This window comes from Ruditapes philippinarum, unplaced genomic scaffold, assembly GCF_026571515.1.
Source record: "Ruditapes philippinarum isolate M1 unplaced genomic scaffold, ASM2657151v2 ctg554_1_1_1_1, whole genome shotgun sequence".
Taxonomy (NCBI): Eukaryota; Metazoa; Mollusca; class Bivalvia; order Venerida; family Veneridae; genus Ruditapes; species Ruditapes philippinarum.
In genome coordinates, this window is record NW_026864532.1 from 29,541 (window position 1) to 91,564 (window position 62,024).

Genomic DNA, 62,024 nt, shown 5'->3' on the forward strand with positions numbered 1-62,024 from the left:
TAACCAATTTTTGACCAGAAAACTTTATAAAAATCAGCTGTAAAACCGTCTGAGCCTGGACTTTTGTCATTTTTCATATTTTTTAAAGTGTTTGACAGTTCAGAGAAAGATAGGAGTCCTTCTAGACTATTTGATTGTTTCTCTTGATAATTTGTATATATCATTTGTATTGTCAAGAAAATCATTAATATTTTTCCCCCAATACATCAGCATTACTATATAAATTGCTGTAAAATTTTTTCAGTCTCATTTAATTATATTGATTTTTGGTCATAGATAAAAGACCCATCTATATTTTGTAGGTATGGAATTATTTTACTAGCATAATTATATTTTTCTAAATTACAAAAAAAAATTTTACTTGGTTTTTCCCCCTCATCTATCCATTGTGCTCTCGATCTTATCATATGACCCCTTATTTTCTCAGTTCTTATACTTTACAGTTTTGAATGTAAATCAGATAAAGTTTTCTTATTTTCTTCATTTATATTTGTCTCTATGTCTTGAATTTTGGAGAGGAGACTGTTTTTCTTCAGAATTTTTTTTTTTGGTTTTGTAACAAGAAAAAGAGATGGTTTTGCCTCTAATTTCCATTAAAAGGGTTTCTAAAAAAAAGTTGATCATCAATACTAAATTGTAAATCTTCATAATTGAGATTTTTTTCAAACAGTCAATATTATAAAACTGGCAACAAATATTGCAATATTACATCATCTATCTTATCATTAATACAATTTAAATATTCTAGGTCACATAATAAAGAATTATTAAATTTCCATAAACTTTCCCATGTACAATATTTTGTAAATCAATTTTAAGAATTATAATAGAATGGTCAGATCTATAGCTTACATCTATATCACAACCTCTAACATGTGGTAATAAATCTTCAGTAATAAGGAAAAAATCCAATCTGGCTTGCTGAATTGGATTTGTGCGTCTCCATGTAAAACTTATGGCAATTACCATTTAATTCTCGAAATGGATCAAAGAGACGTTTTGATCAATGTAATTCAACAATACAGATCTAGAATTTTTGTTATTATTTATCGATTTATAGTTATCATAATCTAATTCTATATCTTGTACTAGATTAAAATCACCACACCAAATAAAAGTATTATTATTTATATCATCTATTAAGCGAGAAATATTTTCATAAAACTTTGGCTGGTCTGTATTTGGGCCGTAGACATTAATTAATGTAAATTGTTTTGAGTTTACTGATAAATCTAAAACAATATAATTGATAAATAAAGGATTGATGAACTTTAAGGTCTAAATTTCGTTTAAATAAAATACCAACTCCTCGAGCATTTGATTTATAAAAGCTAAAAAAACATTCAGCATTCCACTGATTGTATAAATGTTTCTTCATATTTTCTGTAAAATGCAAATCTTGTAAACAAAAATATATCTGCTTTGCGATCTTTTAAAAAGTTAAACACATCTGACCTCTTTTTCGTATCATTAAGGCCTCTACAGTTATAAGAAAATATCTTTATTTCACCCATTGTCTAAAACAACAATCACAGTTTTCCTTAAAAAATCATGTACATTAAAAAAAAGTTCATATATGAGATATTTTTCCATAACTACGTTATAACATTTAGAATATCCAGATATCAAAAAAACAGTTTAAGTGTGGTAATGAAATAAGTATGCGTAAACAGTGTGTTGCCAAAGAATAAACAACACAGTGAAATTTATAATAAATAAACTAAAAAATACCATCAAATATAATTAAACAAAACTTAAAATAAATACAATATGGATTGAAATCATTATTGCTAAGTACAAATTAATTTGGTATATTGATAATTATACTTAAAAATAACTGCATGCTTAATATACCAATATGTAGCAAATGTATTATAACATTGTCACAGAATCAATGTATTAATTTTCTTTTTTTCCAAGAACATGGTGTCCTCAAGCATTTATCTTAATTACATCAAAAAATGCTTAAATTTTTTACAAACAATTGATATTAACATATGTACTTGCAGGGTAAGACATATGGTACCCAAAAATTAAATACAAGTTCATTAAACCCACATATAGATAAAATTAAAACAAAAAGTCAACATATAAAAATGTCATGATTTACACACACATATCATAAGATGTTGATGTATCAGGTACAATAAAATACATTTTAATTCATAGTGGATGATAAATCAGTTTAAACTATATAATATTTGGAATATAATCTTAAAATAACAAAACAGCATCAGAAATCCTACTGGCAACTTCACAGGATGTTGAATACCACATTTTACCCAGTGAGTCTAACCATCCCACTGAAAGTAAAACTCCTCCCCGATTAAGGCGAAGGATAGAAGTTGACCAGCAGAAAAACTAAATACATGTTTATATTAAACCCTGCCAAATACATATAAATTTAAACCGTATTATTTATTCTTTTAAGAAACAATTAAGTATATCTACACAAAGATATGTTATAACAATGAATTGGATAGGAAATAAAAACAACATTTATAAGTTTCTGATTACATGAATTAATCCATAATAAATTAAAAAGGAATTCAAGTAATAATATAATGTCAATATTTATAATGTTTGTTTGTCTATATACATGTTTAAAGTGTAATCTTTTCACCTGGAGTCAGATGGTCCCGACTAGAATATCTAAGAAGGTTTATGTTTATACACTTATTATTATTCAATATATGATAATATACTATAAATACAAATAAAAAAAGGTAAACAAAACCTTCCTATTTAACTAATATTGATTATATAATTCAGCATGGCAAGAAAAGAAGTACATGTATATGTCAGTTGTAGAAATTTATATTAGACAATTACACTAAATCTTTATATAATATAATGACTTATTTTCTTTTAACTCTCTCAAAGCAAAACAAATGGTGTAAAGATAAGAATTAAATTACATAGTACCTCTATCATTTCAATAAGTTGACAAAGAAAGCAAGTACAAAAAGATGTATTATAACCTAGATTGTTACAACAAAGCAATCTTATACACAGGTATTTAAAGATAAAGTTGTAGTACTTCTATGTACATGCAAAAGGAAAAGAAGGCTTTCAGTGACAATATATATATATATTAAAATACAACAAAAACAAACAATACAAGGAGTCAATGTTTTTTACTGATCTATAGGCAGTGCTGAAGTCAATTGTTCTGTCACTAAATGCTGTTTTTAACTACCTTTTCTCCCACGGAATTCACTGATCATGTTATTTATATTGTCATATATGTCAAATTTTATGCGCTCACTGCATTTTGTTTGTCCATAAACTGACCCATTGAAATACCATGCATTTTCAATCTCTGGATGCATTGATAAGCGACTGATCAGTCCTTGGTTAAGCCTGGTAACATCGTCTACCAAGCGGTGTCCAGCAGCCTTCATTGCACCTCTTTTTCGCATAAGTGGGGATTTCAGGGTGTCATTTCTGAGTTTGAAGAGCACTGGTCTGATAAGACCCTTCTTTGTGGGTATTCTGTGCATAGCAATGAAATCCTCTGGTTTAAGGGTGACGCCAGATTTGGTCTGTATGAGATTTGTGACAGTGGTCATTAAGCTCTCTTCTGTTTCCCTGGTCTCTTCCGGAATATTCAGTATTTTAGCATTGTTCTTTCTCGAGTACTGCTCATTATAGTTTGATCTTTTGTTTTGCTTCCATGCTAGCGTTGTAATTTTTGGTAATTTTTTCTTCAAAATCTCGTAATTTTTCTGCAGTTTTATTTTCAAAATCAGAGAGTTTTTCTTTCAGGGAGTTGTTTTCAAATTCAAGACTTTGTATTTTATCATCTAGATATTTTGTTCTTTCATTAACAAGGGTAGAAACATGTGCCTGCAACTTCGTTTCTAAGCTGGTCACAATGTTGGTGACTGTAGTTTTTATCAAATTTTCCACCTCATCTTTCTTGAGAATACTTTTGAGATCCTCCCTCAATTCAGCTATGTTTTTGTTCATTGAATCTAACTGTTCTGTTATATTATTTAGTTCATCCATACTATTATTGCTGTTGTTACTAGTATCTGGCTGAAACCTTTTCACTTGAGGTTTTGTTGATGCCTTCTGGCTACCACTGAATGTCAATTTTGATTGCTCCTTTTTATTTCCACTCATGATCGTTGAATAATGGTATAATAATCCAAGTATACAGTATTGTCCAAGATAATCCTTTTAAATCCAATCTATTGAAATCACTACTGAACCAGTACTGTTATTATATTCAGGAGAGTAAAAAACTTCAGAAAAACTATTTTTAAATCCCACCAGGGTACATCTCAAGACTGTTGAAAAAAACTAAATTCTCTAATTTTAGTCTTGCAGAACAAAGGGAAAAAAACTTTTTCTCTAATATCTCCAAAACCAAAAATAGTTTATATCCAATATTTTAAGTCCAAATTCATTTTATATTCATAATGCTTTTAGATTAAAAATCCATAATTTAATGTCACTATTTATTAATATTTTGATGGTATTTTGCAGGGCAATGATTAGCCAAACATCACTGCTCAATAGCCTAAGGGAAAAAAAAACATATATAATATCATGTATTTCTTATCTAAACTGAATAAAAACAAAAAATGGAAGGACTTATATATATTAAGCAAACAGTCAGTGATTTGTTTCCTGTATTTAACAGACAAAGCACTAGCCCAACATATGTATATTTTCCTCTAAAAAATGCTAATATTTTACTCTTAAAATGCTCTGTGCAATTCTTCACCAGAATCATGACCTTAATATTAGCTAGATGACAGAAAGCTCTTCCTATACTGTAGAAAGCCTCTGCTATGTACCATGCATATTAAATTGAATTAAAATTAAAAATGTTATAAAATGTGTGGATAAATTTTATTGTCAGTTGTTGGAATTTGATTTTCCCCTTTTCTGATTTATTGTGTTATATTTTCCCCGTCTGGAAGTCACAGGTTGTTTTGAAAATTGAAAAAAACAAATCACTGACAGAATGTTATATATAACACAAATTAAGCTAAAATTATTTTTCTGACATAAACATGTGTGACGCCACGACATTATGGAGAGTGTTATGAATAGTTTAAATGTGAACTATAGATAGAATTCTTGAAAACTTATTATTTGTACAATTTTATGAGTTCGATTTTATTTCCAGCATGTACTAGTGGCACCTTTTTATTTATTTATACCTGATCAATAACTTATCGGACTTTCTATCTGAATCACTTAGATACATGCAGTTATTTTTAATCAAGATAGAAAATATATCAGTTTGAATAATTTTTCTTCTTATTGTAACTTGATTGTGTTCAATACATATTTCAAGCTCTTTATTTACTTTTTAAAACGGAATCAAATAACGAGTATGCACATCAATAACAAATAAACGTTGCTAGGGATGTTTTTATAGTAAGATTTATCGTAATTGAATATTTTATCTTACTATAAAATGTTAACTTATGAGTGGCTTTTTGAAAAGTACTTAAGATTTAACTTACGATACTAAAGATAAATTGTAAGATTTTTTTGTACAAATGTTTGCTGGAGTCTTTGAATTTCTTAGCTCCAGCAGGTACGGTGGTTTTTACCCCTGGTGTGGCTTTAAGTTTGAAACACCCGAGGTTAGCCCAACTCATCTTTCGGCGCCCTTTGACATAAATTGTGATGGTATGCCGTAAACCCAATTTAAAAAACACTTTAGAGATTTTAGCTTGAATTCTCACGGATAAATAGTTCGCTCGCATTTTTCCTAAGTATTGCCTGTGGATGTGTATTTGACTGTCAATGTGCCTATCCTGCTTATAATTGCATGTGTCTGATTCTTGTTGTCTTTTTATCTCTCTGCAGCTCCATTGCTTCGGAGAATTATGATGCATCTACGAATAACAAGAACATAAAAACAATACATAATATATGTTATTTTGGTTTTGGAGTGATATATGTGGATATATTACCTGTCAAGATTTATATCACCCGAGTGATATTTTATCTTGGCAGGTAATATATCCACATATATCACTCCAAAACCAAAATAATATTTTTATTACCCTTCCCGTGCCGAGTTAAGACGATTTTAAAATAAATCATTGCTACTTCAAATGAAACGTCGAAATAAGATTCCCTTTAGGATACCCCTTCACAATAACATGACGTCACATAAATACATGACGTATTTTCTTTCGAACATAACGGATGTAAACAAGAGAAAAGGAGTAGTCTGTTGAACGCACTTGTTTGGAATTAATATCAAGCTTTCACAAGGTCATATTTGTTTCCTATACTGACGAGAATATGCATCATTACTGTATTTTGATAAATATTTATCATTTGACAGTTTAAAAGTGCTTGTAAATCGGAATTTATATCGCGTAAAATCAAACCGTACGCGCATCGCACGGCGCATGTTGTTTACAACGCGGGGTACCCATCGGGGAAATTTAATGTGTATATTACCCGTCTGGCTCGATACCTTACACGTTTGATACCGGCCATGAACAGGCTTAATCAAACTGAGCCTTTAACAATTTCAATTTTGTCGTTTTGGGTGTTCCTTTAGGATTTCGGTTTCCTTTTTTCTAAGACATTAAGTTACAATTGAGGCGCCAAGTATTTTAAAAGGATAGCTAGCGTTGAAACAATAAAATCAGTTAAATATACTCTATATGATATCATCATCAAATAATGAAATGAATGTAAAGCAAGTAAAATGTCGATAACAAGATGTATTCTAACTAATTTTCTATTGTTACTAATCATCAAATTGTACGGAGTTAACAACTGAAATGCTTTCATGAGAAAGAAGTCATCAAGTTGATCAATCAGGTTGTGTTTTTTTTTTTTTTTTTTTTTTTTTGATTCTCTTTAATGCAAACGTGTTAATCTTTTGGGGGGGGGGGGGCTGGACTGTGCAGTTACTTTAATTTTCTTTTTGAACCCAAAAAAATGTGAATTTTCATAATTTTCCCAGCAGGCACATCAACGTTGTTTCAACGTTGAATTATGGTCAGATTTCAACGTTGAAATAAGGTTGGATTTATATTCGGATTTGAAAGTTGAAACAACGTTGAAATTTCAACGTTGATACAACGTTGCAGCTTCAACGTCGGTACAACGTTGAAGTTTCAATGTCATTTCAACGTTGAAAACCCACCATACTTTAATTTTTGGATATAAAGCAAAGTTACAAAGTTTAACAAAATATCAAGACAATATTAAATACTTCAGATATTTTATTTAAAAAATACAGCTCAAGTGCAGCTTAAATTCACTTTAATAGTTTTAACAATTAAGCTACAATCTGTTCCAATCTTTTCTTCTAGATCTTTCTGGGTATGTCAGGTGTTTGAGTACTTTTTTGGCTGTCTCTTACTGCTTCTGCAAATAAAAATAAGAAGTTGTTGACTTGGTCAATCTCAAATTATACATATAATTACTCAACTTAGTGATTTGTTTTTATCTTAAAATGCTTTTCTTTAAGATTTACATCATAAAACAGCATAGAAATTGAAATATAGCTAAGTTTCATATTGACAGCAAATACTGTATATAAGACAACAAAATCTTTTAAAAAGAAGCTATTTAAAAGTCTCACCTATGATTGGTAAGAAAAACTGCTCCCCGTCAGTTCCTTGCAGCATATTCCCAAGAAATTAACATTCTAGGCTCTAGCTAAGACCATTTTATGCAGCATCCTGAAATCAACAAACATGTAAATTTTATATTAATAATATTACAGGAATATTCAGAAAATAATATATTTTAAGACAAGATAAATATCCAGTAGTTGAAAATTTATGCTTTGTACTGTAAATAAATTCAAATGTATAAATTTATAAGAATTAATTTCAATTTAACAAACCTGACAGTCCTTTTCATGTTGAGTGTATGGTTTACAGACTACAGCTGCAATACTCCAAATTTCAGCCAGGACCAGGATCTAGAATATAAAATAATATATAATAAAATAGAATTAGATTTATTATTCTATATAAATTTACGACTATTCAACTTTAAAGTTTAACACTCAACTTTGTAAGTTAACTTAATAATAATGTATTTTTTTTAAACTTATTAACACTGTATTATACTATCACTAAAATATAAACATAGACATTGTTATATATTGTCTTGGGACGTAAATTATGTGGGCCGAACTACTTAATAGGTTTCGATTTTATAATTGATTAAATTCTAATTAGGATATAGTACAGACAAATGTTTAATAATATGAAAAATAAATTAAAGAATGACAAGATTTGTAAAATCATAAATTGCCAAGGACATCAATAACTTCATGCTTACAAGGCCTACCAAACCCAAATCATTCAATTAGGTCGCGAAAACGTGTCAAATCAACTCAATCATGTGTTTTCATCTTTCATTTATTTCATACAGTAAATTAAAGTAGAATTTTAAGAATAAATAAATATATTTTAGAAAATAATCAGTAAACTAAAGTAAAACATTACGGTAATACCTTCGAAATCCAAAATAAATTGTCAATCGTGTTGTTTTCAAATTTTTTCAAACAGCGCCACCATTTGCACGAACGATAATCATAGCCAACAAAACAAAATCATAGACCCGCAACAATTACTTCCCTGACCAGCGTTATTTTATAAATGGGGTTTTGACTAATTAATATTATTCATAAAGAACTAAAAAAAAAAACAACAAACAACAAAACATATTAACTAAACATTTAAAGCGTTAATATAAAGTGAAAAATTATTTCCAACTTTATTTGTTTAAACGCTAATTTTGAATATACGGGAAAAAGATTGTAACGCAAATTTTCCTGACAAAAATCACTTACAGACTAATTCAATAAAGGAATAATAAACACAAAATTAGTGGTATAAAGGTTTATGTAATGATTAAACTAAATGTAAAACTTCGACCATAAACAATGTTGAATCAACGTTGTATATACATTGGCAATATAACCGTATGGTCGTCCATAGTTGAATATTGGTAGAACAACGTCACGACCATATTTCAACGTTGTTTCAACGTTGAAACAACGTCGAGTGCCTGCTGGGTTGCTTGATATAGGGGTATTTTAATTGACCTTTAATCATACTAAATGTAACATATGACTGACAATGTATATGTTTTTCACAGTTTAAGGATTGAACTGGAAAATGAAACATATGCATAGAATTAATTTTTGCAAAATATCTAGGGCAAAAATCTATGGTTAGTGAACCTAGCTCTTTATACTCATGTCAAAATTGATAACCATCATGTACATCCTGGAACTTTAACAAAATCCGCAGATAAAATCATTCAGATTTCATGTTGTTTATTAATTACGATAGAAAAAGCAAGTTTTTTATTTTTATTTTTTCTTGTCTTATCAGTTTTGAAAAAGTTATATATTACTGTTGGAATATTTAATATACTATCTTTACATAAGGTGAATTAATGGTGAGAATTAAATCCAGTACTCGTAGAAACGTACCGCTGACCGTGATTTTACATTTATGTAAACGAAAAGTATTTACAGGAAATATCTTTTCTCATCATGTCTGAACTTATTTATTGGTTCACATGTACTTTTACAATTTTAAGTTCAATAATCGTGCTATAAACTAGTCAATTTCAAGTTCAATTATCGTGCTATAAACTTGTGATATGGCCATACATTTCGTGCGTTACTGTATGCTAAAAATAATCGTTCCTGGAGTGAGAGCTTATGTCTTATTTTACAATTAAACTAAAACATAAAGTTAAAATGTGTTTCAGGGTTCAGAAATAGACACAGATCAAATTTTAGGGCATTACTTATATATTGCTACAATTTTATCTGCTTCTAAAGTTCCTATTGGGTTTTCTTTGTTTCGTCTTTTATCTTAATGGCCTTTGAAGTTAATATCCAGTCTGCTTTAACATATTGATAACGATAAATGACCAATCTTTCTACTCAGATGTGCAAAGTACTACAATCAAAAATATTATCTTTTTCATCAACATAACGTTGAGGGCGCCGCTACGTTATCTTTTGTTTTTGACAAGATATAGGACATTCGCATCATTTGTAATAACATTTTCTGTTATTACGATACAAAGTGATAAGTGTGTCTACCTTATGAATAAATTGCTAGAAATATGCAGAGAATTAATTCGAGCAACAAAATTGTTATCACTGACAGTTTGATTGTCATTGTCTGAAAACACCATTAAATTTGATGTGTATCAACGGATTTGCATTTGTTTGTTAATGTGTAATATAAGTTCAATAACTTTATTATTTCTAAAGAAGTAAAATATAAATTTTTTTTTGATTAGATTATCGTTACAAAATATGTCCAAAAGAGAAAAACAATCAGATTGTATATGAAATGAGATTTAATATCATGTTCTAACAAAAACTTTGAAAAACAAAATATGAGAAACAAAACAAATGGTGAAATAATACTTGTAAGCTGCTTCACCACATGGAAATGTAATTAAATAGGTTATTGAACATTTGGATTAAACAGTAGCTTAAAATGATGCCATGTGAACATTAAAAAAGTCAAAGAACTGAGGTTATGACGAAATTCTCTAAGCTCAAACTCAGATTTCGGGTATATGTTTGGGCAGAAACGCTTTAGAATGTCATCGCCCAAAAAGGAAGTTCTAAAAATTTAAAGGAAAGAACTCAAGAAAATGTTTATAACCTGGAGAGAAGGACTTTACAAATTTGATCAAAGCAATTATTCAAAATTCAGATTTAACTTGAACTGTCACAATAAACATGACATAAAATTGTTACATGTACCTATCTGTAATTTTTGTTAACATTGATGTCTTACTATCTAGTTTCACAAAACAATCATAGGGTGATTTGAGCTATGATTTAAGAGCTTTTTGTTTAAAACTTAGAACCTATTCACAGAAACGAGTAGAACTTATAAAGTAAATCCTCAAATTCTTTTTTGCCAACTGCTTGAAATTGTGGTTAAATTTCAAAACTTATTTTGCTATTGTCGTAAAAAAATAACTGAATATGGTAAGGCGAGTTTTCAAAATGGATAAGAAAATGATTTATCTTGTTATTACTTGCAGCATTCCAGAGCAGTTTTAGTGATTTTGTGCTTTTAGTATATTACCAAAGAAAGCAATCAAAGAAACTTAGAAAACGTTACTGCTTATTACAGCAGTGTTTGTTTGTTTTGTTTTGTTTTACCCCGGCACATTGTTTTATGGCGCTAAAACCAAAAAGATAAATTTGGCTTACCTCGGGCGTTACAAACGTGAAGCAACACTCAAAGAAAATATGAAATATATTGAAGCAAATCTTGAGCATACAAGAGTGCAGTGGTAGATCAAAAATTTGAAGAAAATAAATGTATTGAAAGCTTAAGAGATGAAGTTAGAAAAATGAACATAGCAAATGAAAATTTAAAGCAAAAACAAGATGAGCAAGAAGAAACCATCCTAGACATCCAATGTAGAAGTATGGAAAATAATTTGATTTTTTTTTTTTGGCATTGAAGAAACAAATTTAGGTCCAGGTGAATATGAAAATACTCAAGACATATATTGAAATCATTCATAAGCAAATACATGGCAATAGATGAGGAGATACTATTTCAAAAAGTACATCGATTAGGTAGAAGAAAGGCTGACCAAATATAACCCAGACCTATTATTGCCAAGTTTAAAGATTTAAAGCAAAAAGGACCTCATAAAATACTCAGCGCCAAGTTTAAAAAAACACAAAGTTTGCGGTCAGAGATCAGTTTTCCTAAAAAGATAGAAGAAAGAAGGAGAGTCTTATATACAGAAATGAGAGCTGCCAAAGACAAAGGGTCAAATGTCAAACTAGTTAGGGATCGCCTATATATAGACAACAAAAAGATTTTTCCTAACAAATACAGATGGCAATCATAACACTAACCAAGCAGAGGATGAACCCAACAGAGGCCCCGCTAATACATGGAGAGAAACACAATACAACAAGCCAAAAAATGTTCAACAAAATAAAAAAGTGTTTTACAATAGCAACAGACACCTGCAGTTCAGTACTCCAATATCAACAGCAAATAGATTCCAAGCTTTATCAGACAATATGCCAGAAAATAGACATCAAAATAAGCACACAGGAAAAAGGGATGCGAGATCCCCCCCCCCCCCCCCTAGAGCATGACTTACAAACCAAAAAAACAAAGAGAAGAACCTTTATCAGAAGATAGTGGTGAAAGTGACCTAGAAATAAGAGTGATGTCACACAATAGTTACAATGAAGAAAGTGATAAATAGGGGCACACAGAGGACAACCAAATTATACATGGACATGAAGACAATGTGACTAACACACAATTCATACAAAAAAGAAACATTTAAAATATTAGCATAAATGTATGCGGCTTGAAATCAAAGGTCATAAATCCAGATTTTATTTTCATTTTAAACAATTATGATATTATAGGCATACTCGTTGCAACAAGAGATTTAAGCTAGTATTGATATTGAATCCCCATCGGGCCCTATATCGTTTTAAATTGATGGATTAATTTAACTTCATAAATAAAAATATGATTTCAATAATAGAGAAAAAAAATAGCAAGATATAGATCTGGAGGCATAGCTCTTTAAAATTTTGTGAAAGATACCATTGCTGGCATCATGTGGAAAATTTTAGAAAGTAGCAGTAAGCTTATATTATGGTTTGCAGTAAACTTTGATCAAGAAACTTATAATGACAAACTTACGTGTGGTGTAACTTACATACCACCAATAAGATCAAAATATGCCCATCCTGACCCTTACCTTGAAATACAATCAGAAATTTCAGAATTGAATGCTACTAAATTACTGCTTTTTGGAGATTTTAATTCAAGGGTAGGCAGAAAAACAAGATTATGTTGATTGTGATGAGTTTTTATGCACCTTAAATGGTAATGAGGAGCTTTTATATGATACATATAAGATACAAATGAATTTGAAAAGTGTGATTTACCTATGAAAAGAAATACTGCAGATATTAATACAAATGAGCATGGAAATATGCTTATAGATTTTTGCTCTGACAATGATCTTTTTATATTAAATGGAAGAATAGGTACAGACTATTTAAATACTAAAACAACTTGCAAGAATAAAAGCACTATAGACTATTACATATGTTCAGTTAATGTTTTAGAAATGGTAACAGAATTAAAGGTTGAACAATTTTCCCCTTTAATTTCAGATGTCCACTGCCCTGTTGTTTTAGAGTTTTAAAACCAAATGATTACTATTTAAAAAAATTTGTTCCTACAAAAATGGCTGAAAATATAAAACTTTGGGAAAATGGCGAAAAAAAAGAAATATTTGTATCAAACATAGATTTAACCAATATTGACAAATTACTAAATGATATTAAAACTATTGAACAAATAAATACACCAACACAGCAGGATTTGGACAAAATTGTAGACCAGATATGAAACATTTTCTCAAGTAGTTGTCTGGCTACATTTTGGTAAAAAAAGAATAAGCCATGATACCAATAAGGTTAAAAATTCTAAACCCTGGTTTAATAAACAATGTCAAACATTGCGAAACAAATACCACTTTGCACGCAAAATGTACAATAAAAATAACAGTGCAACAAAATTAAACTATTTAAAAAAGTATCAGTAAAGAGTACAAAGCCACATTATCTAATTCACACAGGAAATTTAAACAAAACATAGTGGAAAATCTAAGTAAATTAAAATCAAACAAACCAAAAGACTATTGGAAAATTATTAACTCTGTTAACAAAAACAGTCTTAAATCACAGGTAAAGCTAGATGACCTGTATAATTTTTTCAAGGATGTAAATAATGGAGAAAATGATGAAGTCACTTGTAACGAAAATGAAGAAAATCTTATTGAATTAAATGAAAAGTTAAATAGACCTATATCAGATCAAGAAATAATAAAAGTAGTCAACACATTAAGAAATAATAAAAGCCCTGGTTCAGATTATATATTAATTGAACATATAAAATCTACATTGCCACAAATGCTCCTAATATATACTCAACTATTCAATTTTATTTTCATAACGGTATAATACCAAAAAGTTGGACTGAAGGAACTTTTATTCCAATCTATAAAAATAAAGGTGATGCAAAATTCCCAGAAATTTACAGGCCAATAACTCTTTTAAGTTGTCTAGGAAAACTGTTTACATGGGTAATAAATGAAAGACTTCAATATTTTTTCAAAAGCATCAAATCTTATAACAAACTGTCAAGCAGGGTTTAGGGAAAATCACTCAACCATTGACAACCTTTTTGTAATCCAAAGTCTGATAGATTTACTTAGTGCCAAAAAATCAAAAATTATACTGTGCATTTATTGATTTCAAACAGGCATTTGACACAGTCTGGAGAAATGGGTTATGGATGAAAATGTTTACTAGTAAAATCAATGGAAATGCCTTATTTTAATAAAGAATATATATAATGATATAAAGTCTTGTATAAGAACAGATGAAGGAACATCTGCATATTTTCCATGTTTAAATGGTGTACGACAAGGAGAAAATTTATCACCTTTTTTTGTTCTCAATATTTTAAATGATCTAGGAAACTATTTTTGAAACAAGTGGCCTACCTGGAATTGAATGTAAAGTAAATCATATGGATATATCAATTCTTTCTAATCTTTTTATCATTCTGTATGGTGATGACACTGTCCTAATGAGTAATAAAAGTGATGATCTCCAAAAAAGCTTAAATATTTTTGAAAATTACTGTGACAAATGGAAATTAACAGTAAATATCCCAAAAACTAAGGTTTTGATATTTGGTAAAAGAAGCAATAATTATAAATACAAATTTAAATTCAAAGGAATTGATCTAGAAATTATAAATGAATACAAATATTTGAGAGTATATTTATCTAGAACAAAAAGTTTTTTAAAGGCTAGAAAATACATTGCAGAGCAACTAATAAGGCTATGTTCTCTCTTCTGAAAAAAATAAGAAACCTGGATTTACCATATGACCTACAAATTGACCTTTTCAATAAAATGATAAAACCAATTCTATTATATGGATGTGAAATTTGGGGAGTAGAAAATAATGAGATTGTGGAGAAGGTACAACTAAAATATTATAAACTTATTTTCAATTTAAAAAACATCAACACCCTCACATATGCTATATGGTGAATTAGGAATAAAACCCTTAGATATAGAAATTAAAACAAGAATAGTATCATACTGGAGCAAGTTACAAGATATAAATAGTAATAAGTTGTCCAATCAAATGTATTTCATCAGTTTAAGTCTTCAAGAACAAGGGTCGCTTAATTCTAAATGGATAAATTTTGTAAAAGATATTATTTGCAAAAATGGTTACAGTAATATTTGGACTGATCAAAGAAATATAAATGGTAAATGGTTTGCTTTGTCATTCAAACAGAGAGTAAATGATCAGTATATACAGTCTTGGAATGAAATAACCAAGAGATCAACTAGCAGCATAATCTACAAAATATTTAAACCTAACTTTATCATGAGTGAATATCTCAACATCTTACCAAATAGATTATGTAGAATATTAATGGCATTTAGAACAAGAAACCATAAACTACCAACAGAAATAGGGAGATGGAATAGTACCCCAATTAATGACAGAAAATGCACTTTATGTAATGAAAACCAAACTGGAGATAAGTTCCACTATGTGCTTGAATGTAATTACCTTAATGAAACAAGACAAAAACACATTAAAAAATATTATCACCAACACCCAAATACCCTCAAGTTAAATCAACTCTTTAACAGTAACAACAAACATGAATTAATAAAATTATGCAAATTCTTGGAAATGATTATAAGGCTCTTTAAGTGATAATAGCAGAAATTCACAACCATATACAAAAGGAAGAATGTTACCAGAAGTATTCACATATTTATAAGTATATTTACATAGTAAAAAAATGTACAGTTAAAACTCATTTATGCTTATTTGCATAACTATGTATACAATATGCTGTGTTTTAGTTACTTATTTTTTGTTTACATGTCTTTCATTTTGTTCTCACATACATGAGTAATATAAATCAGTACTAAAGCATAAAATACATATTATTTTGTAGAAAATGATTGTGACCAAATTGCAAAGCTGATTAAATTTTCAATTTAAATCATCATCATTATTATCATGTACATTTTGCAGTTAATTTTTGTAAATACACATGTATATTGTTGCTCAATCCATAATATTTTATGTATAAACATGCAATGCCTCATGTTGTGTTTTAATTACTTATTTTTGTTGACATGTTTCAAATCTGCTTTTACATATATGAGTACTATAAATCAGTACTAAAGCATAAAAGACATATTATTCTGTACCAAATTGCAAAGCTGAACAATTTTTCAATTTAAATTATCATCATTATTATCATGTACATTTTTATGCTCCCCGAAAAATTTCGGGAGAGCATATAGTCGCCGCCTTGTCCGTCCGTCCGTCCGTCCGTCTTTCCGCACAAACATTTTAGGTATATGAGCTAACTAACGGTACACTGGGACAAAAGAGAGCAAAGGACTTCATTCCGTAAATAATAGTTAGCTCATAAGGAAACAATAGTTAGCCCACAAGGAAACAAAAGAAAAGAACAATAGAAATAGCTCATAAACTTGAAAAATTGGTACTTCCGTCCGTCCGTCCGTCCCCTTTTCTTGTCCGGGACATAACTTTGAAACAACAAGAGGTATCAACATGAAACTTTGTAGGTAGATAGATCTCATTGAGTAGGTGTGCAGTGCACAAGAACTATAACTCTGCCTTGCCTATTTTTTAAATTATTCCCCTTTGTTTATTTTTACACTTAGATCTTTGTCCGGGACATAACTCTAAAAGTATAAGAGGTATCAACATGAAACTTTGTAGGTAGATAGATCTCATTGAGTAAGTGTGCAGTGCACAAGAACCGTAACTCTGCCCTGCCTTATTTTTGAATTATCCCCCTTTGTTTATTTTACACTTTGAACTTTGTCCGGGACATAATTCTATAACTATAAGAGGTATCAACATGAAACTTTGTAGGTGGATAGATCTCATTAAGTAGGTGTGCAGTGAACAAGAACCGTAACTCTGCCTTGCCTAATTTTTGAATTATCCCCCTTTGTTTTTTTTACACTTTGAACTTTGTCCGGGACATAACTCTAAATGTATAAGAGGTATCAACATGAAACTTTGTAGATAGATAGATCTCATTCAGTAGGTGTGCAGCAGTGCACAAGAACCGTAACTCTACCTTGCCTATTTTTTTAATTATTCCTCTTTGTTTATTTTTACACTTTGAACTTTGTCCGGGACATAACTCTAAAAGTATAAGAGGTATCAACATGAAACTTTGTAGGTAGATAGATCTCATTCTGTAGGTGTGCAGTGCACAAGAACCGTAACTCTGCTTTGCCTTATTTTTGAATTATCCCCCTTTGTTTATTTTACGCGTTGAACTTTGTCCAGGACATAACTCTAAAACTATAATAGGTATCAACATGAAACTTTGTTGGTAGATAGATCTCATTGATTAGGTGTGCAGTGCACAATAACCGTAACTCTGCCTTGCCTAATTTTTGAATTATCCCCCTTTGTTTATTTTCACACTTTGAACTTTGTCCAGGACATAACTCTAAAACTATAATAGGTATCAACATGAAACGTTGTAGGTAGATAGATCTCATTAAGTAGGTTTGCAGTGCTTAAGAACTGTAACACTGTCTTGCCTACTTTTGGAGTTATTGCCCTTTGTTCCTTTTGACACTTAGAACTTTGTCCGTGACATTCCTCTAAAATTATAAGAGATATCAACATGAAACTTTGTGGATAGATAGGTCTCCTTTGGTGGAAGTGCAGCGCTTAAGAATCATTACTCTGCCTTGCCTTATTTTGAAGTTATTGCCCTTTGTTTATTTTTACTTTTTGACTTTTGTCCGGGACATAACTTTAAAACTATTAGATATATCAACATGAAACTTTGTAGGTAGCTAGATATAATTGGATAGAACTGCAATGCTTAAAGAACCTAAACAAAGCCTGGTCTAATTTTGGAGTTATTACCCTTTGTTCATTTTTACACTTTGAATTTTACCCGGGACATAACTCTGATATCATCAGGAAACTTTATAGATAGATAGATCTCATTGAATAGAAGTGCAATGCAAAAAACATAACTCCGCCTTGCCTAATTTTGGAGTTTTTGCCCTTTGTTCATTTTTTTTATACTTTCCTGTGTCCAGAACCTTCTCGGGGAGCATCACCCGGTTCAACCGGTTCTTGTTTCAGTTATTTTTGTAAATACACATGTATATTGTTGTTCGTTCCATAATATTCTATATATAAAACATGCAATGCCTCGTGTCATAATAGCGGCGTAACTATTATAGAAAAGTCACACCCCCTTTTTCCTTTTCTCTGACAAAATGATAAATATGCATGTACAGTAAACTCACCTATCTCCAAAGTCTGTGAAACTCTCAAGCTTATTATGTATAAATCATGCTGGACAATGTATAGATCCATATTGAATAATAACTTTTTCTTTTTGTTGGCACTTGTAACACAAAACACATGCATCTTTTACCCATTAAAATGTAAACACGAGCGTCTGCCCTAATAACACACTTACACCTGGCTAGACAATTAGGGAGTGACCCGTATCAATCTTACATATGACGTAATTTTAACGGTAGATACTGACCAATCAGTAACTAGTAACACAGGTAAACTATGGAAGACCGATAAAGTCTTCTTTCCCTGTGGTCCGATTCCGCTCTGGACAAATTAAAAGAGTAGGGGGCGTCCGTGGCCGAGTGGTTAAGGTCGTTGACTTCAAATCACTTGCCCCTCACCGCTGTGGGTTCGAATCCCGACAGGGACTTTGGATTCTTTCATGTGAGGAAGCTATCCAGCTAGCTTACGGAACGTCGGTGGTTCTACTCAGGTACCCATTTGTGTCTGAAATAATGCACGGAAGGACACCTGAGGTCTTCCTCCACCAGTAAAGCTGGAACGTCGCGATATGACCTATGCAGTGCTAAACCAAAAACCAACAAATTAAGTTTTTCCCATTTTTTTTTCCCAAAATTTCTAGTAGTATAATTTAACTTATAATTACCACGGCTTTCATATAATTAGATCTAGACATTAATTTTTTATTCCTTCTGTTTCAAATGGAAGCATTTTTTATGTAATAAACTAATATATTATATAATTTACTGTAAAAACTCATACAATTTTCAAAAAAATATTGCAAAAAATTTTGTTATCATTTAAACTTTGGTGTTTTATTAAACCCACAATGAATCTGGAAATTTTTATTTGGCTTTCTGCCTTTAGTGATCATTGTTTTTCCCTTTTTCGGGGGCCGAATTTCGTTTAGTAATACTCTGCAACTAATTGATTCAAAGCATTTTTGGGAAGCTATCATAATCAGAGGAGAGATGGATATGTCAATTTTTTCCTTTAAATAAAGGTTACCAAAATGTAAAGCAATAAGTAAAAACGTTTTTAAATTTAAATACTCTAATTCAAGAAACTTATAAACTCAATAAAGAGGGATGCTAGAGTTATACCTTGTTTCCCGGTGACTTTAATCAAAGGACCCAATTATCTTAAGCTTAGAGTAAAATTGTTTATTTATAATAACTAAAGATAATTCAAGAAAATTTTAACTTTCAGAGGAAATCCTTTTAGTTTTCAAAATTTAATAGAGTTATTCCCCAGAAGTATCAGACTTGAGTTTAAAAAAACTTTGCGCACCCTGATACTGGTGTTCAAAGAAACTTTTTATACCGAAAGGAGTGGGATATTTACCGTTCCGCCTGTCCCTTTCTGGACCCTTGATTGTGCGTTCCAGATATTCCGTTTTCCTGGCTACTTCTTCAAATATGGGTGGAATCAATGAAATTACTCATTCTCTCGAGAAGAGTTTGAAGATACACATTCATGTCCGGACTGTAACTTTGTCATGCATGGAAAGATTTTATAATAACTTGGCACAAATGTCTACCACATCAGGACGATGTATTGCAGCTAAGATTCATGTCCGTCTGTCCGTCCGTGTGTCCCCACTTACACAACAATCATGTCCAGTATGTAACTTTGTCATGCATTGAGGGATTTTGAAATAACTTGGCACAATGTCTATCTCAACACAACATTCTGTCGTGTCCAGGAAACCACGTCCCTTCTTCAAAGTCAAGGTCACACATATATTTTGAAGGTTCACGCTATCATAATTAGAGGATTATAGGAACAATAATACAAAGAAGCATATTTAGCAATTAGTTACTTTCATCCTCTTTTCTTTTCATACTACCAGTCCTGCATACTTAAGAAATCTTTTCGGGGGCATTCGTCACTTATGTGACAGCTCTTGTTGAAGTCCGAAGGGGGATATAGTTTTGGCGTTGTCCGTCCGTCCTTCCGTCCGTCCGCACTCACAGGAGAGTAATTATGTGTTGCTAAGGGACAATAGGTAACTGTTCTTTCTCATCTTTGATGTCATTCATTCCGTAATGCTTTTATGTGGCTATTTTCTTTTGTGTGGCTAAAAAGAACAAGAGAGAACAATAGAGTAGCCAAATAATTACTGTCCTGTGAGAACGTCCGTCCTTTCAGTCCGTCCATCCGTTCGTCCGAATTTCGTTTCCGGAGTAGTTCTCTGCAACTACTGGCTGGAATTCAACGAAAACTTTATGGGAATCATCAATAGTCAAAAGGAGATGCGCATATCGAGTGTCAGCTGTTCCGGTCAGACCCTTTAACTCAGAGTTATGGCCTTGATTAGTTATGTAGTATGCATATAGAGTAAAAAACGTTTCCGCATTACTTCTCTGCAACTACTGGCTGGAATTCAACGAAACTTTATGGGAATCTTCAATACCAAGAGGAGATGCGCATATCGTTACCTTGTTCCGGTCAGACACTTTAACTCAGAGTTATGGCCGATGATTAGTTATGCAGTATGCATATAGAGAAAAAATTGTTTCCACGCTACTTCTCTGCAACTAATAGCTGGAATTCAACGAAACTTTATGGGAACCTTCAATACCAAGAGGAAATGCGCCTATCGTCGCCTTGTTCCGGTCAGACACTTTAACTCAGAGTTATGGCCCTTGATTAGTTATGCAGTATGCATATGGAGTAAAAATCGTTTCCGCGCTACTTCTCTGCAACTACTGGCTGGAATTCAACGAAACTTTAGGGGAATCTTCAATACCAAGAGGAGATGCGCATATCGTTACCTTGTTCCGGTCAGACACTTTAACTCAGAGTTATGGCCCTTGATTAGTTATGCAGTATCCATAAAGAAAAATATCCGTTTCCTGGCTACTTCTCTGCAACTACTGGCTGGAATTCAATGAAACTTAATTGGAACCTTCAATACCAAGAGGAGATGCGCATATTGTAGCCTTGTTCGGGTCAGACATTTTAACTTAGAGTTATGACCCTTGCTAACTTAGGCAGTATACAACCAGAGCAATAATCGTTTCCGTGCTACTTTTCTGTAACTACTAGCTGGAATTTAATGAAACTATGTTTCCTTTCTAATAATTTTTTTTTCATTAATGTTTTCAGCATGATTATGTATGCATTTCAACAGTTAGTATTCATAATCAACATTTTTTTAAATATTCATAAAAAGTCATGTGCTCGAGTACGAATTGGCTATATCTTAACTCTTCAGGAACAAAATATCCCAACACTTGAGTGTATACAATGGCACAGTCTAAACGCTCACAATAATTATAGAGAAAGAGCGAAACACGGACGATATTAATAGCAGACGGTTAATTTGGCGATGGTAGCTTGATAATAATTGAATATAATGGCACGTGTTTTAATTTACAATTAAAATCCGTGATAATAGAAATATGATCAATTTAGTTAATAGTGCTTTGAAAGGATTTTAAAAAAAAAGATTGAATTTTATGTCACTTTTATTACGTTTTATTATAGATACATTTATATTTTATATGATAATTCATGTTTGTTACTCCATTATCCTTCAAAAATAACTTTCTTCGTATAAATATTGCAATAAATGGTAAGGGTAGATCTAGTTAGACTTTTTTCGTCTTCATCTAAAATTATTCTTACGTGCATACAGTATATAGGACACCCGCGCGGACGATATAGAAAGTAAACGGGAAAAGGGCATAAAGTAAAATAACACTGGGGATGCAGTTGTAAATAATCTATTAGAAACGAAGTTTAATTAAATACTTACATTTATATTTACATTTTATTTTGCTGAACAAACATATATATCTTGTAAAAACGTCTATAATGACTCATTTAGTGTTCTCAAGTGTTGGGATTTCAACATATAGACAAGATATGTATTATGACTCTCAAATGCTGGGATTTCAACATATAGACACGATCTATTATGTCTCTCAAGTGTTGGGATTTTAACATCTGGACAAGATATTTCTATAATGACCCTCAAATGTTGGGATTTCAACATATAGACAAGATATATGTATTATATCTCTCAAGTGTTGGGATTTCAACACAGACACAAGATATATGTGATATGTCTTTCAAGTGTTGGGATTTCAACACATACACATGATATATGTATTACATTGACATCAAGTCTTGGGGTTTTAACGTCTAGACAAGATATTTCTATAATGTCCCTCAAGTGTTGGGATTTCAACATATATACAAGATGTATGTATTATGTCTCTCAAATGTTGGGATCTTAACATGAAGACATGATATTTCTATAATGTCCCTCAAGTGTTGGGATTTCAACATATAAACAAGATAAATGTATTATGTCTCTCAAGTGTTGGGATTTTAATGTGTAGACAAGATATATTTATAATGACCCTCAAGTGTTGGGATTTCAACATATAGACAATATATATGTTTTATGTCTCTCAAGTGTTGATATTTTAACGTCTAGAAAAGATATTTCTATAATGATCCTCAAGTGTTGAAATTTCAACATGTAGAAAGAATATATGTATAATGAGTCTCAAATGTTGGGATTTCAAAATATAGACATGATATATGTATTATCTCTCGCAAGTGTTGGGATTTCAACACATACACAGGATATATGTAATATGTCTGTGTTGGGATTTCAACACATACATATGATATATGTATTACGTAGACATCAAGTCTTGGGGGGTTTTAACGTCTAGACAATATATTTCTATAATGTCCCTCAAGTGTTGGGATTTCAACATATAAACAAGATATATGTATTATGTCTCTCAAGTGTTGGGATTTTAACTTGAAGACATGATATTTCTATAATGTCCCTCAAGTGTTAGGATTTCAACATATAAACAAGATAAATGTATTATGTCTCTCAAGTGTTGGGATTTTAATGTGAAGACAAGATATTTCTATAATGACCCTCAAGTGTTGGGAATTCAACATATAAACAAGATATATGTATTATGTCTCTCAAGTATTGGGATTTTAATGTGTAGACAAGATATTTCTATAATGGCTCTCAAGTGTTAGGATTTCAACATATAAACAAGATATATGTATTATGTCTCTCAAGTGTTGGGATTTTAACATCTAGACATGATATTCCTTTAATGACCCTCAAGTGCTGGGAATTCAACATATAAACAGGATATATGTATTACGTCTCTCAAGTGTTTGGATTTTTGCGTCTAGACATGATATTTCTATAATGTCCCTCAAGTGTTAGGATTTCAACATATAAACAAGATATATGTATTATGTCTCTCAAGTGTTGGAATTTTAATGTGTAGACAAGATATTTCTATAATGACCCTCAAGTGTTGGGATTTCAACATATAAACAAGATATATGTATTATGTCTCTCAAGTGTTGGGATTTTAACGTCTAGACATGATATTTCTTTAATGACCCTCAAGTGCTGGGAATTCAACATATAAACAGGATATATGTATTATGTCTCTCAAGTGTTGGGATTTTTACGTCCAGACATGATATTTCTATAATGTCCCTCAAGTGTTAGGATTTCAACATATAAACAAGATAATATGTATTATGTCTCTCAAGTGTTGGGATTTTAACGTCTAGACATGATATTTCTATAATGACTCTCAAGTGTTGGGATTTCAAATTTGCCTTAAATATATGTATTTTGACTCTCAAGTGTTGGGATTTTAATAATTAAGCCTCGGTCTCACTTACTCCCGGCAGAGCCCAGGACCATCCCGGTAAGTTACCGGGATGATCCGGGACGAACCGGGATGAAATTATTGTTGCGGTCACACTTACCCCGGCAGCACTACGGTAGTTCCCTACTAACCACCCAGGATGCGCTCCGGATCATCCAGGCAGAGCCCAGGTGAAGCTACGGTTCATGCCGGTGCTTCCCCGGTCGTTCCCGGATGACGCCGGAAGAGCCCCGGTTGACCCAGGCAGAGCCCCGGTCGATCCAGGCAGAGCCCCAGCAGAGCCCAGGACGATCCAGGCAGAGCCCCGGTTGAACCCCGGTGGATTGAAAACGCCCGAAAATGATAACTTTGATACATAATTTCTATTTAATATAATATCTATTGTTCCAGAATAGTAATTCATGATGATTTTCTGAAAAATCCTTATGCCATACTGGATATAAGGGAAATGGGAAGGCTTTTAATGCAAACAAGTTCAATCATCACAAATTGTCCTTATTTTTTTGAAATGATCCGGGCTTTGCCGGGGCTCTACCGGGGCTCTACCGGGATCAACCGTAGCTCTACCTTTATCCTCCGGGGCTCTGCCTGTAGTTACCGGGGCTCTGCCGGCATATACCGGGGCTCTACCGTAGCTCTACCGGCTATATTATACCCCGGATCATCCCCGGTTTGTGCAGGCAGAGCTACGGTGCTTTCCCGGTATCACCCCGGTCGTTCCCGGCAGAGCTAAGGATGATGCCGGCAAAGCTATACCTTCCCGGATCATCCCGGACCACCCCGGTGATATTAAATATTTTATTCCATCCGGGGTCGAATGCCGGATGTTCCCGGATCATCCAGGACGTTGCCGGCAGAGTTACGGATGTACCCCGGTTGCTCCCGGTCGTACCCCGGTCGTTCCAGGATCACCCCGGACGTCTACCGGGGCTCTGCCGGGATGTAAGTGAGACTGTAGCTTTATAAATGAACAAGATAAATCTGTTTTGACTCTCAAGGATTGAAGGATTGGGATTTTAACATATAGACAAGAAATATATATTATGACTCTCAAGTGTTGGGATTTTTAACATTTAGACAAGAAATATGTATTATGACTCTCAAGTGTTGGGATTCTAACATATAGAAAAGATATATCTGTTTTTACTCTCAAGTGTTGGGATTTTAACACATAGACAAGCAATTGACTCTCAAGTGTTGGGATTTTAACATATAGACAAGATAAATGTATTATGACTCTCAAGTGTTGGGATTTTAACATATAGACAAAATAAATGTATTATGACTCTCAAGTATTGGGATTCTAACATATAGACAAGATATACTTATTATGACTCTCAAGGGTTGGGATTTTAACATACAGAAGAGATATACTTATTATGACTCTCAAGTGTTGGGAATTGAACAAATAGACAAGATATATATATTTTGACTCTCAAGTGTAAGGATTCTAAGATATAGACAGGATATATCTGTTTTGACACTCAATTGTTGGGACTTTACCATATAGACAAGACATATCTGTTTTGACTCTCAAGTGTTGGGATTTTAACATATAGAAAAGATATATGTATTATGACTCTCAAGTGTTGGGAATTTAATAAATAAACAAGATATATCTGTTTTGACTCTCAAGGATTGGGATTTTAACATATAGACAAGAAATATATATTATGACTCTCAAGTGTTGGGATTTTAACATAAAGAAAAGATATATGTATTATGCTACTATATATATAGTGTCTGCATTTTACTGTTAGTTTTAACAAAAAAAAGTTAATTTTAAAAAAATATTTTCTCTATTATATCTATAGTGTCTGCGTTTTACTATAAGACTATTTTCATATGCTACTGTAAATTGTGATATATATACATAAAGTGGTTGGAAGTTTTCAATAATCATACTTTTTTTAATATAATTGTATCAAATATGTGTTTCTCTGCAGAAACAAAGAGACACACACATTTAAATTAAGTGGCAATATACTAATACACAGGATGTGGTCACACTTTCCTTATCAACAGGGGACAAACTGTGGGGGTAACTCTAATCCCCTTGGCTATGGGCAATTAATTATGCACATGTGAAGTGACACTAATCTAATCAATTTCAAACAATCATCAACAATTATATGCAATCATGAAGCATGACATAAGTAAGGCATGGAAATAATTTATGCACTTACTGAAAAGAATGGTACCACATCATTGATGACATTTTGTTCGCTATAGAAAATATCAGTAATGATTTTATTATCTCCAAATGATAAATCCAGCAACAGAAATTATCCACAATATGTATCACTCTTTTATTATTAATACTTTAAGATGTATGAGAAAGGGATTGTGTGTGTGTTTTAGGTTTATTTTAGCTCGGCGCCGGAAATTCCATATGTCCGAGATCTCAGCGTACATGCCGGTCCACTCTAGTAGTCTCATCGGGGACGTCTTTTTCATGCCGATCTTCCTAAGTCCTGTTCTTCGTTCGATGGAGGAAAGACAATACCGGAAAAGCATCAAGTTCCGTGACGGCTGCAAACAGGCGGTTGACATAAAACGGCTCTTGTTAGCGCCACCCTCCAGAGTTAGTCACGACAGGTCAACCAATCACCTCTGGTACTTAAGATGACTTGACCTTGACCTGCCGTGTGCCTTCTCCGCGACGTGCACGCCTCTGGAGGGATTTGGAGAAGAGAGAAAAGGATTGTTGTTGTTGTTTTTGGTTTTATTTATACTGGGCGCCGGTTTCCCATATGTCCCAGACTAGTCGGCCTCTATTACGATTGCTGGTAACGTACGTAGAGCCTGCAACGGAGGACTTATTCGCCTGCAACGTCGTCGATGTCGTAGAGCCGCGATGGAGGTCTTTTCAAGCTGTCGATCGTCGTAGACCTTCTCTAGGACCAAATTCCTCGCTTCATGAACAAATGACAATAGGGGAAAGGCACCTCTTCCGGGAGCAGCAGCTCTCTTTAGGGCCACACCCTTCGTCGTTGGTTAGGTCACACCAGCTAAGTGACCTAACTAGGTCACCCATCTGGTGTGATCTATGCCTTCCGAGCGACGTGCACGCCACGAAGGGAAGTCGGAAGGAGAAAAGGATATTCAAACAATGTATTTTTATACTATAAAAATAGTAGCTCAATAATAATAATCATTAACTCATGTCTAGATAATGATATGATTGGATATTAGGATTAAAATTATATAATTATTTGTCCAAATTTAATAAGGACATTATATTATTGGACTAATTCTTTTGTTCATGACTTTTATTGTTATTCTTTTGAACTATAATATTGTCATTTATAAATGTTAAAAACATTTCTTGTTTTTTCTTTTTATTCAAACAATTATTATCAATATCAAACAAACCATATCATTTGTATATGACAATACATCTATAGCAAACTAATTTTCTCTTTGATCTTTCATCCTTTAATTGGTTACAATTATTCAATTTACTTTAGAATAATATAAGGATAGCATCCAATAAAATATCTTTTTAAGTGAAAATCATACATATAAGGGGTACAGTAGATTATCAAAATACAATTAAAATTGAAAATAAAATGCCTGTATGTAATTTTTAATAATATATACCCTTTGATCATAGTAAATTATTTAAATACCTTCCATCCATAAATGCATTAAAAAAAATAATTCTAATAAATATATATTTTGTTTTATTCTAATAAATTTATTTATTTTAATAAATATACATATATTTATTTCATTATCTAGGGCTATCATCCTCTTTTACCTTTAATTCCCATAACAACAATTTCTACTATATTTCTATATTGTCTGCGTTTTGTGAAAACACTATATTGTCTGCGTTTTACTATATATTCTATATTGTCGGCATAAGCGTCTGCGTTTTAGCCTGTGCCGCTAAAATGCATTGCATGTGAAGAATGACAGACTATTCTCTCCCTTACCAGTTCCTGCTCCTGACGGTTCTCTCCCAACCAGTTTCCTGCCCTGGCGATTCTCTCCCAATTTTGAAATATGCAGACAGTTCTCCCCCAATTTTTTCTTTTAAGATATCATTTTAGTTTTGTCATAGTCTAATAATATTTCTTTATGAAAATTATTAAAAGAATGTGCTGGATATTAATAATTTAAGTCTATTTTATGTTTATTTGAAAAGTGTTTGTAAATTTAACACCTTTTTCAGGTATTTTAATCCTATCAACATCTTCAATGTGAGAGGTTAAGATTATTGGCCAGTGATTGATATACACCTGTAATTATGTTAAGGTCTAGTGATATTCATTCATTTGTTAAATAGCGAATAAGGATGTAACATGTTCTAGAAAATAAATAAGAAACAACTGGTATATTATTTATTCTTTATTATAGTCTCATCTATACACATATATACATATAATATATTTAAAACATTAAAATTGTATACAGCCATTCTCGAAAGAATTACAAGAGACTTGTTGTAGCTAATACTAAGAGGGATAACTCCACAATCCATATTATAGAAATGTATAATATGTATTGTAGATTTACCTCCCTTATTTATGTATATTCACATTTTCAACATTTACATCATCTAAATCAATTGCAATAAGATGACATAATTGCACATTGTCATTATTAAAAAAGTTATTTGAGACATTTAATTACAAAATTATAATATTTTTTTTACATTCTAAGTTTGAAGAAATTATACTGTAAAATACTAAATTTTGTAATAAAAGCACTATCACGCAAAATAAAAAATGGTTTTACAAAATCATTTGTCACTCATGTTTAGACATTGGATGAACTGTTCAGTAGTGATTATCAAAACATAGGGATAAAACTTATTTATGAAATTAAAATATATCATATTCGATATTAAAATTTCTATGTGTTTAAAATTATATTAACTGTTCACTCCAGGCAGGAGGTGAGATACAGACATAACATCACATTCTTGTTTATGAATTAAGAAATGTTCTAAAGACTAACACTTATTTAAAAAATAAAAATAGAATTGTCAGTGAAACAAACATACTTAAACTGTCAGTATCTGCATGTATACCCCATCTCCTACATAGAATGAGATAATATAAATTTGCTTTACACTATTTACGCTACTAATAATTATAACAAGAGCTGTCGGTAGGACAGCAACGCTCGACTATTCTTAGTGCTTGATAGTAAAAAAAATGCTTGATACAGTTACATCCTCCTGTTTACAGGTTGGGGTCATGATGGTGAACAAGTGTGCAAAGTTTCAAAGCTATATGTCAATGGACTTTGAAAATATTTGAACTATTACAAAAACTTTAACGTAAATTCTAAGTCGAAAAAGGGGCATAATTCTGTCAAAATGCTTGATAGAGTTACCTCCTCCTGTTTACAGGTTGGGGTCATGATGGTGAACAAGTGTGCAAAGTTTCAAGCCATATGTCAATGGACTTTGAAAATATTTGAACTATTACAAAAACTTTAACGTAAATTCTAAGTCGAAAAAGGGGCATAATTCTGTCAAAATGCTTGATAGAGTTACCTCCTCTTGTCTACAGGTTGGGGTCATGATGGTGAACAAGTGTGCAAAGTTTCAAAGCCATATGTCAATGGACTTTGAAAATATTTGAACTATTACAAAAACTTTAACGTAAATTCTAAGTCGAAAAAGGGGCATAATTCTGTCAAATGCTTGATAGAGTTACCTCCTCCTGTCTACAAGTTGGGGGTCATGATGGTGAACAAGTGTGCAAAGTTTCAAAGCCATATGTCAATGGACTTTGAAAATATTTGAACTATTACAAAAACTTTAACGTAAATTCTAAGTCGAAAAAGGGGCATAATTCTGTCAAAATGCTTGATAGAGTTACCTCCTCTTGTCTACAGGTTGGGGTCATGATGGTGAACAAGTGTGCAAAGTTTCAATTCATATGTCAATGGACTTTGAAAATATTTGAACTATTACAAAAACTTTAACGTAAATTCTAAGTCGAAAAAGGGGCATAATTCTGTCAAAATGCTTGATAGAGTTACTTCCTCTTATCTACAGGTTGGGGTCATGATGGTGAACAAGTGTGCAAAGTTTCAAAGCCATATGTCAATGGACTTTGAAAATATTTGAACTATTACAAAAACTTTAACGTAAATTCTAAGTCGAAAAAGGGGCATAATTCTGTCAGAATGCTTGATAGAGTTACCTCCTCCTGTCTACAAGTTGGGGTCATGATGGTGAACAAGTGTGCAAAGTTTCAAAGCCATATGTCAATGGACTTTGAAAATATTTGAACTATTACAAAAACTTTAACATAAGTGGTTACGCCGACGCCGACGCCGACGCTCGGGTGACTGCAATAGCTCTACTTATTCTTATCGAATAGTCGAGCTAATAAAAAGGATATATGACTAATCCTGAAATGTAGTCTGTTAAACTATTTATATAAATGATTGTTTCTGGCTTTTAAAATCAAAAAGCACGTTTTGGAACTTACTTTTAACATATGTTCATTTCAGAGTACAAAGTTTAATTTATCCTGATCACATAAATTGTTAAATGAGGCATCAATCTCAATAGCTTTATTAACAATATCATTTCTGAGACTCTGATACAATGGGCAATGAAATAAAACATGAACTTCATTTTCCACTGCAAGTTCACAAATCGGACATAGACGCTGTTCTTCTGGGATATTTTCATATCTCCCCGTTTCTAAACGGAGGGGGGCAACTCCACATCTAAACTTAGCTAACGCAGACTTGTATTTACTAGACAAAGTTGAACATTCAACATACTTTTCAGTTTCATAAACAGATTTAAACTGCGTATAAGTCCTAAGTTTATTTCTACCTCTACCAGAGGGACCCGTGACATTTTGAATACTGGTTCTCCAATCATGAATGAAAGTATCCATGGTGCACTTACTTATCTTATCACAAAAATATTTGGAAGACATGTTAATACAATCGTTTTACAAATTCAACAAATTGTTTGACAATGGATGTTTCTTGTACAGAAATTGCCAATTTTTGCAACTATTATTACTCTTACTGTCACAAAATCTAAAAATCTTGAAATTAATTCTCTCACTATCCATTGACTTTACTCTATGCCAATGTTGAGACACAGATCTCCACTGTTTCACATGAGGGGGTTGCCAACCTAACTCACCATAAATGGCATTAATAGGGGTATATTTACCTAGCCCCAGAAAGAATCTCATTGCTCGACTCTGCACTGCATTTATGCAAGAATAGGATCTTTGTTCCCCAAATAGATGCCCCATATGCAATAACAGGCCATACTGTACTATCGTAAAGTTTTGTGAATGCCTTATATGGCATAGGCCACCATGGACTTGGACTTAGCTATAAGGAGACCAAGGGCTCTACCAGCACTCTGAGCAGCAACAGATTTCACCATGATATTAAAAATCACGCATCTGTCAGTAACAGACCTAGGTAAGTGTAGTTGGCAACAACTTTCAGACTGTGGTCCCCACATGTGAAAACCGTATTGAAGTTCTGGGAAACAGAACAGGTCTAAAATGCATGATATTACTCTTCAAAGGATTCACAATCATAGTATTCTTGTTACACCAATTATGTAACATATCTAACATAAACTGCAAAACTTCTGCGTTTTCAGCTATAAGTACAATATCGTCTGCATATAAAAGGATGCATAGTTTTTCATTATCAATACAAATACCCTTTCCGGCTGCTTTTATAGATACTGCCAGATCATTTACGAATAAATTAAATAACAAAGGTGATAAGGAGCAGCCCTGTCTTAAGCCACATTTAACATCAAACCAATCTGTATAAAAACCGTTAACCTTAATACTAGATGTAACTTCACTATATAGAGATTTCATAGCATTCATCATTTTTCCATTAACACCAATTTCCGAATTCATCAATTTGTCCCATAAAATAGTCCTATTTATAAAATCATAGGCTTTTTGAAATGAATAAATGCACAAAAAGTAGATTTTTTGGCCTTTTTTCTAGTATCAATAATATTAGTTAATGAAGATATATGATCAATTGTACTTCTACCCTTTCTGAACCCATTCTGTTCATCCACTAAAATATTATTTTTTGATTCGGTCCATTTTTGACAACCTTTCATCAGGATTGAACAGTAGATTTTATACATAGCACATGACAAAGCAATCCTCTATAGGACAATGGGTCTCGAATATCCACTGTACTAGATTTTGGAATGGGGCTGATAATAACTTTGCCCCACTCTGTAGGAATAGTACCAGTATCAAAACAAACATTATATAAAATATGTAAAAACGACATTGAACACTGGTTTTTCAAAATGTCTACTGGTATTGAGTCTATACCACATGATTTACCAGACTTTGTTTTAGTAACAGCCTTCTCTATTTCCAATATAGATATATTTTCATTCAAACTATCACAAGAGCGATTATTTTGACAACCATTATTAAGTATAGTAGTTTCAACATTGCATATTGTCTACTAACAAACAAATTGCTAAAATCATTTTTCCATTTATCTAAAACTGTACTAATATTGTTGGTAATAGAACCATCTTCACAAATTACTTCTAATGGTTTACCCTTTTTCTTTGATCTGGTATGCAATCACATAAATTTCACACTTCCACATCAACACCCTTTTCACAGATATCTTACTCTAATCAACACCTTGATTCTTCAGTAATGAATTAATAAACACCTCAATTATCTGACAACAAACTTAATGCACATATGAATTGAACTCCTTTCAGGCTTTCTTCATTATTCAAAAGTGAAATTTAGCGATTAAAATTCATTAATCATTTTTGATAATAAATTTATCCATTATCAAACATCTAATTATTTCAATAAAATATTTTTCTTTAATTTATATCATTTAATAATAAACTTACCCATTTATTTAACATCTTAACACTTCAATCATTTAATTTATAGCAATTAATAAACTTACCCATTTATTTAACATCTTGAAAAAATACTGTATTAATAAAAATAAAAATGGGGAGGAACTGTCTGCTTATGTGCAAATATACAGACGGTTCTCCCTCAAAATAGGGAGAGAACCGTCAGGGAGGAAACGTCAGGAGAGGAACTGGTAAGGGAGAGAATAGTCTGACTAGCGCATGTGAAAACCAGTGCATACACCACAGAGCTTAAATATCAAATACAAATGTTGAACTGACTGAACAATTAAATATAAATTGGCTTTGAAATTTTTTGTTTAAAACAATGAATATCACCAACGTATAAACACAACTTAATATTGTTCTTACAGAATACAAAAGAAAAATTGTACTAGCAAGCTGATGGGAGGTCAAACAATGGGTTCTGCCAAAGGGGGTTGTGTAACGGTGCTTAAAGTTTATATATACATGTATGGATTGTCACCTGTTTTTTTGGTCTGGACATTGTTTTGGTCACAAATAACCCTAATATAGAGTCCAGGCACTGTTACAACCTCCTTTGGGTTCTGCATGGTCTCATTTCTGCCGAGTAGTTCATAGAATGAATATGAAATTGCAAATATTTAGACGGACACCCTGGTGCAAATATATACCGGTATTTGCCCACTAGTTATTGATCCAATCTAGTTATAGGTTTAGGCATTGATCAAATGTACAAACTAATTATTGCCAGACACTTCATGTTTGGTTACCTCAGTACTTAGACCATATAAACTTAGTTCACGAGGTTTCTACACCCTAAAAATTTCTGAACAGAGAAGCCAAAACCTGTCTTATGCACATTCTTACAGGATTTACATTTCTGCAAAGTAGTTTCAATTTCCTATATTTGGTTTAAAAGATACAGAGTGGACATCAATTTGCTAAAGGACAATAGGATATTTAACATTATGCGGTTTTAGGAAGACATTTGTACTGAAATAAATAACAAAACTCATTGCTATTTCTTCTTTTAATATGAATTTTGATGAAACAATTTGATCTTTAGAAATGTACATTTAAATACAAACTTGTCAGATCTAATTATCATTTAATTAATTTAATCATGATCAAGGAGATAGTAACAGATATCAATGCTAATCAACATGTGAATAATATAAAACATGATTTTCCTTATTCTTCCTTGAAATCCTACAACATAACAGTTTTCTCTCAAACACTATACAGTCTTAGTGAAAATGATAACTTCTCACTATTCTAATTGTATAGAATATCCTTTAAATCACAAAGTATTAAAAATTAGACAGCCACCTTAATATAATGGTAAATGTCAAACTTACTGCAACGAAAAACTGGTTAACTGAAAATTTAGTGATGTTATGCACAATTATTCACTTAAAAATTGTCTCTCATATGTTTATATATTAGGCCAGTTTGCATTTAGTTTTAACGTGTAAACTGCCTCCTGAACACTTCATTTTGAACACTAATGGTCACATAATTGCAAAAGCAATATGCAAAAACAAAATAATAAATGAACACATTATTGCATCATTTTTGAACACATAACATCATACTTGGTCATTAACCAATGTATCATACAAGATTACTGATTTTTCTTTAGTACGAGTACAATCAAGCTTTTATACAAAAAAAAAATATTTGACAATCAACTTTCAAAAATTTATACACGATTTACAAAAAGTCAAATACATTTTTGTATACAAAACAACTGAGAGGGAAATAATTTTGGAACCGTTATAGAAGAGTAATCTATAAAATTTACGAAAAAAAAAATACAAGAATATCAAGATTTATATATAATACATATAGCACTTTCTGACAGGAGAACTGAGCAAATTTGACATACGGTAATCCCTGATGGAACAGCAGTAATCTGTCCTTGCCAGATAGCACCAATGAACATGGCAGACAGACCTAAATGTCAACGTCTTCGACAGCTTTGATATTTCAAATTATCTATGCAAGAGTCAACATCAGTCAAATAAATTAATGTCAGAATCAAGTATTTTTCCCTATTATCAATACAATTTGTTTGGAAAAATAATCAAGTTCTCTAGTACCCAAGGGCACCATTTCTAACAACAAATACAAGCATACTGTAGCATTATTATACAAATGTATATGGATACATTACTTCCCCTTAGCCCACATTTGTACAGTATATATAAAACTATGCAAGCTATAATTCTTCAATGCCCCACTTATGCTATAACACAATGTATCTGCTATTTTTTTTTTAAACATTTTAGTATTTATTTGTTCAAATATATTACACAAGTCATGTTGTGGGGAAAAAATGTTATATTTAAAAACACCCATGACAGTACTAGCACATTATGTGAATATTGCAAATGTTATAAAAAATAATAGAAACTACATTTGGAACAATATTCAACATGTTTTAATGAACTTGTGTAGCCTATTTGTAATTTTTTTCCAGAGTCCTTCAACAGTTTTTTTTAACAATGTATTTAACAAAGTTCGTGCATTATTTTCCTCATTTAAGCACAGAGCCTGATGACTTTGTTGGTAACTATCAGGAAATCTTCATCTTGCAATTCTTTCAAAGCTTCTTCAAACAAATCTCTTGGTACGGGCTGAAAAGAAAACAACAATTTATGGGTTTAACACATTTTTTGTCATATCTTTGGAACATTTTTTTATTTTTTCATAATTTGGCCGGGCTCCCCAATCCACCTAACATTCAATTTCTCCTCAAGGGACAGACTACTTATCAAACATGATTTCTGATCAGCAATGACTGACAAATTGACTCAATGTCCTAGATCAATTTTATCAGAGAAATTCAACTTGCCACAGGATCAAATCAGTGACCCCTGAAATTGGGTCGTGTTACAAATCTCACAATATCCTTAAAATACACCATTATTTGTCAACTCAACTTATCTTTTAACCTGATACACTGATCATGATACACTAGGCAAACACAGAAAATACCTTTTTCTACTTACACATAGATACATATAATTGTATTTAAATTACCATTTTACAAAGAAATCAGGAACATGAAACCTTGTTCTTAAAATTATAGAATTTTTGAAAAGACATGTCCAAGTATTCCATGTAACCAAATTCCATGAGAAATTCATGAACTAAAATAAACCTGTTTGTTTGATTGGGTTTTACACCACACCGACACAGCATAGGTCATATGGTGATGTTCCAGCTTTACTGGTGGAGGAAGACCTTAGGGGCCCTTCCGTGGATTATTTCAGGTAAGAATGGGCACCCAAGTAAAACCACCTATTTTCCCTAAGCTAGCTGGATAGCTTCCTCACATGAAAGAATCCAAAATCCCTGTCAGAATTTGAACCCACAGCGGTGTGGGGCAAGTGGTTTGAAATCAACAACCTTAACCACTCAGCCACGGACGCTTAAATGATAAACCTAATTCATTTGATCATTCTTGTTTAATTTATTTGATCATTCTTGTTATTTAGAAAAGGGACAATCAATTCTTCAATTTTTTAAGGTAAAGTGACAGCATGATTAAGAGGGAACTACTAAATTTTCCTTAAACACTTAAAATACCCACCACATCTGATCTTTCTCTCAGTTCCTCGTAAAGTTTGACCTGCTTCAATGTGGCCACCTTGCCCTTCTCCTGTATCAATTTCTTCAGGGCTTGAGTCACCTCCGCCTTACGTTTACGAGCCGCTCCACTTATACCAGTGGTTAAAATACTGACATCGATCTTGCCAGTACTGGGATCAACAGCTGCCTGCTTCAGTGCCTCCTTGTACAGTCTGAATATATAACAATAATTTCATCAGAATCTTACAGAGATGACAATTTTTTACTTAAAAATTAAACAATAATCTTTACCAGGTAGTGTGTTGAATTCTTAATGGAACAAAGATTTAAGTAAGATAGTTTGGTACTTTGATCTGGTTTCGTTTTAGAGTAATGTTTCTGACATTCCCTATTTAGTTGCTCTAAAAGTAGTAAAAACCTTTACAATGTAGATTTTAATATAAAATCATACAATTATTACTAAACAAACCAAAGCTTCTATTTAACCCCTTCATTGATTAATTTTATGTTTCAATGTCTTTTTAGACGGGGTTTTCTTTTTTATCTGAGGCAACAAATATGCCAATGAAAACAACAGGTTTGGCCAAGGGTCAAAGGGGATATTTTCATATACAACCAATTTCAAGAGCATTTAAACTGATATGAATCGCCAATCTGTTAATAATGAAAACCCTGAACAACATAATTATTTACCAAGTGCAGATATATTTATATTACCTCATAGCTTCCTCAACATCTGCCACGTGTACAGTGTCTGACAACCTCATTCTGGCATGGGCCTCAGCCAATCGAATGAGAGATTCCAGCTGTCTTGGGTAAGCTGACACCTGGCCCCTCCCACTACCTATCTTACGCATATTGACATACTCCTGTATTAAGGATTGTCCCGCCTCTTCACTTAGTTTAGGCTGTATGGTAACTTTAGCAAACGAGATATAGTCTCTCAAAATACTCATATCCTGTAAAACAGAAAACAATAAATTTATAAACATTTTTTATAACTTTGTTCAGCTCATAGGGCCATTTCTAAAAAAAAAATATATACCCAATTAGGCCATTTGTGGATTTCAAGCATCTGCTTGTAAAGTTCTTTTGCGTTTAAGTTTAGCTAGATAGTTTCCCTACATAAATGATTCTCAAGTGCCTAGCAGGATTTGAATTGGGGCGTCATAAGACAGGAAATATTGTATCAACACATTCTTACCCCAAAAAATTTAAATTAAGGCCCCAATCTTGTACCTGCAAAAAAAAAACCCCAACTATTAATCAATATGCTACTATAATTTTAAACCCAAACCAGAATTAATTTATTTTCTTCTTGAATTATGGTAATCTAGAAAGAAGAAAATTATACTTTCAAAATATGCTATCTTACCAGAAATTCCTCCTCGGACTGTTCCTGGGCATGGAAATACAGGGAGACAAGATGATTGGCAAGTTTCCTGTCATACAACTCATCTTGTGGATCTAGTATCAGGAAGATCAGATCAAACCTGTGAAAAAAACATTGCATTTGAAATTCCAAGTTAATCTTGTATCCACCCTTTCAGGCACTCGGGGTACAGACCATGTATGTAAGCTTCTATGGAAAGGGAAATCATTAAATACTTTAGAAACCATGGATGTTCCACAAGCTAGCTGGATAGCTTCCTCAAATGAAACAATCTGAGTCCCTGCCAGGATTTCTACCCACAGGAGTGAGTGGGGCACCCTCTTTGGAGTCAACAACCATGGATGCCCTTCTTGCATTGTATAGGTACAAGGTAACACACAGGAATACAATCATTCTACAGTTCTCTGTATAGCTTACTTACATTACAGAATAATGTGACGTAACAACCACTTTCAAAATTCTAAGCAGTACTGGTCAAGCCTTTATATCCCATGCATCAAATACAAATTGCCAACAGTAAGTATATCAGGTAATTTACCTTGACAATAGTGTGTGTGGGAGCATAATGTTCTCTGTGATAGTTTTGTTCTTGTTCCACTGTGACTCGACTGGGTTGGCTGCAGCCAAGATGGATGTTCTAGCGTTCAAGGAGCAGATGATACCAGCTTTGGCGATTGACAATGTTTGTTGTTCCTGAGTAAAAGGGGAGATAATAAATATATCCATATCAATGTGTTGAGAGATTGATTGTTGTATCTTAAAAATTTACTGACAATCAGCTTTTTTTCCCATAACTTGCAATAAACATAATAATTAACTGCTAATTCATATCAGTTGATTGATGAAACCAACAAAGAAGTACAACTTAACACTTTGCTTCAATTTTATCAGGGCTTTTGAGTGTTAACAAATGTAAGTTGTCAAATATCATTCTTTCTCTTCTTTTTTTTTGGTCGAGTTTTAAAGTTCAATGAACACCGCCAGTGACCATAGCTTTAACTTTTGAGACATGTGATAGAAAAAAATATACTCCCGAAAAATAACTAGAACTGCCACTGTCATGGCGTGAATACCCCCACATACCACTTTGTCAGAATCAACAGTGGCCATTTAGAGCTCAAGGACAACTTCCCTGCCAAATCTGAGGTTACTAAGCCAGTGCATTGCTAAGTAATGTATTCTACATGCTTCAAATGTGAAAATGTAAAAATCAGTACACTGCAGACAGGCATTCTTAAGCAATTGAGGGGAAAAACTTATTTTATTGTCAAGGTCCCCCTGACCTATGACCCAGTGACCTCAAAATCAATAGGGGTCACCTTATGGTCATGATCAACCTCCATGCCAAATATGAAGACTGTGGGTCAAAGGAATCTTAAGTTAATGGGCAGAAAAACTTTTTTAGTCAAGGCCCCTGTGACCTTGACCTTTGACCCAGTGACCTCAAAATCAATAGGGGTCATCTACTAATCATGACTAACCTCCATGCCAAATATGAAGACTTTGGGTCAAAGGAATCTTTAGTTATTGGGCGGACAAGCTTTTTGAAGTCAAGGCCCCTGTGACCTTGACCTTAGACCCGGTGACCCCAAAATCAATAGGGGTCATCTACTAATCATGACTAACCTCCATGCCAAATATGAAGACTGTGGGTCAAAAGAATCTTAAGGTTTTTGGGCGGACAAGCTTTTTGAAGTCAAGGCCCCTGTGACCTTGACCTTAGACCCGGTGACCTCAAAATCAAAAGCGGTCATCTACTAATCATGACTAACCTCCATGCCAAATATGAAGACTTTGGGTCAAAGGAATCTTTAGTTATTGGGCGGACAAGCTTTTTGAATTCAAGGCCCCTGTGACCTTGACCTTTGACCCAGTGACCTCAAAATCAATAGGGGTCATCTACTAATCATGACTAACCTCCATGCCAAATATGAAGACTGTGGGTCAAAGGAATCTTAAGTTATTGGGCGGACAAGCTTTTTGAAGCCAAGGCCCCTGTGACCTTTGACCCAGTGACCTCAAAATCAATAGCGGTCATCTACTTATTTCATGACTAACCTCCATGCCAAATATGAAGACTGTGGGTCAAAGGAATCTTAAGTTATTGGGCGGACAAGAAAAAACCGACGGACAGCCAGCCGGACGGACAAGCTGATTCAAGTATACCCCCCTTACAACTTTGTTGTGCGGGGGTATAAATACAGATTTCAATGAATGTAACCATTCAATTACAAAACTTGTTTCCCATATTTCAGATCACAAAAATATATAAATACGCTAGCAATAAATATAAAATTGGTTACCATGACTTCATGGAGAACAGATCTTGTACTATCATTCATCTTGTCAAATTCATCAATACAGCATACACCATTGTCACTGAGTACCAAAGCTCCACTGTGAGTACAAATAATAACCAAAGATGAAGATAACTTCATTTTTCAGATATATTTACAGCTATATTTTAAACAAAGAATAAAAGAATAACTGCTCACTTAAAACACAAAGTCTTCTGACATCTTGAATCCAAAACTGTTCATATGACTAAATACTATACTGTTTTAGGTAAATTTTGTTTGTTTTGTTTTACAGGTGCACAAACACAATTGAGGTCATATAGCACTGAAACAGGAAAGATAACTTCTGGTGTTAGAACTTAAAGCAAAATCAGTTTAAGGTAAAAACTAATTTACAGAAACATCTCATAAAGTAACATTACTTACGTTTGTAGAACAAGCTGTCTGGTATCTGGGTCTTTAGTGATGTATGCTGTCAAACCTGTGGCACTTGAACCCTTTCCTGAAGTGTACTGCCCACGGGGTACCAGATTATGTACATATTGCAGTAACTGAGACTTACTGGTTCCCGGGTCACCGCACAATAAAATATTCATCTCCGATCTGAAAGGAACAATGAAGTTGGTTTATAAAAGAACAATTAATATGATGGATGAAAGAAATTTCATTCTATTCAAAATCTATTACACCACTGCATTTTGTTCTCACAAATTCGTTTTAATTTGATCGTGGTGGAAGCTATTAGCTAATTGGAACACTCTTGAATCATTTTCTGGATCATACCAGTACTAAGCAACAAGTGTAGTTTCTTGGTCGTGGAAACAACATTTTGCCCCTGATGAGGTTTGAGCCAGGTAGCCAGCAATCCTTTAGATTACTAGTCTGACATATCATTAACTCGGCCACACCCACTGAATTTGAATAGTAAACTTTTGTCCATCATTATTTTAAGAGGACTAAATATCATTACACTTGAGAGCACCCACTTAGTAGACTGAGAATAAACAGATATACATACTGGCAAGATTCTATACCAGTTACATTATCATTGTTAGTATTCAACATCAAAATCTGTACCTATTACAAGTTAAAAAGATTTTTGTTTGTAAAATTGTTATATTGCAAACAAGTGTTTGTACACAGGCATATAACTGGTCAAGAACCTTTTTTGAATAACAATACTGCAAACTTTCTTTATTAATTAATTGTGCTTTGCATTTAGATTATACATGTAAATGTCACGATTATCCAATGAAAAATGATGTTACAAATGTGCAGTAATAATCTAAATTTATAAATTTAACAGTATCATTAAAACTTTACGTATTAGGTAATTGCTAGTACACAAAGTGCATTGAAATCTGTTAGCTACATTATTCCAACACAGAAGCAGAAAGCAGTATCAATTTATATGTTTTACAAACCTCTTTCAAAATATACACTTGTATCACAAACCCCTACAATTTGTGAAATTTCTGTATGTCTCAACATGACTCAAGTCTATCTCTTTAAAATGTAACACAGAGAGAGTTACCTAAATTTTCCTCTGCCTGTATTTGTAAAATCTTTCCTGGTTCCGCCAAACAGTTGCAGTAAAATGCCCTTTTTGATATCATCATTCTCATATATACTGGGAGCTGAAATGCAAGAAATGCCTTTCAAAGTATTTCAACTTAAAATATGTAAAGCAAATGTGCTTTATATCCAATTCATCGTGATTCAAAAGTTAACATTTTATGTACTGATTTCAAACTGGAAAGTTAATGCTGAAAAATATGTACATTCAGGGAATTTTTCCCCCAATCCCAAGGAGCCAATTAGGCCACACTCCCAATTCAAAATAACCTCTTTCTTTCCCAAATCATATGAAAAATAGCTGGTTTCTTAGTGACAAGCTGTATGAATATCTATCTGAATGAAACTTAAGTCACAGATATGGTAGTTTTTTAACTTTCCCATTTCTCAAAGTGGGCCTTTTCCAAATGACAGGGAATAGGCTCTTTCATGATAATTAATTGATAGTCATAATATACCTATGGCTCTCGCCAGCCTCTCGTAAATGTCAGACTCCTTGGCTAGTTTCTGTATCAACTCGACTCGCTCCTGGGGCAGGCGGGATGATTTACTGAAACATGAAAATTTACTATCAATCAAATAAGCTCTTTTTTAACTTGGTTTTTCTTTATAACCTTTTCAATTTATTTATTTTAGTTCAGTATTTCAGATTTTCTTTAAGTAAAATCTACCTTATTGAAAACATTTTGTTTCAATATGTATTGGTTCCTGGGCCTTTTTGCAGCGCACCAACATGGTATAGGTCAAATAGCATCTTACCAGCTTTACAGGAGAAGGAAGGACACGGGTGCTTTTCTGTGCATTATTTCGGACACAAAAGAACACCTGCATAGAACTGCATGTTCAGTAAGCTAGCTGGATAGCTTACTCACATGAAAGAATCCAAAGTCCCTGTCGGGACAGGGATTCTGGGCTTTTTAACCACACATGAAAATGCAAACTTTACCACATAAAATGGTACATGACTTATGAAAACAAACAAATTAACAAAGAACAAGAGTACCAGAGAACTGGAGCGGGGCCAGTTTAAACCCCAGGGCTTTTATTTGAACAAACTTGGTAGACACCCATTAGAAGATATTTCATGCTTAACATCTAAGGTCTAGCTGGTCAAGTTTTTTTCTTTACACATATTGGCGGGGCCAATTTTGACCCCAGGGCTTTAATTTGAAGAAACTTGGCAGACACCCATTAGAAGATGTTTCATGCTAAATATTTTAGCTCTAGCTCTTTGGGTTCTTTAAAAGAAGAATTTTTTAAGTTTTTACTTTATACATATAGGGAAAATCAATGACCCCCTGGGGCGGGGCCAATTTTGACCCCCAGGGCTTTTATTTGAACAAACTTGGTAGACATCAATTAGAACATGTTTCATGCCAAATATCTAAGCTCTAGCTCTTTGGGTTTTTTAGAAGAAGATTTTTTAAGTTTTTACTATATGCATATAGGGAAAATCAATGACCCCCTTGGGTGGGGCCAATTTTGACCCCAGGGCTTTTATTTGAACAAACTTGGTAGACACCCATTAGAAGATGTTTCATGCCAAATATCTTAGCTCTAGCTCTTTGGGTTCTTTAAAAGAAATTTTTTTAAGTTTTTACTATATGCATATAGGGAAAGTCAATGACCCCCTGGGGCGGGGGCCAATTTTGACCCCAGGGCTTTTATTTGAACAAACTTGGTAGACACCGATTAGAAGATGTTTCATGCTAAATATCTTAGCTCTAGCTCTTTGGGCTTTTTAGAAGATGTTTTTAAAGTTTTTTCTTTTGGTTGCCATGGCAACCAGAGTTCTGCATGGAATGGAATTCTTTGAACAACTTTGTTAAGGCTTCACACAAGGAACATCCCTGTGAAGTTTCATTATGATCTGCCTTATGGTTTCAGAGGAGATGTCGTTTGAAAAGTGTGAACGGACAACGGACGACGTACAACGGATGACGGACGAAGAGTGATCCTAATAGCTCACCCTGAGCATATGCTCAGGTGAGCTAAAAACAAGCACCTTAAGATCAATCATTCGCTCCTTAATGCTTATCATACAAACCACATTTGAACATGATTCACATCAGGTTAAAACTGAGAAGAGCAAAAAACATGCATCATTCTGTATCAAAATCAGAGGAACAGACTAACCTTTCATCATCTTCTGCCTCGTGCAGACGCTTGACATCCATCTTCCTGAAGTGTACAACATCAATATGTGTCTTGTAGACTGACTTCACATTTCGCATACGTGGATTCACTCTCAGCGGCATCGCCCTGTATATACCAGTGATTGTCACTCGGTCACCAGGCTGAACCTTGTCCACCAAATCACTGTGTGCATACAGTACTACTGTGTGTGGCGTCTGACCAGGTGGCATATCCTCTGAAGTAGCATTTTCACATACATTTAAGTTTAATTTAAAATGTTTCCAATTCTACCAAAATCAGTTGAATTTTCACTACCAGTTTTACTTCTATGCTAGGTATATATGAGTAGTAATTGATTGAAATCATCTAGGGAGACAATTTTTTTTTCACAATAAAAGACTTCAAAAACTGAATATTCACATTTCATGGTATATGCATCACATTCTTTACTTAACTTAACTAAATAATCCTGTAACCCAATTCATAATAAAATTAAGAATATCATAAATTTTTTGAGGAAATAAATCTAGGCAAATAATGTGTAATTTGTTATTACCTGGAGATTCCTGCAGCTTGATATGCTGCTTATCACTGAAGTGTGACCTATTGTGCACGAGGGCAAAACTATGATTTGTATTACAGTTAGTACACAGTGTTGGCTCTGCAATCCTGCCCCTCTCTATCTCTACAGAAGCCGTGTTGTGACACACATAGCACGAGAAAAATGCTTCACGCATCTCCGGGATCAAGGCTGACAATCGAATGACCATACCACTTATCGTGATCAACTGATCAATATCTGAAATAGTAACATAAACCTCCATTATATTACAGGGTTCAAACAGAATCATGTAGTCTTAATTTAAGCACTTTTCAAGGGCTTTTTCAAGACCAATTTTGCATTTTCAAGGACAATTTTCGCGCATTGTTTCCGGCAAGTTTCAACTCTAAGCAAAGAAGATTTAACATCATTTATTATCATTGTTAATAATAATATACTTAAGCCACAACATTCTTTGAAAAATACATGTTGTTTTACAATTTGATGTAAATACTTTAACTTCTTAAATCAACTTTTGCTTTTATTACCTGCAGTTCAAGTTATTCAATTTCTTTTTTCTGATCTTTGGAACCCTTCATTAATATATTACTTTGAGTCACAAAGACAAACCACTGGCATTGTCTTCTTTAGGCTTTGACATAGAGGCAACCTCGTTATCATTTATTACATTGTTATCTGAGTCAGAATTAGTCTTTTTAGCCTCAATTTTAAAAATCCCTTCTTGTTTAACAAAAAACAAATCACATGATCCCTGTTTCTGTTGTATTTTTAAATTTTCTTTGTGACTTTCACCTTTTTCGTGACTTTTCAGGGCGCTGTCTCCCATACCACCGATTTCAATATTTTTCATACAAACTCAGCAATGCGCCTTTCTAATATCACTTGATTTCTGTACCCAACTATAATCTTTCAATTGAAATCGGCTTTTACCCAATTTTTATTACGAATTGGCTATATCGAAACACTTCAGGAACAAAATATTCCAACACTTGGGAGTGTATACGTCTAAATGCTCACAATAATTACAAAGAAACTTGAGAAAGAGCGAAACACCGACGATATAGATAGCAGATGGTCGATTTATTTTTATTGGGAACGCTTTTTTCTACTCGCGAAAACTGTTAATGTGAAAAGCGATGACGTAAGGCCATCCTTAAAAAAATGTTTGTTTGCAGTAACGCGACCGACTCACAAAATTTGCCCCTACTCAAAATTTTTTTTCATGGTCTGGATGAAATTTTTTTTTTTTTGAATCAGAAAATTATGCCTTGTGCTTTGTTTTTGTTCTTTTAAAGGTTAATAGAAGAAATAAAATGTAGGTCTTATTAAATTAGAACTCAGTTATCAATTTATTAATTGTTACCAGATTATCAAAGCATATATATTCCAGCATTTTGAAATGCCATGTTTATTTGGGAGTACAATTCAATAAAAAAAAAAAAAAAATCGACCTACCTACCCACCTTGAAACTTCTGGGTCGGGTTACTGCAAACAAACATTTTTTTAAGGATGGCCTTATACACACGAACACGAATACCGACGACGTAAAACACATGCGGGCTTCATTTCGTACTCATGTATTTTCGTAACTATTTCGCGGAAGTAAATAAAAATCTTCTGTGATATATTCTGTCCCTTCCTTATTAAACAAGAGGGCCATGATGGCCCTGAGGTCGCTCACCTGTATATAGGCCCCCGGAGCTTAAACCCCAGGGCTTTTATTTGAACAAACTTGGAAGACACTCATTAGAAGATGTTTCACAATGTTAAGTTTTTACTACACACATGTAATGAAAAACAATGATCTCACCCGCCCCCGTCCACCTTTCCCTTCCCCCCCCCCCCCCCCCCGCAGGGCCAATTTTCACCCAAGGGCATTTATTTGAACAAACTTTGTAGACATCCATATGAAGATATTTCATGCTAACCATCTAAGCTCTAGCTCATTGGGTTTTTTAAAAGAAGATTTTTAACTTTTTACTACACACATATAGTTAAAAACAATGACACCCCTGGGGCGGGGCCAGTTTTGACCCCAGGGCTTTTATTTGAACAAACTTTGTAGACGTTTACTACAAGATGTTTCATGCTTAATATCTAAACTCTAGCTATCTAGGTTTTTTCAAAGAAGATTTTTTTAAGTTTTTACTATAATTATGCATATAGGGAAAATCAAGACCCCCCATGGCGGGGCTAATTTTGACCCCAGGGCTTTTATTTGAACAAACTTTGTAGACACTCATTAGAAGATGTTTCATGCTTAATATCTAAACTCTAGCTATTTGGGTTTTTTCAAAGAAGATTATTTAAGTTTTTGCTATACACATATAAGGAAAATCAATGACCCCCGGGGCGGGGCCAATTTTGACCCCAGGGCTGTTATTTGAACAAACTTGGTAGACACCCATTAAAAGATGTTTCATGCTGAATATCTTAGCTCTAGCTCTTTGAGTTCTTTCAAAGAAGATTTTGTAAGTTTTTACTATATGTATATAGGGATAATCAAGACCCCCCCGGGCGGGGCCAATTTTTACCCCAGGGCTTTTATTTGAACAAACTTTGTAGACACTCACTAGAAGATGTTTCATGCTTAATATCTAAACTCTAGCTATTTGAGTTCTTTCAAAGAAGATTTTGTAAGTTTTTACTATATGCATATAGGGGAAATCAATGACCCCCTGGGGCGGGGCCAATTTTGACCCCACAGCTTTTATTTGAACAAACTTGGTACACACTCATTAGAAGATGTTTCATGCTGAATATCTTAGCTCTAGCTCTTTGGGTTCTTTAAAAGAAGAATTTTTAAGTTTTTACTATATGCATATAGAGAAAATCAATGACCCCCTGGGGCGGGGCCAATTTTGACCCCAGGGATTTTATTGGTAGACACTTGGTAGACACTCACTAGAAGATGTTTCATGCCAAATATCTAAGCTCTAGCTCTTAGGGTTTTTTAAAAGAAGATATTTAAAGTTTTTACTTTCGGTTGCCATGGCAACCAGAGTTCTGCATGGAATTAAATTCTTTGAACAATTTTTAAAGGTGACCACCGAAGGAACATTCCTGTGAAGTTTGGATGAAATTGGCTTAGTGGTTTATGAGGAGATGTCATTTAAAGTAAAAGTTTACGGACGGACGACAGACGGACGGACGAAAAGCGATCACAAAAGCTCACCCTGTCACTTTGTGACAGGTGAGCTAAAAAGGTTTTAATTTATGATTTTTTTTAATGATGAGTGTTATTTCTAAGAGAATTAACAATCTTCAAGGATTTTTTTTCTAAAATAAAGACTTTTCAATGACTTTTTCAAGGACACCCTGAATTCAAGCACTTTTCAAGACCCAGATCGTTTTCAAGCACTTTTCAAGACCTGTGCGAACCCTGATATTATGATGTGCCAAAAAGCAAAACTAATCAATTTCATATAACAGGCAGGTTTTATACATTCTTAATTGGAAGAGGTTGCAGAATTGAAATAACATCATCACTTTGTTATCATATGAAGATATTCCAGCTTTCTTGGTAGAATGCATTATTTCAGACAACAAGAGCGATCAGTAATCACATGTGTCGCCTCATGATGGCCAATTTCATGTTGGGACAAATTTTGTGACAGACGGACAGTGCACAACTAGACTTGGTACTGAACATTCCTGTAAAGTTTGGATAAAATTGCACCAGTAGTTTATGAGGAGTAGTCCGGACAAGCTTTTGCGTATCTGGCAACACACAGAAAAAAACACCTTTTTATCAAAGGGCCATAACTCGGCCAAAAATCATTCAACCAGAAAACTTGTGCAATATGCGCAAGGACTTGAGCTACAGATCAATCCTGTAAAGTTTCATTGAAATTGCATTAGTGGTATAAGAGGAGTAGTCCGGACAAACTTTAAAATTAAAAATTATTAAAGGGCCATAACTCTGACAAAAATCATTGAACCGGAAAATGCTGACACTATGCACAACTAGACTTGGTACTGATCATTCCTGTAAAGTTTGGATGAAATTGCACCAGTAATTTATGAGGAGTAGTCCGGACAAGCTTTTGTGTATCTGGCAACACACAGAAACAAGAGCGATCAGTAATCACATGTGTCGCCTCATGATGGCCAATTTCATGTTGGGACAAGTTTCGTGACAGACGGACAGACAGACGGACAATGCACAACTAGACTTGGTACTGATCATTCCTGTAAAGTTTGGATAAAATTGCACCAGTAGTTTTTGAGGAGTAGTCCGGACAAGCTTTTGTGTATGTGGCAACGCACAGAAAAAAACACCTTTTTATCAAAGGGCCATAACTCGGCCAAAAATCATTCAACCGGAAAACCCGTGCAATATGCGCAAGGACTTGAACTACAGATCAATCCTGTAAAGTTTCATTGAAATTGCATTAGTGGTATAAGAGAAGTAGTCCGGATAAACTTCAAAAATAAAAATTATTAAAGGGCCATAACTCTGACAAAAATCATTGAACCGGAAAATGCTTACAATATGCACAACTAGACTTGGTACTGATCATTCCTGTAAAGTTTGGATGAAATTGCACCAGTAGTTTATGAGGAGTAGTCCGGACAAGCTTTTGTGTATCTGGCAACACACAGAAAAAGAAACGTTTTTATCAAAGGGCCATAACCCGGCCAAAAATCATTCAACCGGAAAACCCGTGCAATATGCGCAAGGACTTGAGCTACAGATCAATCCTGTGAAGTTTCATTGAAATTGCATTAGTGGTATAAGAGAAGTAGTCCGGACAAACTTTAAAATTAAAAATTATTAAAGGGCCATAACTCTGACAAAAATCATTGAACCGGAAAATGCTGACAATATGCACAACTAGACTTGGTACTGATCATTCCTGTAAAGTTTGGATGAAATTGCACCAGTAGTTTATGAGGAGTAGTCCGGACAAGTTTTGTGACGGACGGACGGACAGACAGACAGACAGACAGACAGACGGACAGACAGACAGACGGACAGACAGACGACGGAGAAGTGATCCCTATATGTCGCCACTACTCCGTAGAGGCGACACAAAAAACACCTTTTTATCAAAGGACCATAACTCGGCCAAAAATCATTCAACTGGAAAACCCGTGCAATATGCGCAAGGACTTGAGGTACAGATCAATCCTGTAAAGTTTCATTGAAATTGCATTAGTGGTATAAGAGAAGTAGTCCGGACAAACTTTAAAATTAAAAATTATTAAAGGGCCATAACTCTGACAAAAATCATTGAACCGGAAAATGCTGACAATATGCACAACTAAACTTGGTACTGATCATTCCTGTAAATTTTGGATGAAATTGCATCAGTAGTTTATGAGAAGTAGTCCGGACAAGTTTTGTGACGGACAGGCGGACGGACGGACGGACAGACGACGGAGAAGTGATCCCTATATGTCGCCACTACTCCGTAGAGGCTACACAAAATGGGCACTGAACCTTCAGACAATATCACCATAAACCAAACTCATCATTTAATTAATTTTTACCATGTCACACACAAAAATTACCTTCTGGATTCAATGAACGCATATTTCTTGTCTTTTCAGCATTGTATGGCCTCACTTGAATCTGGTGTTCTAGGATAGTAGCAGGGTACTTGTCAAAGAACATCTCGTTGACAGCCATGTCAAATGTGGGTATCACTTCCTGTGGATAATTAATCAGCTGACGATACAGATCAGCATCAAACTCGCGCAGATGCTCGCAGTTTATGTTAAGGAATGGTTCTCCGATGGCATTGATCTGTAAGAGAGAAATTAATAAATTATTCATTAAATTTATCAAGCATTGTAATACAAATGTGTTAAGGTATCCTTTTATTAAGTCTGTAAACACAAAACAGCCATATCATACAAACACTTTGCTTACTTTAGTCACCAATAACACTGCAATACTGACCCTAAACTATAAATCCGAAGGACAACTTATACAACTAATTGCTAATTAATTCAGTAGTTTTTTACCTCTTCAAGTCTCTGCAAGTAGTAAGGCTGGTTGATGTCCATGCCTTCAAATGCCTCGTCCTCATCAACGTTCTTTTCCACAAACTTCAGAATAAATCTGCGGAACTTCTCCTTGCAGTGACTTACGACTACATCTGTTCCCCAGATTACCAGCTGTGGTCCGGCATTTGTATCACTTGTAATATCACTTGTCATTCTGGTAGCTTCCTGCAAATTTTAACATTACAATTTGAATTAATACAGGGAAACCAAAGTATTCAACTGCTATATATGAGCTGTGCCATGACAAAACCAACATAATGGGTTTGCGACCAGCATGGATCCAGACCAGCCTGAGCATCCGCGCAGTCTAATCAGGATCCATGCTGTTCGCTTACCAACCCTATTACAAGTAGAGAAACTGAAAGCGAACAGCATGGATCCTGATCAGACTGGGCGGATGCGCAGGCTGGTCTGGACCCATGCTGGTCGCAAACCCATTATGTTGGTTTTGTCCTGACGCGGCTCATATTATCTTTCATTGAGCAACAATTTATTAATAATAACTCAATCATTTTAAATAGCATTTTGAGACATATTTACACTTAATTTTAAAGTCATTCACATTTATCCAAAGGTAGTTTTAGTACATATTATGCAAGCAAAACAAGATGAACAAAACTGTAACTCACAGCTTTAAGGCAATACATTTAGCTCAGTATCAGACCTATCAATGCAAAATGTCCAAATTTTACATCACTCAAATAATTCCAATTCTAAATAGAAAGGATTGTTTGTATTCTCAAACAAACTGCAACCAAAACATGTTTGTGTTGTTAGATAGTTCATATGCCTGAACATCTGCCTCAAGTACAATATGCCATCTTCAAATAACTCCTAACATACTTTTTGTTAAGATTCTTCTTGCACTTTTATTCAGACTCTACTTACACTTTGTTCAGACCCTCCAATGGCCACAGTTCTCATTTTTCTCTCACTATGAATATCTGGGCGTGACCTAATTGGTGTTTCGCCAACCCCGGGAGTGCGAGGCCCTCCTCTACTGCTTGGTGTACCATAGTTTAGTGGAGAACTTAGATCAATTTCACTGGTTGGAGCTACGAATATAAGCAAAAAACACATCTTTAATCTTTAACTTTTAATTTCTAGTTTATTGATTTTTTTTATCTGATATCAACACTCAATAATTATGCAACATAAACCGAACAAGCATAACTATCTTTTACTAAAAGTAGATTACCTAACACAATCATGCTTAAATGCATTTTCCTGACAAAAATAAATGGAAATGTATGTCTGTACATCTGACCATAATGTACTTCAATCTATACATGCTGAAATGTAATTTGCAGCATCAACAATGCCTTTATAATGATAATGATTTCAACACTTTTTTATTAAATGGGCATATCTATTGCCCTAACTCAGTGGTAAGGTGTTTACCACAACTTTTACGCAATATTTTGACGTTGCACGGAAAAGTTGTGGTAAACACCCTATCACCGTACCTATTGAGAAAGCTAAAATTTGCAATGAAATGCCATTCTCTTATTCAGTCCTGTAAATAGCTATATAAACACAAACTAAAAGATGAAACTAACCTCCGGCTCTCTGTTGTGGGCTTGAGAACAAGGAAGATTCCCCACCAGAAGGCGGGGCAGCTGGTGAAGAAGGTAGAGGAGCCATGTCACCACCTGGAGAGGCTTCAACTCTACGTCTCTGGGCTGGTGGGGATGACACTTCATCTTCCTTGGCTGCTTTGGCCTTTCGTGCACTTCGTCTGGCTAATTAACCAGTAAAATGTAATGAAACAGTTATGCAGTTACTTAAAATATTGGTATGGCAGGGCTCTCGTTAGCATTTTGAGACTGGGGCCAGGGTCCATGCAGTGGGGGGAATTTTGCATGATTTTCAAATATTTTTCATTCAAGGGGGAATTTTTTTTCAGTAAGACTTGAAATTATGCATTTTTGGATGCTTAAAACTGTCCAGAATGTCTTATTTATATATACGTACTAATTTCCGATTGCCGTTCGCGGAATACATACTAATTTCCAGTTGCCGTTCGCGAAATATATATTCAAGGGGGCTTTTTTTTGGTTTTAGGGGGAAAAAAACACGTTTTGGTGGGGGAATGGGGCCGATATTCGGACCCAAATTTTACCAAACGAGAGCCCTGTATGGTAAACATTTAAATTGTTGTCATCAATTCATATATCTGAAAGATTGACCTATTTCATTCAGTCTTGCCAAATTCTAATTTACAACTGTGCAACTTTTTAACAAATTAAATACTTGCAGCAAACAGGATTTATTTCCTGGATTTTGGAAACATGAATTTGGAATTTCAGCAATATTTTGTTAAAAATTAGGAAATAACACACATAAAATTTCTATATAGAGTATGCAAAAGGCTTTGCATTCCTTGTGTTTATTTATAGTTAAAGGGGTATATTTGCCTTTATTTTTTTTAAATATTTGCTTGTATTTTTCAATTATTGATAGAATGTCTAGCTCATGTGCTGAAATATATTTTAAGACGTATATATTGGAAAAAAATGCAGTTGAACTATTACGTGTTGTTGCCGTTGAAGCTTCTGAAGTGGGACTGCTTGGTTCGTCAGCACGTCCTCTCTTGCTCCTACGACGTGGTGTTAATGGTGAATCCATCTACATGAAAGATAGAAAATGTTGCAAATTACTGACGATGTCTCTTCGCTGTTTTTCGTTTTCTTCTAGTTTATATATTATTATCTATAATTAGAATTTGTAAATCTAAACATATCATAATAAACAGCTTCAAGAAGATTATTTTTGAGTGGTTCTTACCATTAAAAATATTACTTTAAGAAGAAATCAATGGAAACTGTACCTTTTTTTGCTTTGTTTATGTCGGCTAGTCACGTGTTGAAATCCGCGGGAAAAGTTCTAAACTCGCTAATTCACATGCCCGTTTGTAACATGATAAGTGTATGCAGATTTAACACATACTTGCTCCGCCTTCTAAATCGTAGGAATATGGTGTGTAAAATTTATTCTGTTTACATGTAAAGATTTATGTTGTATTTAATTCACATTTAAATCTTGTAAATTATAAAATATTTTAACATTTATGCAGTACAAAAGTATAATAGTATATTTTCAACCGTGTAAAAGGGAAAAAAGATAACAGAACTATTTTTACTAAATAACAAATAGCCCAAAGTATCCCGACTGAAGGATTTTTGGTAAACGGAAAAAGGGATCGAGTGAGAGTACACTTTGCATATTTAGCCCCGCCTATAAATTAAGCACGAATTTCTGATAAAGCGTTATCATCCTGATTATCTATGGAAATGATCAGCGTCACTGTGAAATAGTGCATTATGCTAAATCCTCCTAATAAATATATGCGTATGTCTAAAAAATGGAAACAGGCTTTAAAGTCTTCAGGACATACAATCGTATCCTAATGGTTTTTCATTCATACAGTATGCCTAATAATTTAATCAGCATATGAACCTATGTGAAGATATCAAGTAAGATGATGAAAGGATCATCTGAATGTGCATACAATGTATACTTATGTTCATTATTTAAAGATACATGAGGAATCAAATTATAAGAGGAGCATAAGATCATCAACAGGAACATATACTCTAGTTTTGATAGAAGATGTATGAAAGGTTAATGCCAGATGAGCAGGGAATAATCTAGATGTAAATATACATTAGTACTAGTTATGGAACAGATATGAAGGGTCACCTGGTCTTTTAGATGTATAAACACTGTAGTTCTTAAAGAACATATATGATGGAAATACACATTATCTTTTTTTATCATGGAACAGATACAGTTGAGTTCACACTAAAGGTTACACAAAGTGCACTAGGAGTGCACTAGATGTGCACTACTAGTGCACGTTGAAGTGCACTACTAGTTCACTACTAGTGCACTTCATAAGTGTACTTTGTAGTGCACCAGAACTATTATATGTATTAAGCAGTTACCTTTTATTTCAATGAATAGCAATTTGACTTTTACAAAAAGATAGATAAATATAGATATCTACATAATAGTTTTTCATAATAAATTTGAAGTTGTGAATATTGGATTTTGTAAAATATGGCGTAAAATATTAGGACAATAATTTTACTGATTTTGTACTTTAAAACTTAATTGTTAGAATAAGTTAATATAAATGATTATTACTTTAATGTTGATAAGTGCATAAATAAATAAACAAAATTAATTGATATTTAATATAATTCTATTTTATTATAATCTGGTATAATGACATATGAAACATTGAATACAATACAATACAATACAACATTCTTTTATTTCGTCAAGGTTACATTTTAACAACAGACATTATAATAATCAAGTAAATAAATACATATGTGGATATCAAATAGCAAACAGTTACATATAGAGTTTGCCTTTATTTGAGAGTTGCATTCTACTAAACCAGTCGGTAATAAATTGACCAATGCCAATCAGTGTTTGTTTAATTAACAAATGAACGTTAGATAAGTTCGAAGAATTTTGCTTTAAGAATATTTCACTGTGATCAAGGGTAGTTTTAACATAATCAAGCCATTTGAATGTGTAATCACTAGGTATATGTTAATTAGTGTTCATCCGTGCTGTTCTACAGAAATTAGAAATTTCGACGGGAGCGATAGCGACAGGAGAATGTTTCTAATTTCTGTAGAACAGCTACGGATGAACACTAACATATTTAGTGTCAAGCTTTATTTGGCCCTTGATTACGTCACTACGCGGTTTTATAAAACACTATGAAAAATAGAAGGCGACTATGAACGGTTTTCAATACAGTATCGACTTTTTTTCTTCTATGAAAATTAACACACATAATTCTTAAGAAATACAGCGTTTTCATTGGATGACAAATAAAGCTGGACACTAATTAACATAAAGTTGTTGAAAAAATTTGAGTATTTATATTGATGATCTTGCACTATTTTTTCCCAAAATTTAATAATACTTGTTTTGATAACAATTTCAAGCGGATGTCTACCTAATTCGCCATAGAGCATGTACGCAGGAGTACTTTTTCTGCAATTTGTTATTTTACGCAAAAATTCAATATGTACTTTTCCGTCTTGAGTATTTTCTATTCCCCATATTTCGCATGAAAATAACAAAATTGGAACAATGGTGTTCTCAAATAGTTTGAGTTGTAAATCAAGTGGTAAACAAAGATTATTAATTCGTTTGAGTTACAAAAGGTGAGTCAGTGGCCGAGTGGTTAAGGTCGTTGGCTTCAAACCACTTGCCCCTCACCGCTGTGGGTTCGAATCCCGACAGAGACTTTGGATTCTTTCATGTGAGGAAGCTATCCTGCTAGCTTACGGAACGTCGGGGGTTTTACTCAGGTACCCGCTCGTGCCTGAAATAATGCACGGAAGGGCACCTGAGGTCTTCCTCCATCAGTAAAGCTGGAACGTCGCGATATGACCTATACTGTGTCGATGTGACGTAAAATCCAAAACAAACAAAAAAATCGTTTGTACAAAAGGTTCATTGCTTTTCTAGCTTGTGTAAGTAAATGATCTCTTGCTTTCTTAAATTTCCCATTAGGACTAAACATAACGCCTAAGTATTTATTACTATCGATTATTTGCAGAGCATTTACATTAAGCCTAAAAGACATATTGCATTACCCACGTGTATTTGTACCAAAGATAATAACTTTGGTTTTGTTAGTATTTATTTTAAACTACCATCTTTGACAATAATCGTTAAAATCATTTAAACATTATTGGAATTCTTGCGGGGTCTTTGAATAAGAACCGTGTCATCTGCAAAAAATAACACTAATATACTTAAAAAAAACTATGAATATTGTCAATTTGGCATTCTAAAGAAATTCCGCCATTACATTTAGATTCCAGAAAATCGATTAAATCATTATGAAAAAGTGAGAACAACAGAGGGGAAAGATTTTTCCCTTGTCTCACGCCACAATCGCACGAAAATATAGAGGAAACTTCCCCCATTTGATTGAGCACATGACCTAATGTTATTGTACATGTTGCGAATAATCCTTAGGAATTTGCCACCAATACCATTATCGATCAATTTTTGAAAAAGTTGGGCTCTATTTACATTGCCAAAAGCTCGGGGAAAAGCAACAAAAGCTACAAAAAGCTTACTTTTTCATACGCATTAGTTCTATCAAAAACATTAAGCTAAATACGTGATCTATAGTGGAGTGATTTTTTTCTAAAGCCTGCCTGATTTTCATGAATAATGTTATGAGTTTCTACAAATTTAGTCAACCTATCATTTAAAACTGAAGTAAATAATTTTCCAACACAGCTCGTAATTGGCCTATAGTTTTCCGATAAATCTGTATTTCCTTTTCCCTTAAAAATTGTTATGACCAACTGTTAGGAACAATTCCGGTATCAAGAATAATGTTAAAAAGTTTCGTAAATATTGGCAACATAATGTACTCTGTAGATTTAATATATTCGTTAAAGATATTATCCGACTTACTAGCTGCTTTACCATTTTTTGCACTTTTTAATTAAATTAAAGATTTCATTTTCGGTAAATACTGTCATTATTACGTAAATCAGTCCCATTGGTTTCAAACAGGTATGACTGTTCATTGTTTGAAATATTCGTATCAAAATCATTAATTGATGGCATTTTGCTCTGGTTATTTGTTTTAAGACTATTTAAATATTTCCAGTATGATTTGGGATCGAATTTTTGCATTTTTCTTAGCTTTGCCTGATTGTTAAACGTATATTATTCAGGTAAAATTTCATTGTGTGTTTATAATCTTTACTTGCACGGTTATTCATGTTATACCTTTTCCGTGTGCGGTAATATATAGCTCGCTTGTTATGGCAGTTGGGCCTGTACCCGGGTTTATTTTTAATGTTTGACATACATGTGTTCCTTATTGTCTTAACGTGCGAATAAGACTTTGTAAAAACAGGTTTTGCAAATTCGTTATAAATGTGAGTAATTTCCTGTACAATATGATTCATCCAAGTTTAAAAAAAGGAAAATTATTTAAAATGTATTCTACGTTCGCTACCTTGTTCAAATTAATTTTTTGAATAAACTCGTTTTTTCGGCTGGGTTGCCATTTAATCGCGTTGCTTTTAGCAGTCGGACTGTTGACACCATTAATTGCTATCACTTTTAACAAAGTTAATTTCTAAGGACAATAAAGAGTGTCCATCTGAGAAAATGCAATCCAATTCATTAATTTTGAAATCTTTTAAACATTTCAGCATATTTGCAGACGGAATGGTATAGTCGATTACCGTCATGTTTTTGAATGTAAAATTTCCAATGTCTTGATCGTGGCTAAAACGACCATTTAATACAAAAGAATTATCATTTTTAGAAATATTAATTAAAGACCGACCTAAACTATTGATCTTATGATCTTTAGATGTCCTTAGAATGCTCAACCCTAACTTGGCTTAAAATATCTGTTTAATTAAAAAATTCTACGAAGTCATTATCAAAATCAAAAATGTTTGTTAAAAAATCATTAGATTTCGTGAAATCTTCAAATTCAGCAATATGGGCATTAGCATCACCGGTTATGAGCACATATTCATTTGCAATACACATATCAATAATTTCATTTTTTAAAAATTAACAATTCATCTTGATTAAAATATTTTGAAGATTTTGGTGGAATATACATGATGCCAATAATAATATGTTTACGACTAACAGGTGTACAATTCATAATTTTAACCACATAATATAATCGGAGCTAGAATCCATTATTTCTATTTGATCATGTAGACCGGTCTTTACAAAAATACACAGACCACCGGACATTCGTATAAAAGCTTGTTTTCAAGGTTGTTTAAAGAACTGGTAACCATCTATAAATATATATTGTCATACTGGTCTATTTTGCGACGTTGTCGATAACTTATCTTTGTTTGTTTCCGTCCGTATGTGTTATCATTCGAAAGAGATAATTTATTTGAATCAGAAATCGATTCCGATTCGGACTTGATTGTTGTTCGTGGTGTATGTTATTTGAGGTCATCATGGATGTAACCTCACCTGGTTCAAATCCCATATTTACCATTTGACGTTTTATTTCATCTTGTTTTATTTCGATACTGTCGACTATTCTTTGTTTGACGTCCGTATTTCTAGATTGCGCATGTAAGCTGTGCCAGTCTGGGAAAAGGTCTTTATGGGTCTGCCCTTTGACTATTAAAGCAGCAGAATATGCAATTCGGACGTTACTCGCTCCATGTAGTTCACGCAGCGCCTTAAATTCAGCCCAAAGGGATTTGCGAGCTTCCTATATTTCTTTTGGATAGTCCCTAGAAAATCCCTATCTGCGTTCCTTTAAGAAGTGTTTCATTTTTAAAATGAGGTGCACCTGATCGACAGAGTTAAATGTGGCTAAAATTTGACGAGCTGGTGGCCTTCTATAGGGGGCGGTTCCCGGGTTGGGCTTAAATACTCTACCAATTCTGTAGGCCCTGGTGATGTGGAATCAGGATTTTTCAATTTTTAATCGATCAACAATGATTGAACTCACTAATTCGACAGGATTTTTACCTAAAAGTTCATTGCAATTTGAGAATAACAAGTTTACTTCTTTCTGCCGGGCCTCAAGGTCAATTTATTTATACTCGATGAGTTTTAGTCTCTGATCTACTACTTCATGCGCAGCGCTATTAAAATAAACATAAGATTCTATATTGTCAACTCTGCACTGCATTAAATTCAACCTTAACATCCCTTCTAGTAGAACACTGAGCTTTTCATCAGACGGCAATTGTTTTTTAAACATGTCCATATTCAAGTCCAAATAATTTGAAGGTTGACTTGAAGGTTGACTTGACTTTACCCGACCCGTAGATCCTGTGGAATGGCAAGCACATTTGGAATGTTGGACAGTCCTTTACTTTCTGATAGGGGAGCATATTTACCCGTATATTGTGAGAATATGCCTGATGCTACTTTTGCAGTTCCTGTAGCCATTTTGATAAAGTTAGAAAGTCAATTTAAACAGGTTATGCTAATTAAGCAAAATTATGGTTGTTTTAGTTGAAGATAATGATTTTAAGCATTAATACATTTAATAGCCTTTAATACATTAAAGAATTAATATGTTTATAATTGGCCTAAATTTTGTCAATTTTATCTCATTTATAATCTCTCTTACCTTCTCAAACTGAGAATTACCTAAGATTAATATAAATGATATATATTATTCTGAAAATAAATATTTATATATAATGGTGGTATGTATGAAATGTGGATTAAGTATTGATATGTGTGGATTAAGTATTGATATGTACCTGTGGGACACTAGTATACTTTAACTGACATGGATATTAACAAAAAGATTAGAAAATCTTTCAATTCCATTTTTGAGACGACACCAATCTTTTTTTCTTTTTTTCATGCATTGTAACATAATTATGCAATATGATTATTTTTATGAGTTTATTATAAAATGCAAAAATATTTCAGTTTTCTTTTTTCTTTTTGTACTACTTGTAATGAAATTTATTGGGACCAACATCCAGAGAATACAGAATTTACATTGTCTACTTATATTTATCGAGTGTAGGACAAAAGCCCCCCCCCGGACGAAAGCCCCCCCCCCCCGTCTAAAAATAACAAGGTGGACAAAAGCCCCCCCATGAAATTTTCACATAGGACAAAAGCCCCCCCCCCCATCAAAAATACAGGTAGGACAAAAGCCCCCCATCTTTTTTCACACGCACCTGTAGGGGCTCAAATTCATCAAATTTCACACAAACTTTTAAATAAAAATGAATTGAATTTGTTTTAATGTTTATTTATAATGTATATATTGAAGTGATAACAAAGTTTATGATAACAGATTAAATAATGCATGCATGCGATAACGAATTCATAGCTTTTCATATACACAACAAGGGTCAGAAGAGTAGTAATGTTTAATCACTTTTGTAAAGGAATCAAATGAATATCCTAAGCACTATGTCACCTACATGTGATGTCCATACATATTTTTTAAACACATAAAAACACAACTTTAATACACTATATGTAAATTTGATTGACTTTGGGTGGGGGGGGCTTTTGTCCTACCTTTACTTTTTTATGAGGGGGGGGGCTTTTGTCCTATGTATAAATTTCATGGGGGGGCTTTTTGTCCACCTTGTCATTTTTAGACGGGGGGGGGGGGGGCTTTCGTCCGGGGGGGCTTTCGTCCGGGGAGGGGGGGGGTTGTCCGTATCCCTATTTATCATCTGCCTTTTGTTATTTACCCTGAGGGGCTCTCTTATCAGCAGGGTACTATATTAAAACACCAATACAAAGCATGACTTTTGACACTTTAATTTTCTGTAAATATTTTCTGCTCATGTATGATATTTTATTTAAAAAAAAAAATAAAAAAAAAAAAAAACAACGCAAAAGTTTTATAGTCATGTATTTAAATATTTTTTTAAAATATATTTTCTTCTAAATGTGTCTTTAAAATATATTATCTTCTAAATGTGTTAAAAATGACAAGGCAAATTTGTCAAATATATAATAGAAAAAAATAACATTTCCCAGTTCAGAAATTAAAAGACGCTGCAAATTTTAATGCAGAATTGCAAGAAATGTGGATAAATATTGATATGTGGTCTTTCTAGAATAGTTAAACTGATATTGATTTTAAACAGTTTTTTATGATAAGATTAGAAAATTCCACTTCAAAGACAATAATGACAATAATATCTAACATGCGTTTATGCCATTATGATTATTTATACAAAAATTATAGTCATTTATCTATGTCTTACATGTATTTTGAAAAAAAAAAAAAAAAAAAACAACAACAACAGGAAAATTTAAATAAATATAAATATTGCATACATCTGCATTTTTGTTATTTACCCTGAGGCCTCTTAACAACAGGAGACCAGTGTAATGAAAACAGTCGCTGTCAGAAAAATACCAATACACAGCATGACACGAGACTCTCCTCTTGTATAAAAGCATTCCCTTTATACGGAAGACGGACAAAACCCCACCAGTTAAAACCCCACCACTCAAAATTTTATAGAGTGGACAAAACCCCACCACTAAATTTTATAGAGTGGACAAAACCCCACCACTAAATTTTACAGAGTGGACAAAACCCCACCACTTCAGTTTTATAGAGTGGACAAAATCCCACACTTACCAATTATTTGGCAAGATTTGATGAATTAAAATATATATAATATACACATTTTTTTCCACAATTTTATTAACAATGCATGTACATCTTGCATGTGCAATATGCAAAAAAGGTGTTACAAACTGTTAAATCAACATCAAAGAGTAGTCATTTATTTGAGACTGTGCCACATTTATGAACTTGAATTATCCATTATTATTAGTTTCTTCAAATACATTTCTTCAATTTATTTATATAAAAAATAAACTACTTACTATTAATCAAGAATATAGCACATTTTCATCAAATCATGGTTAAAAATAGCACATTTTGTATAGCACATTTCTA

The 62,024-nt window shown here is 33.3% G+C and overlaps 1 protein-coding gene and 1 long non-coding RNA gene across 2 annotated transcripts; both read right to left on the reverse strand.

Annotated features, from left to right (window-relative positions):
- Positions 1 to 6,954: 6,954 nt before the first annotated feature.
- LOC132725966 (uncharacterized) lies at positions 6,955 to 8,392 on the reverse strand. The gene is made up of 3 exons (XR_009625132.1): positions 7,847 to 8,392; positions 7,580 to 7,679; positions 6,955 to 7,362 (listed from the first exon to the last, which is right to left on the reverse strand). It is a non-coding gene; the product is annotated as an uncharacterized LOC132725966 (long non-coding RNA).
- Positions 8,393 to 34,002: 25,610 nt separating this feature from the next.
- On the reverse strand, positions 34,003 to 53,527 carry LOC132725963 (DNA replication licensing factor mcm4-A-like). The gene is made up of 17 exons (XM_060711191.1): positions 53,394 to 53,527; positions 53,098 to 53,191; positions 52,123 to 52,305; positions 51,452 to 51,618; positions 50,522 to 50,728; positions 50,066 to 50,300; positions 44,542 to 44,784; positions 43,986 to 44,220; positions 42,308 to 42,399; positions 41,809 to 41,911; positions 40,701 to 40,877; positions 40,281 to 40,374; positions 38,516 to 38,670; positions 37,960 to 38,077; positions 37,302 to 37,543; positions 36,586 to 36,796; positions 34,003 to 35,626 (listed from the first exon to the last, which is right to left on the reverse strand). The coding sequence occupies exons 2-17, from the start codon at positions 53,189 to 53,191 to the stop codon at positions 35,531 to 35,533; spliced, it is 2,652 nt and encodes an 883-aa protein (XP_060567174.1). The 5' UTR covers positions 53,394 to 53,527; the 3' UTR covers positions 34,003 to 35,530.
- Between the last annotated feature and the right edge of the window lie 8,497 nt (positions 53,528 to 62,024).

Coding starts and splice junctions, on each gene's coding strand:
- LOC132725963 (XM_060711191.1), bottom strand. CDS start 53,191: ATGGATTCACCATTAACACCACGTCGTAGGAGCAAGAGAGGACGTGCT. Junction 40,878..41,808: donor ACAGGCAGAGGAAAATTTAG/GTAACTCTCTCT, acceptor TGTTCCTTTCAG/ATCGGAGATGAATATTTTAT. Junction 37,544..37,959: donor AGTCCGAGGAGGAATTTCTG/GTAAGATAGCAT, acceptor TCTGTTTTACAG/GATATGAGTATTTTGAGAGA.